We start from the raw sequence: 72089 nt of genomic DNA, 5'->3' as shown, positions 1-72089 counted from the left end.
CCAGCTGTGTGTCACGTTAACCGGCCCGCCGGGCGCACTGCACGGAACAGTAAACAGCCCTCGCGCTCGTCCGCGCAGCTGCCGCCAAGATATCAACCACGTGTCCCGCGGCAGCAAGCAAATGCAGTGAAATCATGCCCGCGGAGTGCTACTAGACATTAGCGTGAGAATTGCCCGTCAACCCAAGCTATTTGCTTTTTCTGTAATAAAAAAGGACATGTTCAGAGTGTTTGCCAGAAAAAGCTCCGATCGGACACTCACAACGATTCCAAGCCCTTTGCTTCGTGTCGGAATCGAACCAAGAATACTCAGGCTCGTGAACCTTCGCCCATGGACTTGTGACAGCCAGAGCAAGAGCACCAGCAGCAGCGAGTACTGTTTGTATAAAGCGTTTTTGTACTTATTTGCTGCGCTTAGCTTTTAGCTTTTAAATAGTTTTTCTGGGAAAACCTAGCGTAGTTTTCGCGTCTCGTATTTCAGTGAGTGTTTCTTGATTATCAGAGTAGCTCATCAGAAGATTATCTTGGGAATTTGTCACCGTATAGAGTAGGGTAAACATAGTCATGTGTAGGGACTGTGGTTGTTGTGAGCGGACGCAAGGAGAATTGGCCACTCTTCGGGGGCAGGTGGTGGCTTTGTCTGTTAGGCTCATCGAGCTCGAGGCGCAGGCGTCGGCTCGTAGTGGCGTTGGGGCAACTGTGGTGAGACCTATGCCTACTTCGGTGACCTTGGAATCACATGGAACCCCTGATGTCCCTGCGTCTTCCAGCAGTGAGCATCTTACCGGTCAGCCATCACTCCAGGGTGAATGGCGGACAGTGGCGGGCTCGCGCGTGCCTGGCCGAAAGGCGAAGGTGGGATCTGGCTGCGTGGCAGCTGCCTTACCCCTTTCCAACAGGTACGGGGTGCTTCCTAGTGGTGATGACATCGTTTCCGAGCCACCACAGGATGCCTCGCCTGTTGGGCCAGTGGCCGATTCTCCGGCAAGGTCCCGACAGTCACAGAGGACGGGCCTATTAGTTATAGGGAGCTCCAACGTTAGGCGAGTTATGGAGCCCCTTAGGAAAATAGCGGGTAGGTCGGGGAAGAATGCCAGTGTGCACTCGGTGTGCTTGCCGGGGGGTCTCGTCCGTAATGTGGAGGAGGCCCTTCCGGCAGCTATTGAACGCACTGGGTGTGACCGGCTGCAGATAGTAGCACATGTCGGAACGAATGACGCCTGCCGCTTGGGTTCTGAGGCCATCATTGGTTCCTTCCGGCGGCTGGCTGATTTGGTGAAGACAACCAGCATCGCACGCGGAGTGCAAGCTGAGCTTAATATCTGCAGCATAGTGCCCAGAGTCGATCGCGGTCCTCTGGTTTGGAGCCGTGTGGAGGGTCTAAACCAGAGGCTCAGACGACTCTGCGACTATAATGGTTGCAAATTCATCGACCTCCGTTATTGGGTGGAGAACTGTAGGGCCCCCCTAGACAGGTCAGGCGTGCACTACACACCGGAAGCAGCTACTAGGGTAGCAGAGTACGTGTGGCGTGCACACGGGGTTTTTTTAGGTTAGAGGGACCCCCCCTTGGGCGAAACGATAAAATACCTGACGGCTTACCAGAGAGGACATTATCATCGTTGATAAAGAACGTCCGTCCTCAGAGACCAAAAACAGGAAAAGTTAACGTAATATTGGTAAACTGCAGGAGTATCCAGGGCAAGGTTCCTGAATTAGTATCTCTTATTGAAGGAAATAGTGCGCATATAGTATTAGGAACGGAAAGTTGGTTAAAACCGGAAGTGAACAGTAACGAAATCCTAGACACAGAATGGAATATATACCGCAAGGATAGGATAAACGCCAATGGTGGAGGAGTATTTATAGCAGTAAAGAATTCAATAATATCCAGTGAAGTTATTAGCGAACGCGAATGTGAAATAATCTGGGTTAAGTTAAGTATCAAAGGTGGGTCAGATACGATAGTCGGATGCTTCTATAGACCACCTGCATCAGCAACCGTAGTAGTTGAGCGCCTCAGAGAGAACCTGCAGAACGTCGTGAAGAAGTTTCGTGATCATACTATTGTAATAGGGGGAGACTTCAATCTACCAGGTATAGAATGGGATAGTCACACAATCAGAACTGGAGCCAGGGACAGAGACTCTTGTGACATTATCCTGACTGCCTTGTCCGAGAATTACTTCGAGCAGATAGTTAGAGAACCAACTCGTGAAGCTAACGTTTTAGACCTCACAGCAACAAATAGACCGGAACTTTTCGACTCCGTGAATGTAGAAGAGGGTATCAGTGATCATAAGTCAGTGGTTGCATCAATGACTACAAGTGTAATAAGAAATGCCAAGAAAGGAAGGAAAATATATTTGCTTAACAAGAGTGATAGGGCACAAATCGCAGAATATCTGAGTGACCACCATCAAACGTTCATTTCTGAGGAAGAGGATGTGGAACAAAAATGGAAAAAATTCAGAAACATCGTCCAGTACGCCTTAGATAAGTTCGTACCGACTGAGGTCCAAAGCGAGGGGAAAGATCCACCGTGGTATAACAATCATGTACGAAAGGTACTACGGAAACAAAGAAAGCTTCATCATAGGTTTAAGAGTAGTCGAATCATAGCTGATAAGGAAAAGCTGAACGAAGCGAAAAAGAGCGTAAAGAGAGCAATGAGAGAAGCATTCAACGAATTCGAACATAAAACATTGGCAAACAATCTAAACAAGAACCCTAAAAAGTTTTGGTCATATGTAAAATCGGTAAGCGGATCTAAATCCCCTATTCAGTCACTCGTTGACCACGATGGCACCGAAACAGAGGACGACCGAAGAAAGGCAGAAATACTGAATTCAGTGTTCCGAAACTGTTTCACTGCGGAAAATCGTAACACGGTCCCTGACTTCAGCCGTCGCACGGACGCCAAAATGGAAAATATTGAAATAAACGATATCGGAATTGAAAAACAACTGCTATCACTTAGTAGCGGAAAAGCATCCGGACCAGACGAGATACCCTTAAGATTCTACAGTGATTATGCTAAAGAACTTGCCCCCTTTCTATCAGCAATTTATCGTAGATCGCTGGAAGAACGTAAAGTACCTAGCGACTGGAAGAAAGCGCAGGTCGTTCCCATTTTCAAGAAGGGTCATAAATCAGATGCGAATAATTATAGGGCTATTTCGCTTACGTCAATCTGTTGTAGAATAATGGAACATGTTTTGTGTTCTCGTATTATGACGTTCTTAGATAATACAAATCTCCTTCATCATAACCAACATGGATTCCGCAAGCAGAGATCATGTGAAACTCAGCTCGCCCTATTTGCCCAAGAAATTCACAGTGCCGTAGACACTGGCGAGCAGATTGATGCCGTATTCCTGGACTTCAGGAAGGCATTTGATACGGTTCCGCACTTACGTTTAGTGAAAAAAATACGAGCTTACGGAATATCGGACCAGGTTTGTGATTGGATTCAGGATTTCCTAGAAGAAAGAACACAACATGTCATTCTTAACGGTTCAAAATCTGCAGATGTAGAGGTAATTTCGGGAGTACCGCAGGGAAGCGTGATAGGACCTTTATTGTTTACAATATACATAAATGACTTAGTTGACAACATCGGTAGCTCCGTGAGGCTATTTGTAGATGACACGGTTGTCTACAAGAAAGTAGCAACATCAGAAGACTCGTACGTACTCCAGGAGGACCTGCAGAGGATTAATGCATGGTGCGACAGCTGGCAGCTTTCCCTAAACGTAGATAAATGTAATATAATGCGCATACATAGGGGCAGAAATCCATTCCAGTACGATTATGCCATAGGTGGTAAATCATTGGAAGCGGTAACGACCGTAAAATACTTAGGAGTTACTATCCGGAGCGATCTGAAGTGGAATGATCACATAAAACAAATAGTGGGAAAAGCAGGCGCCAGGTTGAGATTCATAGGAAGAATTCTAAGAAAATGTGACTCATCGACGAAAGAGGTAGCTTACAAAACGCTTGTTCGTCCGATTCTTGAGTATTGCTCATCAGTATGGGACCCTTACCAGGTTGGATTAATAGAAGAGATAGACATGATCCAGCGAAAAGCAGCGCGATTCGTCATGGGGACATTTAGTCAGCGCGAGAGCGTTACGGAGATGCTGAACAAGCTCCAGTGGCGGACACTTCAAGAAAGGCGTTACGCAATACGGAGAGGTTTATTATCGAAATTACGAGAGAGCACATTCCGGGAAGAGATGGGCAACATATTACTACCGCCCACATATATCTCGCGTAATGATCACAACGAAAAGATCCGAGAAATTAGAGCAAATACGGAGACTTACAAGCAGTCGTTCTTCCCACGCACAATTCGTGAATGGAACAGGGAAGGGGGGATCAGATAGTGGTACAATAAGTACCCTCCGCCACACACCGTAAGGTGGCTCGCGGAGTATAGATGTAGATGTAGATGTAGATGGACATTCATGTAGTTAATTCCACTCCGCCCAGTGCCACTTTCTCTATCAGTGACTGTGTTCGTCCCACAAATAGTGTGCATCGCCGTCGACGGAAATCCCGTCAAGTCGCAAGTGCTTCTGTACCAGTGTCTGTTCACGTTGCACGAGACAGTCACTCTTGTCATCAGCAGGACAATAAACTTTTTGTAGACTTGGACATTCATGGCAAGGTCATACCATTCCAGCTCGATACCGGAGCTGCAGTTTCACTGATCAATAAAGACATGTACAAACAACTGGGCACACCTCCGTTGCGTGCCGCAAATGTTAAGTTAAATAGTTATTCCGGTCAGAATATCTCTGTGTTAGGAGAGTGCAGCCTCCTCGCCACATACAGGGGACAAACAAAACTTGTGTCATTTTATGTACTTCGTTCTTCTTCTGCAGTGAACTTGTTTGGTTTAGATTTATTTCGGTTGTTTAACTTGTCTATAGTAAATCAGGTCCTATCAGTGAACCAGACAGTGCCTTCAGCCAGTTTCTCGTCTCTGTAAAGAGTTTGCAGACATTTTTGCACTGGGCCTTGGTTGCGCTACGAACTATGAAGCACATTTGGACCTGAAAGTAAACGCGCAACCGAAATTTTTCAGAGCGCGCAATGTTCCCCACGCATTGCGTGATGAGGTCGCAAGAACATTACACGATTTGGAATCACAAGGTGTGATTGAACGTGTGCAGGCTTCTCTGTGGGCCTCACCCTTAGTAATTTTGCCAAAACCTTCCGGAAAACTGAGACTTTGCGTGGACTTCAAGGCAACAGTGAATCCACAACTAGTGATTGCAACTTTTCTTTTACCCCGCCCTGAAGATCTTTTTGATAAACTGTGCCCGAGTAAATATTTTTCGAAGTTGGACCTAGCAGATGCGTACTTGCAAATACCAGTGGACAACGAATCCCAGCGAGTTTTGGTGGTTAACACGCATCTTGGTTTGTACCGATTCAACAGACTGCCATTCGGGTGTGCATCCTCCCCTGCATTGTTTCAGCAATATCTGCAAACTGTTTGTGCGTCGGTCCCTACTGCAGCAAACTATCTGGACGATATTGTGATCTCCGGAAAGACGGAAGAAGAGCATTTAGCCAATCTCAGGAAATTATTTCAGGTCTTGCGCCAACATGGTCTTCGCTTGCGGAAGGACAAATGTGTGTTTTTTGCTCGTGACTTACCATATTTGGGACATGTAATCAATGCACAAGGCATACATCCGAGTCCAGAGCACATCCGTGCCATACAGGACTTGCCTTCGCCGCAGAATTTGAAGCCGCTACAGAGTGCGTTGGGAAAAATTAATTACTACCATAAATATGTTCCACATGCCTCTTCCATTTCAGCTCCGCTTCATCGCTTACGCCGTAAAGGTGTTCCGTTTGTCTGGACGACGGAATGCGAACGCGCCTTTCGCCAGCTGAAATCGGCGTTGCTTTCAAATACATGCCTTACGCCATTCGATCCCCAGAAACCCCTTTTGTTGATTGTAGATGCATCGGATTTCGGGATCGGTGCTGTGCTTGCGCACAAAGTTGGATCGCATGATCGCCCTACTGCCTTTGCGTCCAAATTGCTTTCGTCTGCGCAACGAAATTATTCACAGATAGAGAAAGAAGCTTTGGCTCTCGTCTTTGGTGTTACTAAGTTTCATGATTTCTTGTATGGTCGTCACTTTACCATCATCACAGACCACAAACCCTTGACGTCGCTTTTTCATCCGAACAAGCCTGTACCTCCACGTACAGCGCAGAAATTCACTCGCTGGTCTATTTTCCTCTCGCAGTACCGCTACGATATCTTGTATCGGTCCACTGCTAAGCACGGAAACGCCAATGCGTTGTCCCGTTTGCCTGTTGCTGAGGATAGAGCATTCGATTCTTCCGAACTTGCTTGCATGTTCATTGATGCGGAAACCGATGACGTGGTCGAATCGTTTCCGATTTATATTCGTCGTGTAGCTACAGCCATAGCTGCTGACCCTGTCCTTGCTACCGTTTTGCGTTTCTTGCTACGCAATGGCCATTGTCAAAGTCACGGATCGAGGATCCGTTGGTTCGCCGATTTTTTGCGCACAAGGAGAGACTTTTTGTACGACGTGGTGTTTTGCTGTTGCGTTCTGATAATGATCAGTCCCAGGGTCGTGGTCCCACGTTCGTTACAGTCCTGTGTCTTACGGCTTCTCCACCAAGGACATTGGGGTATAGTGCGAACGAAACAACTTGCTCGTCAGCACTGTACTTGTTTCGGAATCGATACTGCGATTACGAATATGTGCCCTTCTTGCATGGCGTGTGCTGAACAACAATCCACACCGCGGCGGAAATTCTTTGCATGGCCGAAAGCCACTTCCCCTTGGCAACGCTTACACATCGATTTTGCTGGTCCATTCTGGAATGCTCGATGGTTGGTTGTGGTCGATTCTTTCAGTAATTTTCCTTTTGTTGTCCGGATGTCTTCCACGACGTCATCTACCACCATCCAAGCGTTATCGGCTATCTTTTGCATAGAAGGTCTTCCACAGACTATTGTTTCCGATAATGGCCCACAATTCATGTCCACAGAATTGCAGTCATTCTGCAAGGCCACTGGTATTCAACATCTGACATCCACGCCGTTTTCGCCTCCGTCAAACGGTGCCGCTGAACGATTGGTTCGGACTTTCAAGTCACGGATGTTGAAGTTGAAAGAGTCGCATTCTCGGGAGGACGCATTATTGCTCTTCTTGTCCTCGTATCGCTCTGAGCCCCGAGATGGTCGCTCGCCGGCTGAGTTGCTCCACGGTCGTCCTCATCGAACCTTGATGTCTTTGCTACATCCGCCGCATCAGGTTCCTGTGCAGCGGCAGCCACCTGCTTTTGCCCCAGGCGACGTTGTATACTATCGCAACTATCGAGGTTCACGGCGTTGGCTCGCAGGGCGCATTCTTCGCTGCCTCGGCCGCGCTATGTATCTGGTTTTGGGGGTCCCTGGTGAGGTGCGTCGGCATCTCAATCAGCTGCGCCTGTGTTGTCGCACGGGTTCTGCCGCTCCCCATCTGCTTTCAGCGACGGTGCCGTCCGGTCACTTTTTTTTTTTTTTTTTCTTTTTTTTTTTTTTCACTTGCCGCCCTGGTTTTACGACCCACCACCTAAGTGCTTAAGGTGGGTCTATTTTGACCACTTGGCCGCTACGACCGGTGTGCGGACACTGATGTAGTTGATGAAACTCACACCAGTTCCCGCATCCGGTCGCACCGTTGCCCGTGTCCCGCCACGTGGAGGCGGGTCTGTGCTTTTTTTTTTTTTTTTTTTTTTTCCTACTTTGGCAGCTTTCCCAAAACCGATTTAACAAAAATTTTACAAAAATTAATTTTGAATTGGAAGAAGGAAATACAAGGAATAGTTTAGTCTGAAGAGGAGAAAAGACGATAGGAAAGGAAGAGATGATAGTCCCACCACCGTAGGGGACTGAGGATGAGCGTCTTGGGATTTATCTTCAAGCCTCTGATCCTCAGTCCCCTAACCTTAGCCTAGGAAGTTCTATTCTATTCTAGTTGTGGCGTTTGATATCTCTATTTATGTTCTATCTGGTTACTTGTATACAGGTTTAGAGTGCCGTGGTAGCTGATGGCAATTGCGACGGTGCGCCGACACTGTTTATGTCTAATTTTATACATTAATCTATTGTCAGTTTTAGGTCTACTTATGTAAGTCTATTGCATGTCAGTTGTTTTATATTGAGACTTAGTTTAGTTCTTCCACGCTATGGTGTCTGTCTGGGTGCTGCATATAGGTTTATTGTCTGTGTGGTCTTCTGTTCCTGTACTCTTTGTGGCATTCGTCAGAAATTTTGTCTGTTAGTGCGTTCAGTATGTCCCAAAGTTCAGGTGTTCTGATCGCGTCGTATATGTGTTCCTCTGTCTGTAAGTGTTGTATCCCAGGTGTGTTCCTGTGCTGTCTGTATTTCCCGCAGAATAGGATTGTGTGTTCGGGGGTTCCCATACCTCCACATGTACACGTTGATGTGTCTCTAAGACTCACGCGATTTAAGTGCGTGGGATAAGGTCCGTGGCCAGTCAAGAAATGCACCATGCCGCGGCTAGGATCGGCATGTTTCATTCTTAATCTTTCCGTTATGATCGGAAAAAATGTATAGACTCTCCGTCCCTTATCACTTGTGCCCCATTCCTGTTGCCATGTGTCGATTTTCCATTTTTTGAGGTCCCGCTTATTGTTCAGCGGGGAACCAGTCAATATGTTGACCTGGTCTAGTCTACCCATCTTTAACCAGTACAGAGCGGCCCGATATTTGATTGTGATATCTATCGGGAAGATTCCTAGCACGACACACAGTGCTTCAACTGATGTAGTGCCGAAGGCTCCCGATAGTCGCAGAAGGACGCTTCTCTGCCCTCGCCTAACCGCTGTTCTGTTTGTGACGAGGTTGAGTCTGTGCGCCCATGTACTGGCCGCAAAGCTTAGCACTGATTCGAAGAGTGCGCAGTGGTAAGTTCGTGTGACTGACAGAGGAAGTCTGTATTGTCCTGAATTAATCCTTGCCAGTTTATGTAGTAATTTTTCTGCCTTGTTTGTTGTTATTCTGATATGTTCATGGAAGTTCAGCTTCTCATCTATGTATACGCCCAAGTAGCGGGTTACCGTCATTCTCTTTATGTTATTGTTCTGTATTTTAATAGATGGATTGCATCTGAGTTGCCCTTTGAGCAGTGTGTATGTTGTTTTGTTGCCCGCTATCTTGAGTTTGTTTGTGTTGCACCATTGTGTTATTGTCTGCAGTGTGCCACTCGCCTTCTCCTCTAGCTGGGCTCTTGTATTTGCTGAAATGACCACCAGTAGGTCATCTGCATAGGCGACAGCACCGTCTGTCCTCATATCCTCCTCCAGCAGTTGCAGGAGAGGTTCAAAAATTATGTCCCAGAAGATGGGTCCACAGATCGATCCCTGCGGACATCCCTTGGTAATTTTCCTTATTACCTTCCGGTTGCCCACGCGCCATTCCACTATTCTGTCTCTGCAGTAGTCTAAAAGACTGTTGTATAGGGCTGCGGGTACTTCCATCTGGCGTAACCTCAGAAACAGTGCTGGCCACCACAGGTTGTCAAATGCTCCTGCGATGTCTATCATGATTGCCAAGGAGTATGTTTTATCTGTGTTTTGTGTAATTTCTAAAGCTCTGTTTATTGCATCATCGATGCTTTTCCCTTTCCGAAATCCAAACTGGTGGGGATTCATTCCAAGTAGGGTTCTGTGAGCCTGCAAGCGGTCACACAGTAGCCTCTCTTGGATTTTTGCCATGGTGTTTATGAGGCATATTCGTCTGTAGGATTTCGGATCTGATTGGTCTCTGTCTGATGATTTTCGTATGATGACTGCATTTGAGGTTTTCCAGACTGTCGGTACACGGCCTAGCCTTAAGGCGTCGTTTAGTAGTTCTGTTAAGTATGGGGTGATCTTTGGTGCTAGCCTCTTAAGCACTTCTGCATGGATCCTGTCGGGTCCAGGTGCTTTTTTATTCTTTAGCTCTCTTATCGCTACCGCAACTTCCTCGTGCGCAAAGGGACAGGTGATGGCGTCGGTGTTATACTGTTCATGAAGTTCTTGTCTGAGTGTGATCTGTTCCTGTGTGTCTGAGTCTGTGGCATCTTCCGGGAGGAGTTTGTTCAGCAGATATTGTGCTGTGTTTCTCCATCCCACTGTCATTGTGCCGTCTTCCTGCCGTAGCGTGCTTAATGCCAATGGGGTCTTTATTTTTTCTGTCAGGATCTTGTATTGTTCCCCCCAGATATTCTGTTGTGTGTGTGTGGTCAAGTAGCTCTCCCAATGTTGTTTCCTGGTCTGAAATAATGTCTTTTTGAAGAGTTCTTTGGCTTCCCTATATGCAGCTAGTCTTAGTAGTTTGTCTCTTTGTATCCATGTCCTCTGGTATAGTTTTCGTTTCCTTGTCATGTCACGTTTGAGTCTGGTTAATTCGTCTGACCATGGTGTTTCCCGTTGTTTGCTGTGTGTGTGCGTAGGTATTGCTGTTTCTTGTGCTGTTTGGATGATTTGTGTCAGTTTGTGTGCTCTGTAGTCCACGCTTCCCTGTATGTTGTATATATTCTCATTTTGAACAATTTGTTGTAGTCTGTCCCAATTCGCTCTTTTAAAGTTGAAGTGTGTTGTATTGTGTGTGGTGCGATAATTGTTTGTTGTGAGACTTATTTCTATTATGTTGTGATCACTTGTGGTCAGAGAGTCGTGTATGGTCCATCTTTGCAGTCGTCCTAATGTTCTGTCATTCGCCAGAGTAATATCGATTTTGGTGGCAGATCCGCCTGGACCTCTGTATGTAGGTGTAGGTCCGTCTTCATTTATAATATGTAGTTGTGTCCGGTCAGCGCCCTGGGGACCCATCTACTGGCTCGCCTCATCCCCAGGTGTTACCGACGCTGCCTTCCATATTGCCCCGTGGCGACGCGCCGCCGCCGCCGCCGCCCGCAGTGGCCGCTTCGCTGCAGCCGCCAAGCGCCTCCCTGGGTCACGCGCCACCGATAGTTTCCCGTGACCAGCTGTCCTCCGACATGGACCTCTTGCCCGCTGCGGACCAGATGTCGTCTTCGCCCGTCGGGTACCCCGACGCGATGGAGGTCGACCCTTCGGCCCCTCCTGTCTCTCTACGGGCGCATACACCGCATGTTGGCGTGCACCCTGGACTAGGTTTTCAGGCGTTTCCTAGCTCCCCTCGGACCGAATGGCCGGGTGCGGGTGGCACAGCCTCGCTTGTTGTTAGGCTCCCCACTTCGTCGCACACGTCAACATGGGGTCCTCCCCACGGCGGGCGGAAGCCTTATAACACAACTGTTCGCCGATTTGCGGGGGAGGAATGTGATGTCACCGCCAGACACCACACTTGCTAGGTGGTAGCCTTTAAATCGGCCGCGGTCCGTTAGTATACGTCGGACCCGCGTGTCGCCACTGTCAGTGATAGCAGACCGAGCGCCACCACACGGCAGGTCTAGACAGACTTACTAGCACTCGTCCCAGTTGTATAGCAATGGTTCACTGACAACTACGTTCTCATTTGCCGAGACGATAGTTAGCATAGCCTTCAGCTACATTTGCTACGACCTAGCAAGGCGCCGTATTCAATTGATAATTAATATTATGAAGCATGTACCGTAACGAGAGATGTTCTACAATTGTGGATTTAAGTTAAGTATTACATCATCTACGTACTTTATTTACAATTCTCAAGATATTGTCCTGTTCCAGACCTCACGCCAGTCAGCGTGTAATTAAACGCGTGCATTTCGGCCTCCTCTAGAAAAAGTGTTGGTTCTTCTGCCAACACTACAATATTCTTTAGTCTACAGTTGAATTTTTAATTTATCCAATGAGTACTGGTCTGGGTAACAAGTATCATCAATAGCTCATCCGTTGGAGCGTAATTGTCAAGCTTGCTTACCTAACCAGTTCTGTGTGTGTCTACATGCTGGACAGATTCCCCTGTGGCGCTTTTATTGGTAAGAAATAATCTTAAACAGCGGGAACAAATTTTTACGCAACAGACACACTAAAATTTAGGCCTCTGACATATCATCTTAGAGGAGACATTGCTTTCACTATCTCACGTGAGGTGTCACTACTAGAACAATGATAACGTACGGTATATGGTGGAATGATCTTCCACGATCTTTACAACATTCTTCTTTGTACTCAAAAGAGTCCCTGCTGCCAACTGCACGTGTTTCACTTTCAGGAGTTCAAAAATCGGTTCTATAATTCGTACTCATTGGTATTCCATAGTCTGTCTGTGACAAAGGCCAAAATTTCATTACGTACTGGGGACTGCTACGACTCAGTGTTTCCGTTCTCCGTTTCAGATACAAACTCCTTCAAGAAATATAGAATTACGTCGAGCTTAGGCTGTTAGTAACACAGAACTATTAGGTAAAGAGAATACAGAAAGAATGTCTCCCTGTTGAGCTTAAAGCCAAAAAAGATAAATGAACACTACCGCGCAGATCTAAATTAAAATGCTTGCACTCATTTTTAGATAATGAATTCATACTGAAACGTTCATTTCTTGTATATTGAGGTATTTCAACGAAAAGTTTCTCAGTAAGTTATCATTTAAAATATTACGACTAACATAAAACTTCGCATAAGTTAATAATCGTGCCTAGAATGCACGTTCCAGTAACAATGGGCAAAATTCCGTTTAATGAAGCACCGTCATGTGAAAATAAGTTGATCATTCTGGAAAATAAGAGCTACTAATATTTATATAAGCCACCGCCACAAAATAAAAAGTGGGGCCGCGTCAGGTCAGGGAGCATATTGGGTGTCGTTACTGTTCGATGACGCATGGCCCATCAGTTGGGAACAGATCTTACGCACAAAATTACTGAGATAAGGAGGAACGAGCCCTAAATTAATCTCCGGAGATTTTGTCTACAAGTAAAGAAAAATTTATGATAGAACACGATTAGCGTTTGATCGTTTCACCATCGGACAATCCGCTTCCAGCTTCTCGTCGTAAAATGTAAATTATGCCCATGACAAAGGATATGAGGAAGGAAATTAACTCTGAAATAAGTAAACACGACTGAGTATAAAAAAATAGGTCAATTATTGTAAACAAACAGGAATACAGTTTACTTAAGTCTGTTGCCCATGAGCTCCTACAGAAAACGAGTGCAATAGCATTTCTTACGCAGATGAAATGAAATACTTTAGTGTGTTGTAAACGGGATAGCGTAGCGATTTCACAGAATTCCAGAAGCTTGGCTACTTTGATAAATATTTACTTTGATTAGGAAGATAAAAAAATAACGGAATGGTATAAACAGTACTTAAAATGTAATGCTTCAACACCTTCACAAGTTGCATAACTTTCACAAGAAGAGAAACATCGACTTATCGTGGAAGCAGACCACTACATCACACGTAACTAAACTTGGTATCTGAACTTCGATCGCCTTCTCGAGTATAGCATGCACCACTGTTAGTGGAGGTATAAATCGTTGCCATTAACGTATAGTAGCGCATGGCACTGTCAGCAACAAATAGAAGCACTACTTCCAACGAACCGTATCACACCCCATTAACCACGTTGAAGGATTTGGTGCCCCGTTTGCTGGAACATCGTATAGGAGAAGCATGAAGAATTATGGCTTTATTCAGTTCAAAGGTGTAACAACTGAAATCCCTTTCTAGAAATCGGCTAGAAATAAAGCAAGAGATTTATTTTTATTTCCACTAGCACGATTCTTCGGTAGTGGGGTTAGGCCACGTGGACAAGCTCCTGCGGTTTGGTTGGGACGTAGGTGGAAAGAATGGATGGCTCCAAGGAGCATGCCTCCACAAGCTACTTGGATACTACAATATCACTCAAGGAAACCTACAAATAATACTCGTTAATACAGATACCGGTCTCAAGTTCAGACCCATCAGCTAAAGTACACATGAAAGACTCATTCCAGAACTCTTTCCCTTTGGAAAAAGGCTCACAACTCTGTTAGCAGGAGCCAGTACAGTACGAGTGATAGACCTGACGGAACTTCCATGAAGCTAGAGCTAAAGATCGCAGTATCGAAGATTCGAGTGAAGCGTCGTACCACGAAGGTTTTCCCCGTCACACATGGTAGAAGTAAGAGTGAAGGAACTACGAGAAGGTGGAGTTCGCTATAGGGTCATCCTCACCACTCCTCACGAACGAGAAGTCACCAGGACCGTGTTGGTCATATGTTGTAAGGTAGATCAAGGTTGGAGCATGTCCTAGATTGAATGCGTTTTGCTTCAACGTTATCTTTGATTTATGTTTGTAATGCTTAAGCCACAATTCGTTTTAGCTGCTCTGTATGAAGGTTGTTGTTGTTGTTTAGAACGCGGCGAACGTTGCATGTTACTCCGTCTTATTTAATTATTACTCTCAGGGACTGTGGTTTGTTGGAATCTCGCTCAGCACACTCCTCCAGCAACAACTGTGGACGGTTTGTGGACTCCGACAGAAACCAAGTGGAAGGAGGTTGCCCAGAAACATACTCAAGAATTGTCTTATCCTTTGTCAGTTTTACAGGCTTTGACTGCAGCAAGTACGCGTCCCAAATATACTGAATTGTGCTCATTGTTCATGTACTGATTTGCAAACGTAGTCATTTTTGTATTTTATTTATCTAATCTACAGTAAAAAATATATATTGGTTCCATTTCTCCTTTCCAGTCTTAAAATTCGCTTAAAAGCTACTGTAAGAGGAATAATAATGGATATGACTTTACTTTTACACTGAAGAGCCAAAGAAACTGGTACACCTGCCTAAAATCGTGTAGGGCCCCCGCGAGCACGCAGAAGTGCCGCAACATGACGTGGCATGGACTCGACTAATGTCTGAAGTAGTGCCGGAGAAACTAACACTATGAATCCTGCAGAGCTGTCAATAAACCCGTAAGAGTACGAGATGCTGCGGATCTCTTCTGAACAGCACGTTGCATGGCATCACAGATATGCTCAATAGTGTTCATGTCTAGGGAATGTGGTGGCCAGCGGAAATGTTTAAACTCAGAAGAGTTTTCCTGGAGCCAATCTGTAGCAGTTCTGGACGTGTGGGCTGTCATGTTGTACTGCGGAAATGCACAATGGACGTGAATGGACCAGGTGTACGGACAGGATGCTTACGTACATGTCACCTGCCACAGTCGTATCTAGACGCATCAGGAGTCCCACCAGTCCAACTACACACGCTCCACGCTATTACAGAGCCTCCACCAGCTATAACAGTCCCCTGCTGACATGCAGAGTCTATGGATTCACGAGATTTTCTCCATACCCGTACACGTCCAACCGCTCGATTCAGTTTGAAATGGGACTCGTTCGACCAGGCAACATGTTTCCAGTCATCAGTAGTCCAATATCGGTGTTGACGTGCCCAGACGAGGCGTAAAGCTTTGTGTCGTGCAGTTATCGAGGATACACTAGTGGACCTTCGGCTCCGAAAGCCCATATCGGTGACGTTTCTTTAAATGATTCGCACGCTGACACTTTTTGATAGCCCAGCACTGATATCTTAAGCAATTTGTGGAAGTGTTGCACTTCTGTCACGTTGAACGATTCTCTTCAGTCATCGTTGGTCCCGTTCTTGCATGACCTTTTTTCTGGTCGCAGCGCCGGAGATTAATGTTTTACCGGATTCCTGATATTCACGGTACACTAGCGAAATGGTCGTACGGGGAAATCCCCATTTCAGCGCTACCTCTGAGATGCTGCGTCCCATAGCTCGTGCGCCGATTTTAACACCAGGTTCAAACTCACTTAAATCTTGATAACCTGCCATTGTAGCTCGCGTAACCGAACTAACAACTGCGCCAGACACTTGTCTGCCGTATTCTGCCTGTTTACGTATCTCTGTATTTGAATACGCATGCCTACATGAGTTTCTTTGCGCTTCAGTGTAGTTACAAGTGATGTGACTCACCTAACCTTAAACGCATATTTAAATAAAAAGTTACTTTGCATTCCATGAGAAGTACTAAACGGCGATGAAGAGAGAATATGGCATTGTGCGTCTCTCGGATTATGATGGACAAATTAGGCGCATGGAAGGCAGGAAGATTTGGTTCAACGTCCGTTGACATCGAGGTCATTCGATACGGGCCACAAGCTCGGGCTGCGTCAAATATGGAGAAGGAAATCGGCCGTGCTCTTTCAAAGGAACTATCACGGCATTTACCCTGCGCGATTTAGAGAAATCACGGGAAACTTAGATCTCTATGGCTGGACGCGGGTCTGAACCGCCGTCCTCCCGAACGTGATTCCAGTGAGCTAACCTCTGCGTCACCTCGCTCGGTACAAATCAGACAGTGATGTTCGTGAAGGGCATACAATGAAAAAGTCTTCACGCAACACGACGGCCTTTTGCGACTACAACTGCTGTGTAACGAACTAATTATTTAATGCGACGTTTCGGAAGCGATATGGTCAATTTCCTCACGTTTACTACACAACAACGCGTGCCTTTTAGCGTTAATGATTAAGCTATTTTCTTATATGCTAACTTGTTTCTTTAATGAGGTATTCTGCTAGCAAATAAACCGGTTTATCCGCCCAGCATGTATGTATCAACACTGCAATCTTCGTGTAGCAACGACACAAAAGGTCCATTACAAGTTTCATGGATACTCTTAAAAATGAACGGTGGTGCGCGTTAGTAAGAAAACACTTTTTCTGGTTTTTTATGGCCTTTGCGACATTAATTTCTCGTTTAACTACTCATATAAAGCTCAGGCTGAAGTAAATGTCAGCGTAAAAGCGAAAGGCACTGCGGAAATCACTAGAGCATCAGAACATGGTCGCCTATATAGAACCTAAAATAGTCTCGTACGCGGCCCAGAAGGATCAGCTGCAACTTGCTCTACACAACACAGTGGAAATGGAGAAAAGAAGGTGAGGCTTGCTACGTGTTCTCACAGCGCGCGCTTCAAACAGTCTTAACAAATAATAACCTCAGTACAATGCTTGTTGACGCAACCTCTGTCTTTATGTTTAAATTCATTTATTTGCATACTCCATAGATCACATTTCTGGTAAGGATACCTCGATATGCATGGCACTTGTCAATTAGTTAAGAAATACAACACTTTCTCGTTTATCCGAGTGCGGATTATCCGTCTCTAGTTCGGTGATTTTTGAAAAATAAGAAGCGAAACATGTAATATTCTGTTATAATCACAGGAATATTTTTGATAAGAATTCGCTGTTACACACGTGACTCGTGTTTTACCGCCAGATGACGATGCGATCCCCAAACTGCTCTCACCTAGCAGGAGGCACGTTATCTACATAATTATTTTGAACGTGACTGCGCTTCGGTAACGGTTAGAGAACAGTAGACTAAACCAAAGGAACCAACCAGTTGCATCATAAGGTGATTTTATTCAATCTTTGACCATGGTTTCGGTGGATGTAAATCCATCTTCTTCAGAGGTACATGTAACCTGTTTTGACTACTTTCATTTTCATCTCCACGTATTTAGAAGCAGCCTTAGGTACCTTGACAGGCAGAAACTTCAATATTTTGAACGTGGCTGCGCTTTAAAAACGGTTAGCGATCAGCAAAATGAATCCAAAGCAGCCAAACAGTCGCAGCAAAGGTTGTTTTATTCAGCCTTTAACTACTTCAATGGATGTAAGTCCATCTTCTTCAGGACGTGTTTTCGCTATTTCCAACTTTATGTCCACGTATTTAGAAGGAGCCTTAGATACAATAGTATGCAAAAACTTCAATATGTGGAACACAGCTGCTTCAGAAACGGTTAGAGAACAGTAAATGAATTCAAAAAGTATAAAACAATATACAAGCATATGGAACAGGAGAACAAAACCGCTCTTTTGTTGCAACTGGTTGGCTCCTTTGAATTCATTTATTGATCTCTAACCATTGCTGAAGTGCAGCCATGTTCAAAATGTTGAAGTTATTGCCTGCCAAGGTATCTGAAGTTGCTTCTAAATGCACGGACGTCAAACTGTAAATAGTCAAGATAAGTTACATGATGATGGCGTCCTCTCGGGTAAAATATTTCGGAAGTAAAACACTCCCCCAATCGGATTTCCGGACGGGGACTATTCAGGAAGATATCGTTATCAGGAGAAACAAAACTGGGGTTCTATAGATCGGTGCGTGGAATGTCAGATACCTTAATCGGGCTGGTACGTTATAAAATTTAAAAAAGGAAATGGTTATTTTAAAGTTAGATATAGTGGAATTTGTGAAATTTGGTGGCATGAGGAGCAAGACTTCCGGTCAGGTGAATACAAGGTTATAAATACAAAATCAAATAGGGGAAATGCAGCAGTACGTTCAAGCTACTATGAACAGTATCCTGACCGCATTATTGTAGCCAAGATAGGCACGAAGCCCACGCCTATCACAGTAGTACGAGTTTGTATGCCAACTAGCTCCGCAGATGACGAAGAGATTGAAGAAATGTATGAGGAGAAAAAAGAAATTATTCAGATGGTTAAGGGAGACAAAAATTTATTAGTGATGGGGGACTGGAATTCGATAGTGGGAAAAAGAAGAGAAAGAAAAGTAGCAACTCAATGTGGACTGCGGGTAAGGAATGAAAGAGGAAGCCACCTGGTAGGATTTTGCACAGAGCATAACTTAATTTTGGCTAACACTTGGTTTAAGAGCCATGAAAGTAGTCTGTATACTTGGAAGAGGCCTGGAGACACCAGAAAGTTTCACATTGATTATACACTCCTGGAAATGGAAAAAAGAACACATTGACACCGGTGTGTCAGACCCACCATACTTGCTCCGGACACTGCGAGAGGGCTGTACAAGCAATGATCACACGCACGGCACGGCGGACACACCAGGAACCGCGGTGTTGGCCGTCGAATGGCGCTAGCTGCGCAGCATTTGTGCACCGCCACCGTCAGTGTCAGCCAGTTTGCCGTGGCATACGGAGCTCCATCGCAGTCTTTAACACTGGTAGCATGCCGCGACAGCGTGGACGTGAACCGTATGTGCAGTTGACGGACTTTGAGCGAGGGCGTATAGTGGGCATGCGGGAGGCCGGGTGGACGTACCGCCGAATTGCTCAACACGTGGGGCGTGAGGTCTCCACAGTACATGTTGTCGCCAGTGGTCGGCGGAAGGTGCACGTGCCCGTCGACCTGGGACCGGACCGCAGCGACGCACGAATGCACGCCAAGACCGTAGGATCCTACGCAGTGCCGTAGGGGACCGCACCGCCACTTCCCAGCAAATTAGGGACACTGTTGCTCCTGGGCTATCGGCGAGGACCATTCGCAACCGTCTCCATGAAGCTGGGCTACGGTCCCGCACACCGTTAGGCCGTCTTCCGCTCACGCCCCAACATCGTGCAGCCCGCCTCCAGTGGTGTCGCGACAGGCGTGAATGGAGGGACGAATGGAAACGTGTCGTCTTCAGCGATGAGAGTCGCTTCTGCCTTGGTGCCAATGATGGTCGTATGCGTGTTTGGCGCCGTGCAGGTGAGCGCCACAATCAGGACTGCATACGACCGAGGCACACAGGGCCAACACCCGGCATCATGGTGTGGGAAGCGATCTCCTACACTGGCCGTACACCACTGGTGATCGTCGAGGGGATACTGAATAGTGCACGGTACATCCAAACCGTCATCGAACCCATCGTTCTACCATTCCTAGACCGGCAAGGGAACTTGCTGTTCCAACAGGACAATGCACGTCCGCATGTATCCCGTGCCACCCAACGTGCTCTAGAAGGTGTAAGTCAACTACCCTGGCCAGCAAGATCTCCGGATCTGTCCCCCATTGAGCATGTTTGGGACTGGATGAAGCGTCGTCTCACGCGGTCTGCACGTTCAGCACGAACGCTGGTCCAACTGAGGCGCCAGGTGGAAATGGCATGGCAAGCCGTTCCACAGGACTACATCCAGCATCTCTACGATCGTCTCCATGGGAGAATAGCAGCCTGCATTGCTGCGAAAGGTGGATATACACTGTACTAGTGCCGACATTGTGCATGCTCTGTTGCCTGTGTCTATGTGCCTGTGGTTCTGTCAGTGTGATCATGTGATGTATCTGACCCCAGGAATGTGTCAATAAAGTTTCCCCTTCCTGGGACAATGAATTCACGGTGTTCTTATTTCAATTTCCAGGAGTGTATAATGGTACGAAAGAGATTCAGGAACCAGGTTTTAAATTGTAACACATTTCCAGGGGCAGATGTGAACTCTGACCACAATTTATTCCTTATGAACTGTAGATTAAAACTGAAGAAACTGCAAAAGGTAAGAATTTGAGGAGATGAGACCTAAATAAACTGATAGCACCAGAGGGTGTAGAGAGTTTCAGAGGGAGCATTAGGGAACGATTGACAAGAACAGGGGAAAGGAATACAGTAGAAGAAGAATGGGCAGCAGAGGATCAAGTAAGTAAATAAAAGAGGCCTAGTAGAAAACAAGAGATATTGAATATAAGTGACGAAAAGAGAAAATATAAAAATGCAGTAAATGAAGCTGGCGAAAAGAAATACAAACGTCTCAAAAATGAGGTCGCCAGGAATTGCAAAATGGCGAAGCAGGAATGGCTAGAGGACAAATGTAAGGATGTAGAAGCATATGCGGCGGAGCGGTGTTAAAAAGTTCGCTAGTACTGAGTGAAGCAAGCTGTAAATCAATGTGCACCTACCTCAGTGCAGCGTTCGTTCACCATCCGTTGCTCTGCATTCGTAGATACTACGCAGACGATGTTAAAAGCAGCGTTGAAGAAAACCATCGTCCATACTTACGATTGCATAGTCCGCGTAACTCAGGTAACAAAATAAACCTGAAAATATCTAGTAATAACGGGCAAAAGTGGATGCTTCCTTCCCCCATTGAAAATGTCCGCTTCCAGATACTAATGTTCTTTATTGTCTTTTAATTATAGTGTCAATAAGCCCAAATTTACGTCGACAGCACATCTACACTTATATAACAATCGAGACAGCCAGAAAATGTATTAAATCCAACCTGAAATATTATGAGATTAATACAGCCAATACTCTGCTACGAAATGAGTTTCATACTGGGACTTTTTCAGTGGATTCTGCAAAGGAAGATGCTCGCCAAAAAATGTTTTGTAAACGCATACTGAACACGCCAAGCATCATTCCTCACAAAGGTCGATAGTTTCACACGCGGTTTTGTCTACAACAAACAAAAAACTCCCAAACTTCACAGAACTGTCCGTAAATGCATCTGATTGCATGGCGATGTAAACCGAACGCGAAATAACAGTCACTTCTTCATTTTACAAATAACTTTTTCGGACACGTCTAACATGACCTTCTCGTCCCGCAGCTAGTCCACGACTGTCTGAATGACTTTCCTTTCAGGGCATATAACTCATTCCAATGCGCGGGAAAGACTTCATTCTGACAGGTTGATCAAAACGAACAGCCAATCAGATCAATCTTTCAAGATAATATTCGCGCTTAAAATGTTTTACTCCAATTAACATTCGCAGAGTCATTTATGTCATTTCATGTTGTTGTTGTTGTTGTTGTCTTCAGTCCTGAGACTGGTTTGATGCAGCTCTCCATGGTACTCCATCCTGTTCAAGCTTCTTCATCTCCCAGTACTTACTGCAACCTACATCCTTCTGAATCTGCTTAGTGTATTCATCTCTTGGTCTCCCTCTAAGATTTTTACCCTCCACGCTGCCCTCCAATGCTAAATTTGTGATCCCTTGATGCCTCAGAACATGTCCGACCAACCGGTGGCTTCTTCTTGTCAAGTTGTGCCACAAACTCCTCTTCTCCCCAATTCTATTCAATACCTCCTCGTTAGTTATGTGATCTACCCATCTAATCTTCAGCATTCTTCTGTAGCACCACATTTCGAAAGCTTCTATTCTCTTCTTGTCTAAGCTATTTATCGCGCATGTTTCACTTCCATACATGGCTACACTCCATAAAAATACTTTCAGAAACGACTTCCTGACGCTTAAATCTATACTCGATGTTAATAAATTTTTTTTCTTCAGTTAAATTCAATATTTCTTCTGTTACCCAAGGATTTCTACTAGCCCTAGTCTTTTTACCTATTTGATCCTCTGCTGTCTTCACTACTTCATCCCTCAGAGCTATCAGAGCTACCCATTCTTCTTCTACTGTATTTCTGTCCCCCATTACTGTCAATTGTTCCGTTATGCTCTCCCTGAAACTCTGTACAACCTCTGGTTTAGTCAGTTTGTCCAGGTCCCATCTCCTTAAATTCCCACCTTTTTGCAGTTTCTTCAGTTTTAATCTACAGTTCATAACCAATAGATTGTGGTCAGAGTCCACATCTGCCCCTGGAAATGTCTTACAATTTAAAACCTTGTTCCTAAATCTCTGTCTTACCATTATATAATCTATCTGATACCGTCTAGTATCTCCAGGATTCTTCCATGTATACAACCTTCTTTCATGATTCTTGAACCAAGTGTTAGCTATGATTAAGTTATGCTCTCTGCAAAATTCTACCAGACGGCTTCTTCTTCCATTTCTTTCCCCCAATCCATATTCACCTACTATGTTTCCTTCTCTCCCTTTTCCTACTCTCGAATTCCAGTCACCCATGACTATTAAACTTTCGTCTCCCTTCACTACCTGAATAATTTCTTTCATCTTATCACACATTTCATCAATTTCTTCATCATCTACAGAGCTAGTTGGCATATAAACTTGTACTACTGTAGTAGGCGTGGGCTTCGTGTCTATCTTGGTCACAATAATGCGTTCAATATGCTGTTTGTAGTAGCTTACCCGCACTCCTATTTTTTTATTCATTATTAAACCTACTCCTGCATTACCCCTATTTGCTTTTGTATTTATAACCCTGTATTCACCTAACCAAAACTCTTGTTTCTCCTGCCACCGAACTTCACTAATTCCCACTATATCTAACTTTAACCTATCCATTCCCCTTTTTTAATTTTCTAACCTACCTGCCCGATTAAGGGATCTGACACTCCACGCTCCGATCCGTAGAACGCCAGTTTTCTTTCTCCTGATAACGACGTCCTCTTGAGTGGTCCCCGCCCGGAGATCCGAATGGGGGACTATTTTACCTCCGGAATATTTTACCCAAGAGTACGCCATCATCATTTAACCATACAGTAAAGCTGCATGCCCTCGGGAAAAATTACGGCTGTAGTTTCCCCTTGCTGTCAGCCGTTCACAGTACCAGCACAGCAAGGCCGTTTTGGTTTGTGTTACAAGGCCAGATCAGTCAATCATCCAGACTGTTGCCCCTGCAACTACTGAAAAGGCTGCTGCCCCTCTTCAGGAACCACATGTTTGTCTGGCCTCTCAACAGATACCCCTCCGTTGTGGTTGCACCTACGGTACGGCCATCTGTATCGCTGAGGCACGCAAGCCTCCCCACCAACGGCAAGGTCCATGGTTAATGGGAGAGGTGTCATTTCATGCTGCAAATATCAATCCACCAAACCAAACCAAACGAAAATTAAGAGAAAAACTATGCTTGAAATAGTCTTTAGAACTGATTATCCTCTTATTACCTTTCTGGCTGCCTTATTACAAAAGCAAACACTCGTAGATAACCGCCAGTTATGGGGTTTTACAGTTTTCATGACACCCTGGTGACATAACACTTGTTATTTACGTAAGGTGTAATACAATACAGAATTGAAATTTGCCGTATGTCCCACATGCACACTCACAATAACTCTCATTTACTCACACCCTAACACAAAATATAAATCTTAACTTTTAAATTGTTATTTTCATTACGAAAGAAAACTTATCGGAAGTTTAGACTTGAAACTTTTTATAAAATAAATCAGCGCAATGAGAGTGCAATTACTGTTTTCAAATAACAAATAACAGAAGCTCTCCTGCGAACCTTGCAGGAATAGCACTCCTGAAAGAAAGGATATTGCGGAGACATGGTTTAGCCACAGCCTGTTGTTTTACATTGAGTATGTTAAACACTCAGTAATTGCAATTTTAACTTTTATTATTTTTGACATGGACTTTTGGTCAATAACTTGCCTTTGCCTGATGTATATTCTTACTCTCAAGATGTGATTCTCATTTTAATGAGCAACAGGTCATATATTTCCTTTTTACTTAAAACTGTTTATTATAAAATGCTATAATGTTCATAACTGTCATGTATTGATATACTGTGTACGTCATCTGTAGCCTGACGTCTACATTCCATTTAATGTTTTTCAGTCTGTCATACGCAAGTACACTTGTCTTGATTACGTGAAGATTTTTTCTATACGTCTCTCAAAATATATACTAAATGGCTGAGCCTCTAATGCCTCTTAGCTTAAGTTTTACATTGGTTAAAAATGCTATTCATCATTACCACTGTTATATACATGTGTTGTCAATAATAATCAAAGGCAAATTTGGACACATAGTTGGTTATGTTGTGGTTGTTTATACCCCTCCCCTTCTTTATGTGACTAGCATTACTGACATACTAGGCTTCTAATTAAGCACTGAAACAAAGCTCTATTGACATATGAGGTTTTCCTCGAAATATATTCAATATTTTACAGTAATTGTTTATTACTATAACTTAGATGCATATGAATTCTGACTGCCATTTCAACCCATTTCTGAGCACTATATTTCAGCTTGTTTTAATGTTATGGATACGATTTCCATTACGTTTATGATATAATTGACGTTTGTTCATATACATTTAATCAAGTACATGCATTTAATGTGATGCTACATAATATTACGGTTTTATATTGTTATCTATCTTGTATTGTAAGATCGATGTTATTCTATATTTGGAGATAAAACTTCGTTTTCTGTTTACATACGTAACTACACCAAAGATGTTCATTAAAGATAGTTCATTCCTCTACATTGGCGAGAAACTTGTCACCGATATATTTTTATACCACATGACGAAAATACTTTCTAAAGATCTTTGACCAATTCCTCAATATTTTGACAATGTAATACTTACAGTCCTGATCTCTTCAGTACTGCTCTGTGTACACTTGGTATGTTTTCTCCTAAAAGTCCTGCGCCGTATATTGATATTTATGACATGCTCTAAACATTATTTAAGTAACAATAAATGTAATGCTGTGGCTTAAACCATTTTAACCCTGTAAGCACTCATTTATATTCTGCACTTCCTTGGAAAAGAATTTTTAACGTTTCCTATACACTACATATAATTATTTGTATCTTTGCATAATAGCCACGAAGATGGCCCATGACTGAAATCGGTCGATATTTGGGTTTAAAATAATAGCAGCTGATGGTCAAACATGCGTTTTATGCATTTCTTGACAGCTTTTGCTAGTCACCTTCCAAAAATGTTTAAATATAATTTCCAGTGATTTTAATGAAGAGCACTTTGTCTCTAAGTGTGGAATTGGCCCTGAATATTACTTCATTCATTTACGAATAGAAGAAGTATGCAAAGTAAACTGTGTGTTTGATTGCTCTTTTTGAAACATTTCTACTAGGCTTGATTATGATATCTGCATCATTTTAGAGGGAACAATGCGACTTCACAGTACAAGATAGGAGATAATTTGTGCACAGCAAGAACAGGAGCAGACTCAATATCAAATCTTCATGAATACCGACAATTACGTATCCTCAGTTAGAAAATTGTTCAGCACAAAATCGCTTGAGATATCTAACAAGAGACACAGATTCCTATTAGTTAAAATAAATTTAACAAATTGCACAGAGTATCATGCCAGTCACAAACTTGAGTTTATCCAGCATAATGCAATAGTTCTCATAGTCGATACCTTAGACATGTCACATTAAATGCTAGTAGATGAATTTTTTTCAGTTAAATATTTTAATATATGGTATAATGCAGATGGCCTAGTCAATGGAAGGGGCTTCCTGCAATAGAATTTTTAGTTCTGTTACTGAAGGAAATCACATGTAAAAACTCTTTTTCTGGCGTCAGTTTAAAGTGAGACTTTCTTTTTGTTCACTGAAAGTGTCTTACATTGTCAAAACATTTGAGACAGCGAAAGACAACATCCAATAGACAACATTTGATTTCAAACATAATATATGAAACAAAGGACATTTATCGGCCGTGTACAAGTTATTTTAATGAAGTAACGTACAAATAGCTGAATGTTTACTCAACGTTACGTGGGCTGGGCGGAATTAGTGATCTTCAGACGTTACTCGTTATTATAATGTTAAACGTATTTCCTGCCATTGTTTAATTATCTGTCCTACATTATGTTGCTGCCAGTCGTTACATACCCACATTTCTTTGCCTGATATATTAGAACAGATTTTAGATGTGTTCCACAAGAATGAAATGACAAAACAGCATCAAACGGTACCTTCTGTAACCTATTCACACTGCGTTACAAAAAATAAGATTTTATGGGATTAAAGATGTTGCTCACGTCATACTAACGACAAGAATTAAGAAAGTTGTTCTCCATAAATCATTAACTGTAGACAGGGGGTGATTTTCTGATCCTGAGGCAATAATTAATGGAGACAAACAAAGTTAATATTGGGTCCACTGTGGTTCCTCATCCATTTAGTACACAACAATCACACTTAGTTCTTCTTTCGGATAAAACAATGTTTATTTATTTATTTAGTGTGTGACCACATCACAAACAAATAATATTACAATCATCTCAAACTACAAACTACTCTTCAGGCCACAAATATAGGCTATTTAGCTCCGCGTCGTCACGAGGAACTCCGTTAAACATTCTTGAATCACGTGGCGAACAGCCTACTTTTCATCGCCACAGTCACAGCTAGGTGAAGTTATTTTCTTCAAGTTGTGCGAAGAGTCAGCACACCTTCCAGTGTTCTTATTCGTTTAAGAAACGATCTTTTCTTGCTTGGTGATTCACAATCAGGTCGCTTGGTCGATATGCACTGTTTCCTAAGTTTTACTGTCGTAGCATTAGTCTGACATGTGTGTCCCCAGCAATCATCAGTATTAAAGCCGTTTCCAACTCACATTCTTGCTGCTTCCAAGGGTAGATGAAAAGAGTGAAGCCTGACGTTGCTGATGCTTGAAATGTCTGCATGAAAAGGAGATTTTTCTGTAGTTTTTTTTTTTTTTGTACTCCAGTTAAGCCAGAAAGTAGGTGTGGATGTTCGATGGGATTCATGTTGGACCATCTGGGTGGCCAAATCATTCGCTTGAACTGTCCAAAACGTTCCTCAAACCAACCGTAAACAATTGTGGCCTAGTGACATGGCACAATGTCATCCATAAAACTTTCAATATTCTTTGGGGACATGAAGTCCATGAATGGTTGTAAATGGTCTCCGTGTAGCGGAAAATAACCATTCAAGTCACTGATCGCTTCAGCTGGACCAAAATAAAAACCTGCGACTCGTTGCTCTTTCGCCATCTTCATTTATGATCTATATTTCGTGTTGACGACTGTCAATGATGAAAAACCTACCTAACATAAGTAGGGTCCTGGGAACGGTATTAAAACTTGTATGGCCTTGCTACCTGCTTGTGGATACTCCTGATCCAAACTTCAGGCAGTGATGGGGAAACCCACTTCGATCTCAATGTGGAGTCTGAAGAAGTATTAATAAATTACCCTCAGTCTTTAAAGGTATGTGTTGATGGAAGCACTCAACTTAAAAGATTTTTTTGTGTTGCTGAGCAACAGTCGTAAAATATTTTGTACAGGAATACATCGCCAGTTGATTGTTTTAATTTTTATTTAAATACATCCCTGGTTTCGGCATTTTATACCACTTTAAGTATTTTATTTTATGTATTTAACGTGTATTAGACACTTAACACATTGTCAAGCTCAAAGTTGGCCATAAATTAAGAAAAATATTGGCTCCCCACGAAATGCCAGATGTAAAATCACCATCTTGTAACAGGTCAGTAAATAATAGTGGAAGCACGTCATATTAAGTAAAAGCAGGCTTACATTGGTAAATAAAAGATTATTTACTGATCTGTTACGAGACCACGGTTATTTACTGAACTGTTACAAGATTGTTATTTTACATCTGGCATTTTGTGGGGAGCCAATATTTTTCTTAATTTATAGCCACCTTTGAGCTTGACATGTTAAGTATTCTGCAATATATGTTAAAGACATAAAATCAAAGACTTGAAAATGGAGCAAAAGGCCAAAACCTAGGTTGTACTTAAATAAACAATAACACATTCCACACACCACAAGGAATTAGGTTATAAAAAATACATTAAATGCTTAACGGCTTTCTAAATATGTGATCCTTTCATTCACTACGTGAATTAATTAAATATACTGTTCTTTCACTGAATTAACCTGCTTTACCAGATCACCCTCATACAGCTATTTCTGTAGATAAAATTCAAATGCTTCATAAGAAAACAAAAGTCGCCGTCTTATCGCTACGTATTTATACGCCTAGGGTAGTTTCAACCTGCCAATAAGTTTGGAAACGGCGCACATTCCTCTGCAGAGTGAATATTTAACTCTGGACGTGAAATATATTGCAGTGGAACAATTCTGCAAACGTTTTCAAAATATGCCATCAAGTGCTTGACTAGCATCATGGTTAATATTTCACAGCATAGTAATATTTGTGGAGGTGTTTCCCGATTAGCTACAAATCTCTCTGCCATGTCCTGTGACGGTCTCCCTAAGAATAACGAAACTCCCTGCAGCAAACGGAGAGGTATGAGGACGGTGATCAATTGCGCAAGATGAGAAAGCAGTTAGTTTTATGGATGTTGGATGAAGAAGAAGTCGCCGCAACAGGAACACGAATTTGGCGACTAGTACGTGGTGGCGGATGTACGGATTACAAAGCCTTGCAAATTGAAAATCTATGCCAGATTTGGATAGTCGGCATTACCACTGGATTACGTTAGCACGTCTCCAGGCCTGATTCGACCTTTTCATTGTCGTTGATGTTTTATGTACAAGCGCCTCGTCATGCAGCGAAGGCTGAGAGAATGTCTACCAGGCGCCGTGTCCCCCCCCCCCCCCTTAACTCAACACGTCACGAGCATGAGGTGTGGATGGACAGCACACAATTCTCCCGGCCGTTTTGCAGACTCCAGGCCTTGGAGGCGCTAGCATTTGATCAAGTAGCTGCTCACTTGGCATCACGAGACTGAGTGCATCACGTACCAGTCCTCCACCGAACGAAAAATTCTTAATAGTACTGGGAATCGAAACCGGATCCTCCACATATCAATCAGCTACCGACCATTCATCTACAGAGTTTCATGTACACTCATTACAACTGAGCAGCACAGAAAACTCCAATGTATTTTTTTTGTTTTTCAAAAACTGTCGAGAGCTGATCTATAAGCCGAAACAGGACTCATTGTTTCAGTGACGAATTTTACGGAAAACTTCAGTCGATGGCTCGAACTATTTCTGCCTGTCTTCCCTCGTTAGACTGGTACAATATTATAAAGTATTTTGGAGTGATCACTGAACATGGCGTTGAATACAGACGGGCGGATGTGAACTAGTAAGGGGCTTGCTAGTGTTTGCGTGAGTGTATTATGACGATAGTACAATTAGATTGACGTGGCTTGATAGGCTGTTGGCAGTTACCTGGACTGTGCTTGGATCATCTTGATGATACACGGCACGTAGTTTTATTATGTCAGGAGATTTCATATCAGCTCACACTTTGCTACAGAGTGAAAAATTCATTCTGGAAACTGTCATCCAGGCTGTGGCTAAGCCATGTTCGCGCAATGTCCTATCTTCCAAGAATGGTAGTCCGGAAACTTATGCAAGAGAACTTCTGTGAAGTCTGGAAGATTGGAGGCGAAGTACCGGTGGAAGTAAAGTTGTGAGGACGGATAGTGCATGCTCGGATAACTCAGCCTTTGGCAGGGCACCAGAGCGGACACATTTTCGTACACCGAGATTAACAGTTAAATCTATCCATAGCACATCCCCGTCAATGTAGGCCTCAATCACGTGGCAGCTCTTACTCCAGCAGCAGCACAGAACAGTGTATCTTTCGTACGTGTATTTACTTTACGAGTTTCTAACTAGAAGCGAGATATTTTGATTTACTTGTGTCGTTTTTAGTTTAATTCTTAATCTTTTTTCGTGTATGCGTAGTCACTAGACAGTTTGTAAGGAGTACTGCTATCTTTAATGTCATAACGTATCGGTATTGTATTCCGCACTTATTGCTGGCTTTTGGAACTTTCGATGCCGATCGCGCCTTTTTTCTGTGAGGAACCATTCTTTCCACGCTGTACCAACAATGCCCCAGTGCTAGTGGTCACGCGCCGTGTTGGCTTGGTGTAGCGAAGTGGCAACTCGGGTTTACGCAAAACCGAGTTAATTGAGTTGAAAGTTTGCGTATATCGAGTTGAAACCGAGTTAGGACGAGAAAACAGGCAACATTGAACGCCGTTCCCTCTTTCCCGTTTGCGCAGATTACGATTCAGTTCAGCAAACCAACCTGAACTTCGCAGTATCTCAATCGGTGGCTATCTACAGGGTGTTCATATCAACTGAAGAGATTGAAATATTTCGAAAACTACACAGTGGATCAAAAACAAAGTCGTAATTCAAATTTGTTTGTCTCGGAGGGAGACGTCTAATAATACCACACGCGACACTCCACCCCACCCCGTGGGTGGGTGGTGGGGTCAACTTTGAAACCTTCAACGGGAACCCCCGCTTTTTACTATAGATTACGATTCTACGGTAAATTCTTCGTTTCGCCACAGATGGCGCTGTAAATGGAGGAATTGGAATGGGTACACAATCCTAATTTACGACATGCTACTCAATGACTGTTGAGTATCCAACGGCACGTGGGACCTCACTTCCATGCTGCGAGGTTAGGACAGGCCAGTATTTCATAACTTCTAATTGGAAACCTTATTCGCAACGTAATATTTCTCGACACATCGAACAGGGAACTACTCGACGCGCTACTGCGGCCGTGGCTTGAGGCTAACGCTACTCTACTTTTCCAATTACAGTAAGAGTTCCAACGCAGTGCATCCAGCTTCAACACGTTTATATATCTGTGGGAATGTCAGTACAGGCGTTTCCGATGCTGTCGACCATGGTCTTTTAAATATCCCCACAGAAAGCAATCCGGCGACGTCAAATCCGCCGACCTAGCGGGCCAATTATAGGGCCACCTCTGGCGATCCACCGACCAGTGTAAACAAGGTATAAATGGAAATGTCGTGTGGCTAGGGCCTCCCGTGGGGTAGACCGTCCGCCTGGTGCAGGTCTTTCGATTTGACGCCACTTCGGCGACCTGCGCGTCGATGGGGATGAAATGATGATGACTAGGACAACACAACACCCAGTCCCTGAGCGGAGAAAATCTCCGACCCAGCCGGGAATCGAACCCGGGCCCTTAGGATTGACAGTCTGTCACGCTGACCACTCAGCTACCGGGGCGGACTGTAAACAAGGTGTAATGCCTGCCGTGCTTCAATTGAGTAATGCGCTGAAACCACAAACGTTTTCGAACGTCCAGGGCAACATCCTGCAGTAGAACAGGTAGTTTCCGTTCAAAAAGTTTGATATTTGAGTACAGTCAACGTGTCGTTGATAAAATACTGACCAACGAATTTGTTCCCAATAAGGCCACACCGTGCGTTAAGCGACCAAAGACATTGATGGTCAGCTTTCCGTTACCAGTGGGGATTGTCTACACTCCAGTAATGCATGTTACGCCGGTTAACGCCACCCTGGTTTGTTAATGTAGACTCATCGGAAAACAGTACCTCAGCAAAGAACGTGGCTGTCTTTTGTATTTGCTGACGTGCCCGTTCATAAAACACTAACCAGTTATAGCAATCGGCGTTATGAAGTTCTTGATGCATTGACGCGAGGTAATGATGATACTTATGTATTGTGACAGTACTTCCTACGGACATACCAGAATCGCGGTGTAATTGCAGGGGGCTTATCTGTGAGTTGGGATGCACTTCCGCTAGTACAGCTGCATCATTCGTTTCTCCTGTAACACGTTTGCTTTGGTTGGTCTGTACGCTGCCATAAGACATAAAGGCGTTCACAACCTTGTAAAAGAACGCAGTATACAAGGCATCAGCAGCCTCAACATTTCTACTAAATTTTCCGTAAATCTGGATCATTTCAGTTTTTTCTTCTGTGGTTGCAACAGTCATCCTCCTCTTGTTGTTCTCCAAATGATAGTAGGTGTGCCGGCAATAAATACTGTGCAAGTATTGTAATGTATAGAGAGCCACTATGTGTTCTGCGTCTGCACGAAACGTATGCTCCGGTCGCAGTGTGCTGCCTGTTATGCCACGTCGTAGTTCGCCACACATCCACAGTGGTGCGTCGAGTAGTCCAGTGTTAAATATGTCGGAGGAATACAACGTTGCGAATCGTGTTTCCAATCATAAGTTATGAAATACTGGCCTGTCGCGCCCTCTCAGCGCCCCATGTCCCATTGGATATTCAAGGGCCATTGAGTAGCATGTCGCAAATTACGACTGTGTACCCATTTCTATTCCTCCAGTTACAGCGCCATCTGTGGCGAAACTATGAAAATGCTTCAGGCAAAACGTATGTAGGTTTTACCGCAGAATCGTAATCTGCAATGAAAAAACGGGGGTTCGCGTTGAAGGTGTGATATTACTTTTGAATACACTATGGGATTGACAATGATCAATGTGTTACAGACATTTACTATCAAAAACAGTCTGGATCACAATTTATTTATTACGGTGACCGGTTTCGACCACTACTGTGGTCATCTTAGGACCTACAAGTCGTATACAAAGCTTTATTTGTGGGATACATACATTAAAGAAACAACATAAAGTTATAAAGTTATAGAACGATGAATTACCAATGAGTAAGAACCTGCTTCTGCTGGAGAATCACTACTGGAGAAACCAGTGCACGTCTTAATACATACAGGGTGTTACAAAAAGGTAAGGCCAAACTTTCAGGAAACATTCCTTACACACAAAGAAAGAAAATATGTTATGTGGACATGTGTCCAGAAACGCTTACTTTCCATGTTGGAGCTCATTTTATTACTTCTCTTCAAATCACATTAATCACGGAAAGGAAACACACAGCAACAGAACGTACCAGCGTGACTTCAAACACTTTGTTACAGGAAATGTTCAAAAAGTCCTCCGTTAGCGAGGATACATGCATCCACCCTCCGTCGCATGGAATCCCTGATGCGCTGATGCAGCCCTGGAGAATGGTGTATTGTATCACAGCCGTCCACAATACGAGCACGAAGAGTCTCTACATTTGGTACCGGGGTTGCGTAGACAAGAGCTTTCAAATGCCCCCATAAATGAAAGTAAAGAGGGTTGAGGTCAGGAGAGCGTGGACGCCATGGAATTGTTCCGTCTCTACCAATCAATCGGTCACCGAATCTGTTGTTGAGAAGCGTACCAACACTTCGACTGAAATGTGCAGGAGCTCCATCGTGCAAGAACCACATGTTGTGTCGTACTTGTAAAGGCACATGTTCTAGCAGCACAGGTAGAGTATCCCGTACGAAATCATGATAACGTGCTCCATTGAGCATAGGTGGAAGAACATGGGGCCCAATCAAGACATCACCAACAATGCCTGCCCAAAAGTTCACAGAAAATCGGTGTTGATGACGTGATTGCACAATTGCGTGCGGATTCTCGTCAGCCCACACATGTTGATTGTGAAAATTTACAATTTGATCACGTTAGAATGAAGCCTCATCCGTAAAGAGACCATTTGCACTGAAATGAGGATTGACACATTGTTGGATGAACCATTCGCAGAAGTGTACCCGTGGAGGCCAATCAGCTGCTGATAGTACCTGCACACGCTGTACATGGTACGGAAAGAACTGGTTCTCTCGTAGCACTCTCCATACAGTGGCGTGGTCAACGTTACCTTGTACAGCAGCAACTTCTCTGATGCTGACATTAGGGTTATCGTCAACTGCACGAAGAATTGTCTCGTCCATTGCAGGTGTCCTCGTCTTTCTAGGTCTTCCCCAGTCGCGAGTCATAGGATGGAATGTTCCGTGCTCCCTAAGACGCCGATCAATTGCTTCGAACGTCTTCCTGTCGGGACACCTTCGTTCTGGAAACCTGTCTCGAGACAAACGTACCGCGCCACGGCTATTGCCCCGTGCTAATTCGTACATCAAACAGGCATCTGCCAACTCCGCATTTGTAAACATTGCACTGACTGCAAAACCACGTTCCTGATGAATTCTAACCTGTTGATGCTATGTACTGATGTGCTTGATGCTAGTACTGTAGAGCAATGAGTCGCATGTCAACACAAGCACTGAAGTCAACATTACCTTCCTTCAATTGGGCCAACTGGCGGTGAATCGAGGAAGTACAGTACATACTGACGAAACTAAAATGAGCTCTAACATGGAAATTAAGCGTTTCCGGACACATGTCAACATAACATCTTTTCTTTATTTATGTGTTAGGAATGTTTCCTGAATGTTTGTCCGTACCTTTTTGTAACACCCTGTATAATGGAGGCTCCACCCACTTCTGACGGTATGATATCATTACTAACCAATGAGTTATAAGTCGAATAACAATGTAAAATTTCTTAGTTAAAAGAACATTGTCAAGAAATAAAAATAAACACACACTAAACTTAGCTTATTTAACAGCTATTGTCAATTAAGGAGCGTCAAAAATATTTAAACATGTAGGACAAATGAACTTCGTTTTGACAGTACATGGGTTGCCCTCTCAAGGCCTGTTACTGAACCATTTGGAACCACTGGTTGCCACGGTGAAGTTGGACGCCGTTCCAAAGATGAGGCAGCAGGCTTCTCTCCACTGGAGTTGTGTGAAGTCGATAGGCAATTTAGTGGTTGCCAAGGTGAGGATAAACGCCAGTGCAAGGATGTGGGAGCAGGCTTCTTTCTAACGAAGTTGTTGCGAAAGTGGAAGGCCTGTTCTTTGAATTTCTCCATAAAGAAGCCCCCTAAGTCTCGTAATTGCAAACTTCTTTATGGAGAAATTCGAAGAACAGGCCTTAGGTACTGCCAGCAAAAAACCAAATGTATGATTCCGATACGTGGATGACACGTTTGTGCTGTGGAGACATGGCAGTTGTTCCACGAACAACTGAATAGTATAAACTCGAGAATTCGGTTTACAATGGAGGAGGAGGCAGACGGCAAATTACATTTCCTCGATGTGTTTGTTTTTAGAAACGAAAATGGTAGTTTGGGCCACTCAGTATACCGCAAACCCACGCACACGGACCGTTATTTGCACCGGGATTCGAACCACCATCCACAACACAAGCGGGGTGTTATCAAGACGTTAGCGGACAGAGCTAGAAATATTTGTGAACCTGAGTTGCTCGACGCTGAGATGGAACATCTCTATAATTCACTAATGAAGAACGGATATTCGTCCGCCCAAATAAAATGTGCGTTGAGACAGCCACGCAGAAACCGTAGTGACGTACAGGCTACTGCAAAATCTAAGGTTTTCCTGCCGTTTGTTAAAAATGTAACGGAAAGAATAGGGAGGATCTTGACGAAGCGGAGTATTAGCGTAATTTACAAACCCACCAGGAAGATACAGGAATACCTTAAGCCTGCCAAAAGCCTGCCAAGGACGCTCGCAAACCATTGGAAAAAGCTGGAGTGTATAGGATCCCATGCAGCTGTGGATATGTTTATGTGGGTACCACCAAAAGAACTGTTTCAAAGCGTTTGGAAGAGCACAAGGGCAATTGTAGAATGGGAGAAACGGAACGATCAGCTGTTGCGGAGCATGCTTTCTAACCAGGTAACCACCATATTCGTTTTGAGGAGACGCAAGCACTAGCGGCCACAAGCGGATATTACGAAAGGCTCTACAGGAAGGCAATCGAAATCACCAAACACCCTAATAATTTCAATCGAAAGGAGGAGGGCGTGAAATTAAACGGTTTATGGATGCCGGTGTTGATGAAGATGTGTACCACCCGTCCACTACTGGGTGATGGCAACGGCGATCGACAGCAGCGGACAGCGGCCAATTGCACTGACGTTTTCAAAACACGTGACGTCACGCCTCGGCGCGGTAGCGCGCGGACACGGAATTTAGCGGCAGTCAGTAGCGAGCCAGTGGGTGTGTTGGACCTTCCATCGAGCTACAGACACTCTTGAAGATGTCCTCTGCAGACGGGAACGAAACGCTGGGAATGGATACAGAAGTGATCAACCGACCACGGTATAACAACCCGGATAATTATAATGGACATGAAATTTTAAATTGTTATTCGACTTATAACTCATTGGTTAGTAATGATATCATACCGTCAGAAGTGGACGGAGCCTCCATTATATATAGTAAGACGTGCACTAGTTTCTTCGGTAGTGATTCTCCAGCAGAAGGAGGTTCTTACTCATTGGTAATTCATCGTTTTATAGCTTTATAACTTTATGTATTTTCTTTACTGTATGTAGCCCCTTATTAATGCTTTGTATACGACTTGTAAGTGTGAAGATGACCACAGTAGTGGTCGAAACCGGTCACCATAATAAATAAATTGTAATAAAGACTGTTTTTGATAGTAAATAGAAGATGTGATAGTTGCCCCCGCCACCCACGCATGGTGTGGGATGGCGTGTTGAGTGTGTTGTCGCAGGATGCTCCTAACCGAGGCAAACGAACTTTCTTGATCCGACGTGTAGTTTTCGAAATATTTTAGTGTAATCACTTAAAAACACCCTGAGTATAGTTACGAGTGGAATGTATACTACATAGGGCGCAATTTTCGGTCTTCGGCTTGAAATTTTGAAGACAAACTTGCGAAAAACCTGAAAGGTGCTGTAAAGAGTCTGACGGCTACAGGTTGATTGTAAAGTGGCCAAGTGTTTCGTCATGCATGTATGTTTGCCGTGCTATAGGCTGGAATCCAGCGATACATTCATGAGACACCCGGAATTTGCTGTAAGGATTTTGACGACAATCGGACGATCTTCAAATGGTTCAAATGGCTGTGAGCACTATGGGACTTAACATCTTAGGTCATCAGTACCCTAGAGCTTAGAACTACTTAAACCTAACTAACCTAAGGACATCACACACATCCATGACCGAGGCAGGACTCGAACCTGCGACCGTAACAGTCCCGCGGTTCCGGACTGCAGCGCCTAGAACCGCACGGCCACCGCGGCCGGCAATCGGACGATCTTAAGGTAGCCAAATACTGCTGCTCGAGCATGAATGGTGTAAAGTCACCGCTTCGTCGTCGTTTTCCTCAGTCACTCTGTACTTAAAATTTTAATTTCCGAGTTGCCATGACGCTAATGATGTATAGGCTCAACTGGGGTCAACTGCGGTTCGGTGGGTGCGGTGGCGATGAGCTCCATCCTCGCGCGAAATCCTCGTCGGTAGCAGCGGTCGTCGCGCACAACGCGAACGCAACTCGGTTTCACTTGAAATCCCCTCAACCCGAATTAAACCGGCCTGGTCCCTCGAGTTGTCCCACTCCTAGCTTGGGGAGTAGGGTCGGTGTTGAGCTTCCGCACGGAGCGGCGGAGCGGTCGCGCGCTGCCGCGCCGCGGACAAGTAATCTGAAAATTTCGTGGAAAACGGAATTAACTGTTAAAAGTGTTACGCAGGTTACCTGAAGAAAAGTATAATCCAGTTATTTCGCGGAAAGGCGCGCGGAAGTAATTAAGATATTTATGGTTGATGCAGTGTCGTGGTGAAACATATTGTTAGTAGAACGTAAATGACAATGTTTCCATGATCAGTGATTACCTGTGTAATTAATGTGAAGACACAATTTAGCAATGATTACTTCTGTGTAAATATGAAAGACTCACAACGAGACTGGATAAGCATAGGGAGTGTGGTATGTGCAAAAGAAACAATAAATCGAAGTAATTTGACTTGTATTGTTATCATTTCGAAGTGACATTTTTCATTCTTTTAATAAGTAACTTTAAGATTTGAAACGTATAAGAGACACTTATTCAAATGGTTCAAATGGCTCTGAGCACTATGGGACTTATCTGCTGTGGTCATCAGTCCCCTAGAACTTAGAATTACTTAAACCTAACTAACCTAAGAACATAACACACATCCATGCCCGAGGCAGGATTCGAACCTGCGACCGTAGCGGTCGCGTGGTTCCAGACTGTAGCGCCTAGAACCGCTCGGCCACTTCGGTCGGCGACACTTATTCGTATTAGGCACAAGGCCAGCTTATTTTCGTAACGAAGCGTGATCTCTCAGCAATGTCACCAAACAGTCCGATAGCAGCAAAATATACGTTATCAAAAGTAAAGAGACATGGGCAGACTTATTACACTTATCTCCGCGACAGGACACCGTTTACATTTATCGCTGCAACGCCACAGACATATGACAAATTCTTCGTTTTAATAACTGCGTAGCGTAGAGTTTCGCCGTCTTTAGAATGGATAGCGACTGTGACTTTTAGCTTTCGGATGTGAGCTGAGTTTGCGAACCTTCGCTCACAGCTCCGTGCAACGCTGGCTACGGTCACGCAGCCTAGAGCCATCACTGTAGGGAGCCGAGATCCGAGATGTGGGGATCTAAGGGACGTCCAGCGCGTTCCACGTGCTCCTGATCGGTCCAATATTGCGATTGGCCCAGTTACTGCCTGCATTGAGATTGACCCTCCAACTGTGGTTGAGTGGGAGGTCGTTTCAAGATGCGGCAGGGGCTGATCGAAAGACCTCCCCTGTTCTTCTGGCAAACAGGGTTCAGCCGTTATCTGAGGTTGATAAACGTCCTGATCCAGACGCAGTCGCCTGTTCTGTTTTGGAGGAAGTCTCTGAGCCTGTAAGATCTGCGAGATTATTGGCGATCGAGAGCGCTTAAAGGGTTCCCTTATAGTGTGTACTCTGCGGGAAACCGGTGGGGAGCTATCCATAATGTGGTATCTGTGGTTCCAGATGCCATGAAGAGCACTGGATGCAGCCAGCTGCAGTTGGTGGCTCATGTTGGTACTGATTATGTGTGCCACTTTGGATCAGAAGAGATTCTCTCTGGCTTTGGGTGGCTAGGTGATTTGGTAAGGATTGCATGCGAGATGAAGCCACAGCTCATAGTCAGTAGCATCAACAATAGGAACGATTACGGACCTTTGGTGCAGAGCCGAATGGAGGGTATCAATCAGAGGTTCAGATTGTTTTGCGAACGCGTAAAGGCCGCAGATTCCTGTAGGTGAGTCGCAGGACGGTGGGGTATCGGGTTCCACTTCATAGGTCAGAGGTCCACTACACACAGGAGGCATCTACACGGGTAGTGAGGCTGCGTGGAGTGGACTGGGCGATTTTTTAGGTTAGGAGGTCCCAGGAAAGTACAAAAAGGGCTTGAGTCTTAAAGGATGTAGGTAAAGGCAAGACAAGGGTAGAGCTAGGAACCATCGATATTATATTTCTAAACTGTAGTACCTGTGCTGGGAAAGCTCCAGAGCTCCAAGCGCTAACAGAAAGAACTGAAGCTCAAATCGTTGTAGGCAGTGAAACCTGACTAAAGCTGGAGATCAGTTCAGAAGAAATTTTTACCAAGGACCTGATGGTGCACACAAAGGATATATTAAATACAGTTGGTGATGGTGTTTTTGTAGTGAAACTGAAGTACATAGTTTCTGTGAGTTGGTATAGGTAGAAGCTATACTTGACAACAGGAATAAATTAATAATTGTTTTCTTTTATGGGCCCCTCTGACTCAGATGATACATTTGCTGTTAGGTTCAAAGAAAACGAGTGACATTTTAAACAGGTACCTCACTCTTACAAATATACTGGATGGTGGCTTCAATCTTAGCAAAATTACGAGCACACGTTTAAAGTCGGCGGTAGGCATAAAACATCGTTAGCAATTTCACTAAATACTTGCGCCGAAAATTATTTCAGCAATTGGTTCACGAGCCCACTCGAAGTGTAATTGGTTGTGGAAACTTACTTGAGCCCTTAGAAACAAATAATCCGGAGTAAATAGGAAGCGTATTAACAGATAAAGGGATCAGTGACCACAAGGTCTTTGTAGAGAGATTGAAAACCATAATATCCAAATCTATCAAAATTAAAACCGAAATAAATCTATTTAAAAAGCAGATTGCCGGACGTTGTGGCCGAGCTGTTCTAGGCACTTCAGTCTTGAACCGTGCGATCGCTACGGTCGCAGGTTCGAATCCTGCCTCGGGCATGGATGTGTGTGATGTCCTTAGGTTAGTTAGGTTTAAGCAGTTCTAACCAGGGGGAGGCCTCAGACACGGCTAACCGATTCGGCTCAAATTTGGCAGGTCCCTTGTATACAACCTAAAACGAAGGAATCTAAGATATTTTGGGTCAACAGCCCCACAATTTTGAGAAAATCACCCCTAAAGGTTATGACGAGCAGTCGACTCAAAATTGGAGGGATCTATTCATAATTGTAAATAGAACATTTTTCATCATCAGGTATGGGGTCCGCAAACGCAAACTTTTCCAGAAATCGAGGAAAGAAACTTTTACAACTGCCTCTTCTGTACCCATATGGTAAACGCTTTTCGCCGACAGCACCGATAGCGCAACGGACGAGGTAAGTGGCTGGGAATCGAAAAACCCGGGTATGAATCTCGAAGAAACCTAGCGGATGTCATTCCTTTCGTTTGTATTTTTCCATATCTCAATTGATAGGGATAGGAGGGTTAATAAGACCAGTAAATCAATAAGGAATGATAATAATAAGGTAGGCAAACTAATTTTCCAAACGCCGTGAGTTAGTAAAGTATGAAACTTTCAAGCCTTATCACATGAAAACAACACCGAGTAAGAGTGCTGCGAATTTCTTACGAGGGACCACAAATAGCCAACCGCGAGACGCTTGTTTACAGCTGGGCACGGGACAGAATGTACACGGGGAGAGTTATGTTGTCCCGGTTGCCTCTTCGTCATATTGTAGTTGTGAACCTGGAAGAGTGAAGGTGTCCAGCATGAGCCTTATAGAAGTCAATCGGAAAGAGTTGCTTTTCCGTCATCAGGCTGCCGCGAACCTCGCTTTTTCGTCGTTAAAACGCTGAATGAAACATGTTTTGTGAATGAATACAGTTTCTTCGAGATTCTAACCCGTGTTCTCCGATTCGCAGGCAGTTACCTTGGCCGTTGGGCTATCGGTGCTGGCGGCGAAAATCGTTTACCATGTGGGTACAGAAGGGACAGTTGTAAAAGTTTCTTACCTCGATTTCAGGAAAAGTATAAGTTTTCGGGTCCCACACCTGATGGTGAAAAATGCTCTATTTACAATTATCTACAGATCCCGCCAATTTTGAGTCGATTCCTCGTCATTACCTTTATGGGTGATTTTCTCAAAAGCGCCGGGTTGTTGACCCAAAATATCTTAGATTCCTTCGTTTTGGGTTGTACACAAGCGACCTGTCAAATTTGAGCCGAATCAGTTGGCCGTGTCTGAGGCCTTCCCCTTGTAAGTCTAGGGGACTGATGACCTCAGTTGTTAATTCCCATAGTGCTCAGAGCCATTTGAACCATCTGAAAAAGCAGATGATAATCCACCAAAGCCCTATATCACTGACATCGATTCGCAATAGGATTCGGGAACGAATACTCTGTTCGCTTGAAAATATCGGTTATGTGAAATACCGCTATCTATTTACACTCACGAAGTAATGAGTGCTATCAACAACGGATCTCAAATTGATTACATATTTCTAGAGTTTCAATATTTCATACCGTTCCTCTTCAAATCAGATTGCGTGCAAGTGGAATATGGTCTTATTTGTACAACAGGATCCGTGGGTTCTCGTCTGAAAGGCCACGGTTCGCAGTAATTATGACGTTCTTAGAATTATAACGTTCTTGGAAAATGAATATCTTATCTATAAAAATCAACATGGATTCCGGAAACAGAGATCTTGCGAAACTCAGCTCGCTCTGTTCCTCCATGAGATCCACAGCGCAGAGGACAACGGCGCTCAGGTTGAAGCCGTGTTCCTTGATTTCAGTAAGGCATTTGACACCGTCCCGTATTGCCGTTTAATGAAAAAAATACGAGCTTACGGAATATCGGAGCAACCTGCGATTGGATTCAAGACTTTCTTGCAGTTAAGACTCAGCATGTCGCTCTTAAAGGAACTAAATCAACAGTTGTGAAAGTAATATCCGGAGTACCACAGGGAAGTGTGATAGGACCGTTGCTGCTTACAGTATATATAAATGATATAGTAGAAAGCGTCGGATACTCTTTAAGGCTATTCGCAGATGATACAGTTGTTCATACCAAAGTAGCAACGCCAGAAGATAGTACGAATTTGCAGAACGACCTGCAGAGAATTGATGAATGGTGCAGACTCTGGCAGTTGACCCGGAACGTAAATAAATGTAACATATTGCGCGTAGATATGAAAAGAAATCCACTACTGTACAGATACACTATTGATGACAAACAGCTGGAGACAACGTCTGCCGTAAAACATCTAGGCGTAACTATCCAGAGCGACCTTAAGTGGAATGACCATATAAAACAGACAGTGGCAAAAGCAGACACCAGACTCATATTCATCGAAAGAATCTTCGGGAAATGTGACTCATCCACGAAAGAAGAGGAGGGATCATACAGTGGTACCGTAAGTACCCCCCGCCACACACCATTAGGTAGCTTGTGGAGTATGATGCAGAAGTAGATGTAATTGACGGAAACTCATAGAGTAAAACAGAAATGATATCTGGCGTTCGCTGAGCAGGTGTTACAGGCACTCTGCTGTTGTTTATCTATACAGGGTGTTACAAAAACGTACGGCCAAACTTTCAGGAAACATTCCTCACACACAAATAAAGAAAAGATGTTATGTGGACTTGTGTCCGGAAACGCTTAATTTCCATGTTAGAGCTCATTTTAGTTTCGTCAGTATGTACTGTACTTCCTCGATTCACCGCCAGTTGGCCCAATTGAAGGAAGGTAATGTTGACTTCGGTGCTTGTGTTGACATGCGACTCATTGCTCTACACCAACAGGTTAGTGTTCATCAGGAACGTGGTTTTGCAGTCAGTGCAATGTTAACAATGTTATCAGCAGCTGATTGGCTTCCACGGGTACACTTCTGCGAATGGTTCATCCAACAATGTGTCAATCCTCATTTCAGTGCAAATGTTCTCTTTATGGATGAGGCTTCATTCCAACGTGATCAAATTGTAAATTTTCACAATCAACATGTGTGGGCTGGCGAGAATCCGCACGCAATTGTGCAATCACGTCATCAACAAGGATTTTCTGTGAACGTTTGGGCAGGCATTGTTGGTGATGTCTTGATTGGGCCCCATGTTCTTCCACCTACGCTCAATGAAGCACGTTATCATGATTTCATACGGGATACTCTACCTGTGGGGCTAGAACATGTGCCTTTATAAGTACGACACAACATGTGGTTCATGCACGATGGAGCTCCTGCACATTTCAGTCGAAGTGTTGGTACGCTTCTCAACAACAGATTCGGTGAACGATGGATTGGTAGAGGCGGACGAATTCCATGGCGTCCACGCTCTCCTGACCTCAACCCTCTTTACTTTCATTTATGGGGGCATTTGAAAGCTCTTGTCTACGCAACCCCGGTACCAAATGTAAAGACTCTTCGTGCTCGTATTGTGGACGGCTATGATACAATACACCATCCTCCAGGGCTGCATCAGCGCATCAGGGATTCCATGCGACGGAGGGTGGATGTATCCTCGCTAACGGAGGAACATTTCCTGTAACAAAGTGTTTGAAGTCACGCTGATACGTTCTGTTGCTGCGTGTTTCCATTCCATGATTAATGCGATTTGAAGAGAAGTAATAAAATGAGCTCTAACATGGAAAGTAAGCGTATCCGGACACATGTCCACATAACACATTTTCTTTCTTTGTGTGTGAGGAATGTTTCCTGAAAGTTTGGCCGTACCTTTTTGTAACACCCTGTATAAACAATTTAGGACTCAATGTTATCAGCCCTCTTAGACGGTTTGCATATGATGCTGTCATTTACCACCTAGTAAACTCATCAGAAGATAAAAACCAATTGCAATATGATTTAGACATGATATATCCATGACCAGAAAATTGCCAATTGACCATAAATAATAAAATGTGCGCGGTCATCCATAGGAGTACCAAAAGGAATCTGTTAAATTTTGGTTAGGCGATAGATCATACAGACAGAAAGCCGTCAGTTCAATTGCATTCCTAGGGATGACGATTGCGAACAACTGAAACTGAAACGATCACGCAGATAACGTTGTGGGGAAGACGATCGAAAGACTGTGTTTTGTTGGCGGGACACTGCCTACACCAATTGTTGTGCGGCACTGGGTCCTTGCCATATAGGACTGGCGGAGGATATCGAAAAAGTTCAATGAAGGGCAGCTCGTTTTGCATTACAGAGACATAGGGGAGAGAGTGCAAGTTGGGGTGGCAATCATTAAAAATCTCGTTTATCGTTGTGGCGGGTCCTTTCTATGTAATCTGAGTCACCAACTTTCTCCTTTGAATACGAAAATATTTGCTTTTGCCCATCTCCACAGGGAGAAATGATCACCGTAACAATATAAGGAAATCAGAGGTGGCACAGTAACATTGAATTGTTCGTTTTTCCCACGCGCTGTTCGTGAGTGGGACAGCAGAAAAATAGTCTGAAGATAGACTGATGAACCGTCTGCCCGGCACTTAAGTATGATTTCAGTGTAGTTATGTAGATATGTACTTGCATCGCCTCGCGCGTCGTTCAGTGAACAGTAACAGTTTCTTACCAGTTGCGAGTTCAGTGTTCCAGCTTTTCACCACAGGTAGATGTCTCGAGTTCCGAACGCTAAAGAAGAATATAATTGTCTTACTATGCACGAAATCTTCAACACCTGCTACACTCTGGTAGAGTATCTCTTGGGTCATCAATCGTTGATGATAATAATAATAAGTCTTATAACCGGATTATTTATGTTTACAGAACGAAAATGCTGACGTGGTTTACGGCGTTCCTCCTGGTTGTGGCTTCTCTCCCACAGGCAAGTGCCTTACGATGATACTATAATTATTAATAACTTCAAGTGAATTACATCAATGAAACTCTAGTACTGTGCATTTGCTAAATATACTTCTATTTTAAAATTACAGCTGGCTAATTCTTACCTTACTGGGAATGTAAATAGGTTTATAGAGGCAAAATGATCTTTGGATTGCCGACATGTAGGGACAAAGGCAAGCACACGACATCATATCCCCCACCTCTCCCTCACTCGCTCTACCCGCTGCCCTGTCCCCTATAACCCTACAACCTACCTTCCTCCCTCCCCCTGCATCTCCTGAGCCATGCTTCTGTCTTGGAAATAGGCGAATCAGAGAGCTTCTAAGAAAACACACACACACACACACATTTTACTCTTCCAAGCACATTTTTCAACACCTGCCATTAACATGAAGCAGCCAATCTGCATGTATCCCAGAGTCAGCCATATTATTCTATGTTCTTCAGTTCATGCCCAAGTGCAACTGTAGTTCGATCTTTCTACCTCACTTGGTACAAAGCACAAAGGGCTCACTAAATGAATATGACAATGTAGCTTCAACGTCCAAATTTCCAGTAATGTTTGCAAAATACGTAAAGATATTAGCATTCCATTTGGATCTACCAGAGGCTGTGTTACTAGTGGTACAAAGATGAAACTCTCATCACCTGATGTTTTTAGAAGTTTTTGAATAATGCTATACCCCTCCAAGCACCATTTTAGGGGGAAAGAGGATAATACATTATGTTCCAGACTGCAAAAATGTAACTGACGTTGCTGGCTACGTGATATAGATTTATGTATTTTTACGATCATAGGCCTACTTGAGATTATATTCCACTGGTGGTATAGTAGCGGTTGGGGGTGAGAACGACCGCTACTGGTTGGTGGGAGCCGTCGGGAGTTGGCAGTATACCTTCGACCTCCACCTTGCGCACTGTGGGCTTGTAGATGGCGTGTGAGTTGGAAGTGACGTTATGGGCAGCTGCACATATACAAGCAGTGAACAATTTTTTTTTTTATTAATTCATTCAACTTGGACAGTCATTTGGGGGCGCCCTCATCTCTCGCATGGTTTGGCATTTTCTCTTGCAGAGGCAGGTGGGGCAGTGCAGCGTGTGGTGTGCATGTGTGGCGAGAATGGGGACACGCTGAGCTGGTGTGGTTGGCATGGTGGGACGTGATTCGGCAGCGACAGCTGAGCACTGGACGCGGCCTCGCTGCGGCAGGGGCAAGCCAGCGATGTCTTCCAACTAGTGTTGCTAAGACTCTAATTTGGACTGAAGGTTGGAGAGCAGTGGCAGTCGGCTGGCAGTATGCTAGCAGCCGAAGACATGAGCAGTCAGGCATTGCTCCCTTGTTGGGAGAGGGGCATTGGCTTTGCTGGCTCTGACAGTTATGTGAGGTCCCAAGATGGGCATCATTAGAACTTCTGGCGACGGCCGAGACGCGGAAGGTGCAGTGCCGATCATAATCTACTAAGATGGTATGATGTTTAAAAGCAGCTGCTCAGTGTCTTTGTGACATTTCTGTGTCACTGTGGAAATGTCTGGAACAGGGTCCGTCTGTTGTCATGTGACAGTGAGTCAAACTGCAGAAACTTTCTTCTATGCTATGCCATTGATATAAAGAAGCCTGATGACGCAGACACTGTTGAGTTGTTGAACTGGCAGGAGCTTTAAGCAGTCAGTATCTTGGGTCTCATTCCTCTGTCTATGGCTCTGGCGGTGTCTATTCTAGTACAACTGACTCCCTCCCCTAAGAAAAATCTGGGCTCTGTCTTTCTATTAAAAACCGTCTGAATGATAGGATATGTTGCAGTTACACGTATTTATACTTCGGCAGCCTCGACTTCAACCTCAGTGTCATTTGGTTCTTTGCATTATTTATACTTTCCCTCAATCTCACAGTTTCTGTCTTCTCATTTGCACTATCCTCACCTCAACGTTGTCTTATAGTCCTGTTAGCAGCTACACCATTTGATACTGTCAAAAGGGACTGGGAATCAGGAACGCATTGTAACCCACTTACTGTCTGCTTCCTGAAACTCGTGTCTCCCACATTCTCAAATTACTTATTACATTACATCAAATACCTCCAATCATTCGAACAAGATTCTCACATGTAACGATATGTCATACCTGCACTTACACAAAAAATATTACATTCTATCTGGCGCTTCCATAAAAAAACAGGCACTCCGAGACCTCTACACCTCTCTTTTCGTTAATTATATTAATACCTAACTGTTGCCTTATCTCTGTGACCTAACGAATAATGTAAACTATCTACAAAAGGAATGAATCATTGGTAGGTTTATTATTGTCGCATTCTGTTATATTGAACGGCAAGAACTCTTATTATTCAATGAACATGAACTATTGCATCTTTCTAGCACATACTTCATCTTTACAATACGTCAATAAATGCACATGATACTTCATAATGAACCTCACTAAACTCAGCTACCTCTCATTTCAAGAGTCAAGCATAGCATATCGTGCTGCTTGAGCTCCTTGTTATCACACTCTTATTTCCTGAATCACAATTTGTTATCATACTCTTATTTCCTGAATGACAATTCCTTTTTCTGCTGCTCTCCAGTGCCCTTAATACATCTTCCCCTCTCATGCCAAAAAACTAATTCCTATATCATAGACCTTTCTCAGACATCCTATTGTACCCATAATATACCTTTGAAAAAATTACCTGGTACCAAATATGTTTAGCTGTAATACCAAAACTCTACAGATATCGTAGGCTGATTCCCTGCTATCATGTTCACTATATCCAGGCAGACCTGAAGCAGTTTAACTGACGTCAACAGGACAGGTGAATCGTCTCGCTTCCTGTTGTTGCCTCAGCATAATGTAAATGCAGAAAATCTTAACCATCCCATTCCATAGCGGCTCTTAAATCATGCTCTATTTGGTCAGTGCTGCGCTACAACCGATTATATTTAACCTATTATCTACCTTACACCTGCGAACTAAATCACATACACTAACTACAACACAATCCTATCTCCTAACACACACTTTACTAACTATTCGAACTACCATTGTTTCGTACGAAACAAATCACGCTACATCGCATATTACACGCAATATACATCTAATCTAAAAGTTGCTCTAATCTAACTTTAATAAATTATAAAACATCTGTGTAAAACACAAGTGACTTACTTTTTGGTACACTGTAGATCTAACATTCGGGTTACGGTATACTTGGGAATGACTATAGTTGAATCTTTATACCGAAATGATTGTCATATTATGCTAATAGTGCTAATTAATGCTGTCACGCACTGAAACTATTTACAGCTTGGATCAAATTATAAAATGAACAGTCGATTTGGGCACTGGAGAGCAGCAGAAAAAGGAATTCTCATTCAGGAAATAAAAGTACGATAACAAATTGTGATTCAGGAAATAAGAGTGTGATAACAAGGAGCTCAAGCAGCACGATATGCTATGCTTGACTCTTTGTCTTGAAGTGAGGGTTGTTATGACTCCATGCTATGGTATTAACTTTATTTGGCAGTACAAATGTTTGTAATCTTCTACTCACAATACTAACTCATACTGCCGAACAGTGGACAATGTCGTAGAACAGTAATACAGACAATTTACATGTGCATATACAACTTTTATATTTAAATTGAGGGTCCACTGTGCCTTGGGCCAAGTGAGGTGCAATGGCTCCATATTTGGATGCCAACTGGAGTACAAAGAATAAGATGGCTGACTCTGGGGTACATACTGATTGGGTGTTTCATTGTAATGGTCAGTAAAATATAGGAATGTGAAATGGAGATAAAAACGTGTGGGGTTAACTTAGGAGCACGCCATTGACCTATTTCCAAAAAAGAGGCACTGTGGGTGTGTGTGTGTGTGTGTGTGTGTGTGTGTGTGTGTGAACAAATGCTAACAAAGCTGTGTGGATTCTGCTGTTGAAGCACTGTCACCAGTTTGTCACAGCCGGCCGTTGTGGCCGAGGGGTTCTAGGCGCCTCAGTCCGGAACCGTGCAACTGATCCGGTTGCAGGTTCGAATCCTGCCTCGAGCATGGATGTGTGTGGTGTCCCAAGGTTAGTTAAGTTTAAGTAGTTCCAAGTTCTAGGGGACTGATGACCTCAGGTGTTAAGTCCAATAGTGCTCAGAGCCATTTTGTCACACCTCTCACCTATCACAGACAGCTTCCAGAGAAGGCATGTGTAAGGTCTTGGCTGCAAGCAGACAAGCGAAGTACACACATGGCATACAATCACAAGGAGACATTACCACAGGACGAATATGACATGATGCCCCTTGCCCATTCTTGATGTAGGATGCTCTTTTACTCCTTGTTTCATTTTCTTACGATGAAAAGATACTGTATTGTGATTAGGTTATCAATATGTGAGATAGCTGACTTAGCAGAGCTTTCTGATTCGTCTATTTCTAAGAAAGAAACATGGCTTAGGAGAGGGGGCCGCAGGTCTGAGGAGAGATTCGAGGGGGAGAAGAGAGGTACGGCAGATGGGGAGGGCTGCGTAGGAAGAGGCAGCTGACCTCAGGTCCTTATGTATATAGGCAACCCAAAGTTTATTCTGTATCCAGAAACCGCCTTGCGTTTCTACTTGCCTCAAAAGAGGTGGCGCGTTGACTAAAGCAATGGACTCACAGGCGAGAGAAGTTATGTTCAAATCCCTATCAGCTATACAGACTTAATATTTCCTATAATTTCCTTAATTCGCCGATATCGTGGCCTACCTTGTCATACCAGAGCTTTTGCTTCCTCTCTAGTGATCACAACGTCGATGGTCATTATACCTTGAGCTTCCTATACTTTTTTGTATTCGGTAAGTGTCACTTCAGAAATTCATTACGAATTTACATTTTTTCTACATTATTTGACTGCTTCATTAGTTACTGCATACTTGAAGAACGACACACCAGCAAAATTTATGTCACTAACTGTTGCCGGGTACCTATTTTCTGTAATTGCTTCATAATGTCCTTCAGTTATTTCTTATATAGGCATAGGATATTTAGAAAGCTAATGGCTTATACTTAGCTATACGATCTCATAACGTTTGCTAACGCTTGGAAGATTTAAATCGTGTCATGTAATTCACAAAATCTATATTTTACTAGCTTTCGGCTATAGGACTTAATTTTAGTTTCAATATTTCGTCAGATTCAACAGTACACCACCTACACGTTCAAAGCAAAAATTTATTGCTGACAAAGAATCGCATTCTTTGTAGTCAGCTGGAACACTCTGTTCCCATTGTGCTAGGGTTGTAAAAGCTATACAAGAATTTCTGCCTCTGGCAACAAATTTTCACTTGCCAGAATGAGATTTTCACTCTGCAGCGGAGTGTGCGCTGATATGAAACATCTGGCAGATTAAAACTGTGTACCGGACCGAGACTCGAACTCGGGACCTTTGCCTTTCGTGGGCAAATGCTCTACCAACTGAGCTACCCAATAACGACTCACGAACCGTCCTCACAGCTTCAGTTCTGCCATACCTTGTCTCCTACCTTCCAAACTTAACAGAAGCTCTTCTGCGAACCTTGCAGAACTAGCACTCCTGGAAGAAAGGATATTGCGGAGACATGGCTTAGCCACAGCCTGGAGGATGTTTCTAGAGTGAGATATTCACTCTGCAGCAGAGTGTGCGTTCATATGAATCTTCCTGGCAGACTAAAACTGTGTGCCGGACCGAGACTCGAACTCGGGACCTTTGCCTTTCGCGGGCAAGTGCTCCATCAACTGAGCTACCCAAGCACGACTCAAATTTGAAAACTTAATAAACCACGGAATAATGTAGATAGAGAGGTAAAAATTGACACACAAGCTTGGAATGGCATGGGGTTTTATTAAAACAAAAAAAAGTATTGCTAGACGTGTGAAAGATCTCAAGCGCGCGTCGTTTGGTGATAATCGCGCGCTCAGCTTCCACTTTCGTGCCCGCATCTCGTGGTCGTGCGGTAGCGTCCTCGCTTCCCACGTCCGGGTTCCCGGGTTCGATTCCCGGCGGGGTCAGGGATTTTCTCTGCCTCGTGATGGCTGGGTGTTGTGTGCTGTCCTTAGGTTAGTTAGGTTTAAGTAGTTCTAAGTTCTAGGGGACTGATGACCATAGATGTTAAGTCCCATAGTGCTCAGAGCCATTTGAACCATTTCCACTTTCGTCATGCTTGGCCTCCCAGGTCCCCAGACCTCAGTCCGTGCGATTATTGGCTTTGGGGTTACCTGAAGTCGCAAGTGTATCGTGATCGACCGTCATCTCTAGGGATGCTGAAAGACAACATCCGACGCCAATGCCTCACCTTAACTCCGGACATGCTTTACAGTGCTGATCACAACATTATTCCTCGACTACAGCTATTGTTGAGGAATGATGGTGGACATACTGAGCATTTCCTGTAAAGAACATCATCTTTTCTTTGTCTTACTTTGTTATGCTAATTATTGCTATTCTGATCAGATGAAGCGCCATCTGTCGGACATTTTTTGAACGTTTGTATTTTTTTGGTTCTAATAAAACCCCATGTCATTCCAAGCATGTGTGTCAAATTGTACCTCTCTATCTACATTATTCCGTGATTTATTCAGTTTTCAAATTTATACTGACTTTTTGATCACCCGGTATATTTACGTATGAGTAATATAAAAGTGTGTACGGAAGAACAAATAAAAGGGCATGATAATATTAACAAAACACAATTTAACTATCAGTGATTCACATTTTATCAAATTTCAATTGCATCGAGGTCGTCTGGGAGACTGCTGCAGGTCTCTAATCCAGCATAAGATCTTCAGGATCCATTGCGGCACCTTCACCTACTACCTCGTTCTGGAACCTATCTTCGATCTCTTCCTCATTCTCGTCGAAATTAAAGTGATGAAACTTGAATTAAGAGATGCTGGTGCTGGGGTACATCAAAGGCGACCTGATGACTGGGCTCACAAAGTACTGGAACGTCTTTGAAGACGTAATAACACAGGCAGAACAGCAGCTGATGTTAGTACTCTATGGGAATTCCAGCTGCGAGACTTTGAACGAGCTCAGGTAGGAACTTTTTGTAAAGTCTGCCTGGAGAAAATCTTTCGAACTTGAAAGGCTACCACCACCATCGGACGCAGCAAGGTGACACTCAGCTGCTGTCTTGACAGGGGATGATGACTGATGCATGACAGTGAGGGTGGAAGCAAAATTTATAAGACTCGATTCCCATGACGTGACGAAAGATGCGGCACTGCACACGCTACTGAAGATGGTTTTCTGCGCTTGCACAGCAGTATGCGGATGTCGCAAATTGGACAGAACTGCTCCTCGACGTGTCAAACACTGTCGTGGCTTATTTTGCGGGTAGGCCCCATAAACGGGGTCAACGAGGACGAGAAGGAGATCGAATACATGACTATTAGTTATTTGATCACGGAGCGGTTTTCGGCTTTGTTACCCGAAGATGGCCTACGAAGACAAAAACCCGTTTATGACTAAATAAACAGTAGATGCAGGGCATCAGGAATGTTTCCTTTTTATATAAAAGTGTTTATTCAGGGACTCGTGATATTCGTTACGACCTCTAAACGCTATCTCTTTTACTGACCAGAAATAGACTACATGTTTCATTATGTTCCTATTCTTCCGTACGAGAGTATTATATTGTAAATTATGAACAGTGCTGCGCTCATTCAACATGCAACCAGTTTTCTTTATCTCGAAAGTATTTTTCGTAGATTATGGAGAATAACTTCCACGTGGACACTTTGCAAAAATCGAAGCGCAACATCAAGTCCAAACGCCCTAGAATGTTAACGGACGGCGTTGCAGGAATGTTGTCAAAGTTGTTTCGACTACGCTGCAGACGTTTCGCTTGGAAGCTGTTACACATCCTCCATATAGTCCCGATCTCTACCCAAGAGTTTTACAAATTTTTAAAGGTCCGAAGAAAGACATTGGGGACTGTTGATTTGCTTCAGACGAAGAAGTGCACGCCTGGGTACAATCATAGCTCCGTAGGCAATCGCAAACATTTTTCCATGAAGGCATTGACGACTTGACTCACATTGGGATAAATGTATTAACAGGTATGGCGGCCTACTTACTTTTTTCCCAGCTGTCTCGTTTTCATTTGACTGTGCCTTACAGTACTGCTGTTCATAAATAACACTCGCATGTAAAAATGTACAATGTAGGAAGACGATTTCCCTGCTCACGTGAGTTTGAATGAATATTGATGTTGCCTGTGATTTCTATACACTACGGTACTGTTCACTCTCTATGTTCCAGGAGGCGTGTTCTCAGCTTATGATGGACATGCTCATGCCTATGCCCATGGCCATGCCAGTGCCCATGCCACCGCCCTACGGTATGGGCTACAACCCGCTCTTGCTGCCAGAAATCGGCATGGGCGCGTATCCTGGGATGCTCCCCGGAATGGCATATCCCACGCTCGGCCTCGACCTTTGGCGCAAGAAGAAGCGTTAGTGCCATGCCTGGAACTTTCATCAAGTGCTGATTACACGCAGTGACTTCTGAAATTATGTGCTACATTATTTCCATGTACTCGTAAGCTCCCTCTACCAAAACGCTTTAGAGGTCATCAAATTTTAGCAATGCACGACTAATTGTTAGAGAGGTTCACAACTGTTAAACATATTTGTCCTGTGCCCCATATGCAAATACAGCTATGACTGACATCGCAAAAAATCTACTTTAGTAGGTCACCGAAAACTCTAAGTGATAAGTTGACTTTCACGCAGCTTATCACTACAAAGCAGTCTAACACACTTTCCATTTGAGAATCATATGCCCGTTTTTATTACGAACTGGGCCGTCATTGGAGATACAAATTTGTCTATTCGTTAATATCAATTGCTATAAAGATCGATCTTCGAAGAAATGCGCTTGTTGCCCCAAATTTCAGCTGTAAAAGTTCTGCTTGAACTCATCAACAAGGACGTCCACAGAAAAATATCCAAGTGAGTGTAGGTGAAGATTCTACATTGTCATTTTGCATATGCTCCAATCACCGAATTTGGAGATACTTCATGCCTCAAGATCTCAATTTCGCCTCAAATACAGAAAATGCTTTACATTCTGAAGTAGTAGTGGTGACGCAATTAACATTTCTTTTGCACGTTATTATTACATCTAAAAGGCAAACGTTATTAGCGTATAGACACACTAAGGGATACGTCTTCTTAATATCATTATTGATGTAATAATCACATCCTCATGAAATTATACTGAGCAAATGTCCAAGAAAGTGATTGCGAAATAAAGCTAGAACATATTCACAAAGGATACTGTTATTCATATGCCAGTTGTCATGTAAATTTCAGATCAATGCATTCAAGGAGAATGCAACAAATCTGAAATCTGCATCCAACACCTAAAATCCATTTTATTAGATAACCTAGTGATAATATAGGAACAAGTTAACCTGCTGACGCACTCACTGTATTCTCCGTGGCGTTGTTTTATGGTCCACACACATTTGCATTTGACATTTATGTTGATTTCAGTCTTGACTGTTTCACTTCTGCAGAAGCCCTTAGTTACCTGATAACTGTTCCGGTTCACCGTGACAGATTGTTCCTTTCGTGAACAAGAAGATCTGATTTGCATCACAAATTGTGCACCAAGGTAGACCAAAGATTGAGGACACAACTTTGGCCATATTCTACAGAGGTTCACGTTCATGTACATTGTGGAACAGCGCTTAAATCATCACCGAACTAAAGGAAATGGAATAATTAACCTGAACATCATGAATGCCAAAGAAATATAAGTTATATAGCGCAGACTAAATCACTGACAGCTACTTCCAGAAGTGTCTGAAGATTCTCAGATGCATAGGAAACCCGCGCTGCAGGTTTCACGAGAGAGCCAGAGCTTCATTCTGTTCCCCTTCCTACGTCCCTCCCCCACTCTTTCCAGACACCTGTGCCTTTAACATAGTAAGGGACATAGCGGCATTTCCGTTCAAAAGTGGCTGAAAAATAGGAGCAGGAACCTATCTTCAAAATGAATCCAAATGGCGGTGGGACTGGAGTAGGGGAAGGTGAAATGGGGCTAAATACTCGTCACCCACCCTCCCCCCTTCTTTTGCGAATGCCTAAGGACGTCAGCCGCATTACTGTGGTGTACATGCGCCTCAAGAAACATTTACTGGGTGTTGTGTGATGTCCTTAGGTTAGTTAGGTTTAAGTAGTTCTAAGTTCTAGGGGACTGATGACCATAGATGTTAAGTCCCATAGTGTTCAGAGCCATTTTTTTCAACAAACATTTTACGATACTTCGCATTTCTCAAACTAATCCGTGTTGGGGGAAAACTAAAATTTCGTCAAATGCAAACTCCTACATAATACTCAGCGATTTTATTAGGTGCATATATCATATGTCGACTGTTATGACAACAAAAATCGTTGATGGATTGTTCCAAGAGTAACCACAAGCCTAGCCCCGAAGACCCACGTTGTCCAACCAAGAAACGACAAGCCCAACGCTTGCTGCCACCGACCTGAAGGTCAAAAGTTACAGCCGGACGAAAGGTACATCGTCACGTCTCAAGTGTGACTGTACGCAGTACGTTTACGTACCCTTCTCCGGTATCCATTGGAGAATAATGTCTTGGAAGCAATAACCACTTACGAATATCTGCATTGTTTCACTGTCAAATTAAATCAGAAGCACAATCATCTGGGAACAACGATTTGATGTGGTAGTTCTGAAGAAACAGAAATTTCTCTCAAAGACCTATGTAACGTTGTTCTGAAAAGCCAAAGGTGTGCATAATTTCCCATTCTCCACAACTTAAGTATCACAGAATTACACGTTTTGTTCATAATTTGAAGTGTTTATTCCGACCTTCCTCTACAAATAGTGTTCTCTAACTGTCAGTGGAAGAAGATTTAGGTCTGCACAAGACTGCAATCCTTGTACTTGCAGCTTGGTGTATAAAAGTCAGATCACCACGGCCGTTGAAGAACGTAGCAATGAACATAAGCGTCACACGAGCATACGAGAGTGAAGCAGATAGATGACTGAGGGACGCTGTCTCGACCTTGGGGCATCCCAAGGAGTATAACAATACAAATACTTTCGTCTTCATTTCAAATGATGTGGACAGTATTTTAAGAGAATATATCTAGATCATTTTTTTCCCTTTATTGTAATTTCGCCCGCCTCGCCGCAACGGACGGTGAGGGGTTGGAAGGGGCGAGGAGGGGTGGGAGGTCAGTGACTCAACATTCAAGAGCTTTCAGAAAATAGCAAAGACGAAAACTAATATTAAGATGCGAAAAATCCACAACGGTTTTCAAAAGCTATAAAAATTCTGTTGACGTTTACATAAAACAGTAAGACTGTTGTCTTTTTTAAATTAAAACCAACGGACTAAAAGGCTTAAAAACACAAAATATATAGTTTTAAAAACGCATTGCAGAAACGTGACGTTCCTTTAAAAACGGCATTCCACCTTCACTTAACAGCTGAGGAACTTCCACTGCGAAGAAAAGAATGTATTCTGCAAAGTTGAGGGTTGTCGGTAGCAAAAGAATGTAGGGATCTCCAAGGAAGGAAACTATGGAGTTGAAGGAATGTGTTGTAATGGATAGTGGGAAGGTGCGGAGGAGTATAGTGAGTGGCAGAGTCGTGAAATAAGTAAGGAATGGGGTGGGGTGAGGTGGATAGGGAAGTGGGTGAGGGGAGTCCTGATATGGACTGGGGTAGGTAAGATCTTGCTACTGGTAGGATAGATAGATATCAGCGCAGATCTCAGTCCGGGAGAGGGAGCACTTTGAAGTTGCATTGGGATCTGGAGCGTATGTAAGTGTAGGGACTGTGGGATGTGTTTGTAAGGGCACGAGAGCATTCTGGGATTGGTGATCAGAGCGGAAACAACGGGTTTATTGGAATCCAGGTTGCGGATAGTGTAGGATATGCACAGGTGATCGATATGGGCGATGACACGGTAGATGATCCAAGTGAGGGAAGGTAAATCATGCAGAAAGCGAGACAGAGTGCATGATGTTGAAGGATTTTGGGGGGCTTGTAGAACTTTGGTGAATCAGATATCCATGCAACATTAGCTTAGTAGTGGGTAAGTTGGATCAGTCTTGGCGACGAGAAGGTTTGAAGGATAGTGAAAAGGTGTAATCCCCGTGTTCGGCCAATTAGCAGTTTTAGTCTATTGTTGGGTGCTTAGTAGGTGAGGTTTCCATGTTAAATGCCGCTCAAGAGTTAGTCCAAGTTATTTTATATGTGCTTGACATTTCAAGTATGAAGGCAGTCTAGAATAATATGAAACATAGAAGCAAAAACTTCAGCAACCAAGATCACCAGCTGTAACTTTATTTTTGATGACCAGTTTCGGCAATCTAAGTTGCCACCAAACTATGTTACGCAAATATACCTCAATGAGTCTCCATCATCTGTACAAAATATTGTGCAACATAATCATTGTTCCTGGAATGGTTATTCTGATGTGACACGACATATTGTACATATGATGGAAACTGATTCAGGTGTTTTTGGACTAGATGCAAAGACGGCAACTTAGGACGCTGAAACCGGTCATCAGAAATGAAGTTAGTTACCGATCTTGGCTATTGAAGTTTTTACTTCTATAAATCAAGTTATTTTAGTTTATTAGTTAACTCTCATAAATAGTTGGGTAAAAGAGAGAAGGTGCAAGTAGTTCATCCTATAATTATTGCCTGGTTTTGGAAGGATTGATGTTGAGGAGCCACTGGTTACACAGGGAGGAGAACTTACTGAGATGGGTTTCGATGCACATCAGCAGAGGACGAAGCCTTGTTAACTGTGACAAAGGATGGAGGATGCAATGAGGTGGACATAGTTATTTGGAAGGGCATATGTCTGGAAGTTGAACAGAAGACTGGAGTGTCATACATTATCATACGCTTTCGCCACGTCAAGGGAGACAAAAATAGCGGATTTACGGTTGTTGAGCTTGTGGGATAGAAGATGGGTGAGGATATGAACTGGTCATCAGAGGAAAAATTGGGACAGAGGCTACACTGGTTTACAGGAAGGAGGAGGTATTGGTTCAAGTGTTGATGGATGTATCTGGAAACGATAGATTCAGAGAGAGCTTGTCAAACACTGAGGTGAGGCATATGGGAGGCCGGGAGGGGGGGGGGGGGCGAAGGGGAGAGAGAGTTAAGAGGAGGTATCAATAAGGAGTCTGCGAGGATTGAGGAAATTTATGATTTTAGAGGTTTTCCACAGTTCAAGACGGTAATCTGTGGAGAGGATACAGGTATAAAATGCGACTAGAAAGGAAAGGAAGCATTCTTGGAGATGTCGGTATGTAATGCAGTCCTGACCAAGGGGAGTGTTGCGTTTTTCTGGAGTATTCGTTTCATGGCATATGGCGTGAATGGTGTACTTAATTCTGGTGGTGCTACGTTGTCCAAGCACTGGAAGCTGGAACCCATGGGTAGGACAGTGAGACAGTGGTCTTTGTGCGTTCATGGTTGGTAGGAAACAGAGAGTAGTCACAATGGAGCTCGTCATGAACTGACCTTTGATCAGGTTGTCAGGTAAGGAACGGTTGTCATGGATGAGAAGGTAATAATGGATGGAATTACTGCCATCGAGTTGACGGTATGCTTTCCAGTACTTCAAAGAGTTAATGGACTGTATAGCGTTCAATCTGGTATATGCCTAGCACTTAGTAAATTCCTGATGTGTTTCTGTATTTGCCATTGGCCTGTGAGTTTATCCAGGCACGAATCCCTAGGAAGGAGCGGTATAAGCGACGAGCTCGGAGAAGGAGTAGGCTCTGGCTCTGAGCACTATGGGACTCAACATCTGAGGTCATCAGTCCCCTAGAACTTATAACTATATAAACCTAACTAACCTGAGGACATCACACACATCCATGCCCGAGGCAGGATTCGAACCTGCGACCGTAGCGGTCACGCGGTTCCAAACTGAAGCGCCTAGAACAGCACGGCCACACCAGCCGACCGAAGGAGTAGGGCTTGTGGGAGAAGTGTGGGGCGATTATGATATAAGGTCTTCATAGGAATGTGGGCGGATAGAGCGATTGACAAGGTTTGCTGCAAAAAGGACACGGCATGGAGGATATCGTTAGCTTTCTGGATGGTTAGGGGATAGCTACCAATACCGAATCGATGTTGCTTCACGAGTGCATCGAATAATCTTAGCAACAGAAGATTTTACTCCGTAGACGCAGCGCCAGTGATCCATTCAAGCGACGTTTTCAGTTCAGGCACAAATAAAGGCCCCAAATGAATTCATATAGCTTCACAAGTACATCGAATAATCTTCGCAACAGAAGATTTTCCTCAGAAGTCATAGCACCGGTGATCGGCTGAAACGATTTCACTCATAAATAATTTCTGTAAACCCTCGCCGGCCGGGGTAGCCGAGCGGTTCTAGGCGCTACAATCTGGAACCGCGCGACAGCTACGGTCGCAGGTTCGAATCCTGCCTCGGGCATGGATGTGTGTAATGTCCTTAGGTTAGTTAGGTTTAAGTAGTTCTAAGTTCTAAGGGACTGATGACCTCAGAAGTTAAGTCCCATAGTGCTCAGAGCCATTTGAACCATTTGTAAACCCTCGTCGGCAGTTTCGTAAAGGTCTCGTCGGTATTGCTGTGGAGCCCGTGTTTGTGCGTTCGTGAAACGGCTTTTGGTGCAGTACACCGCTAAGACGATTTCTCCCTGCCACAATTACACAGCTATGCTCCAGGATGAGGTAACAGGATAGGAGAACGGAAGTTCTACAACACTCCTTATCTTATTGACTTGTTGAATGATTAAGTGTACAACACTGCTTGTAATACAACACAAAAATGCCCTCAATGGCTAAGTGCAAATAATCGTACGACAACTTCACAACACATAGCAAATGAAATTTTCCAACTGTCTGTTCACTTCTAAGAGTTCACTTAACGACGTTCCCTGTCTAAGTCAGCCCTGGATTATGATGTGTAACAAGTGCGCGAGAGCTGCTCTTCTATCTTCCGAGAAGGCTTCTGTCCGTTGACGTCCGGTCTTTGGCGGATTGTACTCGGCCGGTAAATGGCCGAGGCGAAGTCGATATCTTCATCCTCTGCGCCGTCCGTGGCGCTGGCGGAACTCTCGTAAGTGGTGAGTCCCTATGGCACTGGCACCAGCTCGCATCTTTGCGCCTGTGGTGCTTCTTCCCTGGCTGGACGTCTTGTTCGGACGTCATAGCAACAACAGTCACAACTGAATCAATACAGCTTGACAAGTACAGCGAATAATCTCAGCAGCAGAATATATCCCTCAGTAGATGCAGCGCCAGGGACTCATTCAAGCCATTTTTTTTCATTTCAGGCATAAATAACGGTCGCAACTGATTCACAATTACATCCAATAACTTTACCAACACATTACATGACGCAATGTAACTGAGTGGTAAATAAATAAATTACTAATTTAATTAACTACTGTATTTAAGTCTAATCGTTGTCTTGTTAGTTCCAGAACAGAACTGTTTCAGTCGGTGGAAGAACATCTTACACAGCTAATTCAGATCACTGACACCATCAACACCTTGATCTGGCGGCAAGTCAAAGATAGCCTATTATTTGGCTCAACATTTGTATTTTCTCAAAATGCCAGCAACAGAGGCCCATTTTTAACAATTTGTGCCGGATGGTGTGTTCGGAAACACTTGTACATGCATCAGCATTTTACTCTGTCTTCAGGTATGCCAGATATCCCTGCCCATCCTGCCTCACGGAGCGGGAAAACCCTCTAAGTTCTTTGATGAGATGTGGAGATCCAACTCGTGGTTTCATCGTCCTTCCACAACTTTCCATAGAGTCTTACAACAAATGTAAATCATTTTGGAGATTCTGGTTTCTAGGAAACGGGCCATAAATATCTGCCGTGTGTCACATACGCTTATTATGGGGTTTCTCCGTATGCGGCTATTAACGTCACTATAATGATTCCTCATTCGTCTCTGCTCCGCTTACACACTTTCCTTATAACGTCGCATGCCCGCACTGCTACAGGTAGCATACAATTTCGCCTCAGGGAGTGGTAGTAATGTTATGGCTCATTAGTGGAACTATCGATGTAGCTAAACATCCGAATTAAAATAGTTACGGACAACTATACGGAAGACCCTAAGATGTGTCGGTTGAACTGTTTAGCATATTCCTAAGATGCTATAAGCCCCATCGCCGGTGACCCACAGGGAAAAGAAACTCCCCATAGGATCCTAAAAATTGAAAAGAAACGCAACGGATAACGTCATATTGAAGGTAAATTGCTATGGGCGGCCGAATTAGCAATGAAAGTATGGCTGCCATACCCCACACAGATGTATTAATGAAAGGGCTCATGTAACTGCAAAATAAAACTAGTGCTCACTACAATAATTTCGTTTGTTGCCAAAAGACATCAAACAAATGATTTATCCACTGAATCAAACGCCTAAATATTTTACATGTGGACAGCTGCTTGTAATTATGAACTATAGCATTGGCACAGAGGTATGGATACATGAAAGCATAATATAAAATTACATTCCAGATATGGCTAGTGACATTACGGTTAGTGATATAAAGAAAGTCCCTGGAAATGCGAGTATGAACATCAACAGAATCGCCAAAGCGCAATGGGGTAAGAACAGCCCACTGCGAATGTTAAAACTGCGCAATTAAAGCCTCATGTATTTATGAACTATAGCCTTGACACAGGAGGACGGATGCATGATAGCATAATATGAAATTATAATACGAGTACGACTAATGACTAATTATGATCGGTGATTTAACCCTCGATCAGACGCGCTGAGTACAGAGTAGCCTACGTTTAGTTTTTTGCTACTGGCAACACTGCTGTTTGTCAGAGATTACTGGTGCAGTAGCTAATCTTCTTTTGTTGTCTCGGCTACCTATTGTTATAGTCAGTTTTACTATGTCACTTTCTCTGTGCCCGTGTTTCCGAGAATCTGTTGGTAGAACGCTAATGGTATACGAAGTACCCCACACGCCTGTTCATGTAATTAAATGCATATTTGATTTGCACACGCCGGCCGTGGTGGTCAAGCGGTTAAAGGCGCTACAGTCTGGAACCGCGCGACAGCTACGGTCGCAGGTTCGAATCCTGCCTCGAGCATGGATGTGTGTGATGTCCTTAGGTTAGTTAGGTTTAAGTAGTTCTAAGTTCTAGGGGACTGATGACCTTAGAAGTTAAGTCCCATAGTGCTCAGAGCCATATGAGCCATTTGATTTGCACACGCAAACATTATTTGTACCAGTTTAGTAGTTCGAAAAATCCGATTAGTCTGTTACTTTTTCAGGGACATGACAACAGAGACAATAGTCACAATTCTGCAGGAGTTGTCGGATATGTAGGATGAATGAGCAGTGGCAATGGTGAATCGGACGAGGAGGTTCAAATGGTTCAAATGGCTCTGAGCACTGTGCGACTTAACTTCTGAGGTCATCAGTCGCCTATAAATCAGAACTAATTAAACCTAACTAACCTAAGGACATCACACACATCCATGCCCGAGGCAGGATTCGAACCTGCGACCGTAGCGGTCGCTCGGCTCCAGACTGTAGCGTCTAGAACCGCACGGCCACTCCGGCCGGCGGACGAGGAGGTGTAAGTGATTCAAGGAAGTGAGCATGGCAGTGATTCTGAATAAGACCTCACGTCTGTTAATGAAGGTGACAGTAATGACTGGAGTACAAATGGAAATGTGGAGCTTTTTACTGGCGAAACTACAGTTACAAAGTGGAGATAAACTTAATACTTCAACCAGAGTAAAGATAAAAATACGAATACAGTGAAAGTGTTTCCTGGTCCCAAAAGCAGTGCAGATGACCTCAGTACCAAAATTTCTGCTTTCCATAAAACAATAGACAACAAATAATATTGTCACACATTCAAATTTGTATATACAGAAGTACAGTGAAACATCACAATACTTTCGCACTGAAGACGCAAAGTAGTCATCACAGACTGAAATAGTTGCTCTTGTGGGATGTTTATATACGACTGGAAGAAAGGAAAGACAACACACTAACGTGCTCGAGCTATGGAACTCGGACGGAACAAGAATGCAAGTTCTAAGGCCGTGTACATGATACAAGAGATTTTTCTTTTTATTCCGATGTATGCGATTTGCTCACAAGGATACATGACCTGAAACAAGAAAAACAGAAAAACAAGCTGCCATTCGTCCTTTCTTGCATCCTTTTCTTCCCAGTAGCAGGAATTCATACAATCTGGTAACCTATGGGAGAAGTGATGAGTCGTTGGGGGCTTTCAGAGGGCGCTGCAGTTACAAAGAATATATAAATATCGAATCAAGATCTTTGCCATGTGCGACTCAAAAACGTTTTTTACACTTAAGTTGGAAGTATACTGCGTAGAACAAGAGGGTGGCCCGTATCAGACCTCAAACAAGCCAAGTGACATAGTGACACACAGGATTGCTGACGCTGGAGGTAGCAATAGGAGCGTCACATTTGAAAATTGGTACCAGTTAACCTTTAGCGACGTCTCCCCTAAAGAAGCAGCTCACATGTATCCGCACACTGAAAGACGACAAAAAAGAAATACCTGTTGAAACGAAAGCAAGTAACAATCGCAAAGATGAGTAATCAAGTTTTGGGTTTCAAAACGACGTCACTCTCACAACGTAAGTATCAGATCTGTGGTATTGTTAGCCAAGATACGTGAACTAACGAAACATTAAGATAAAACAAACAAACCCGAAACAATAATGGGCTAAACATGACACAAGGGGGTGCTGACACCGTGGGTCATTTAAGTAACGCTTACAGTGCCTCACGCAATGGTCAATGTGCGTGTTTTACTACTTCATTAATGTAGCAGGAACCCGACAGATGGCAACTCACGCGCATTTGGCAAACTACGTTAACTGTCTCTGCTTCTCAGAGATAGTGCCGCGACTATCGGCCATTTCACAGGTGAGCTTTGTTGTTTGCCGTTCAGTCTTTATTATTTTGTGCATGTGATCTTCTTGCGTTACTCATTCGTTACAATTTTTCTAAAACGTGACACTGTGTCAGTTACTTCATGCAACAGTCCTGTTTTGGCGTTTTTGTTACAGAAAATATTAGTTCACGGAGTTCTTGTGTTAACGGTAAATACTGTCAAGAAGAGCAACGACGGAATACAAATGATTTTGTAAAACAAAACTACAGGGCATACTTTGGAAAATAACTTGAGCAAAAAGATAAATGTTGGGACCCACACAACGTTTGTAAAGCTTCCATCGAATCACTTCACTACTGGAGTCATGGAAGACGAGAAGGCTTCCGTTTGCAATAACGATGACATGAACAGAGCCAAGAGACCACCTCGTTGAATACTACTTTTGTGCTGTCAATGTAAAAGATATGAATCGATCAATAAGCGCTCTTGTGTTTACCCAATTGTACAATCCGCTAAGCCACAAATTTTTCATAGTGGAGATTTGCCAATACCAGCATTTGTGTCCTTGTCAGACAGTCAGAGTAAAAGCAGTAGTGAAAGTGAATTCGAAGAATGCAGTCCTACACTGCAAGGCTTTTCTCGGGGCGAGCTAAATGACTGGATCGAGATTTAAATTTATCTACGAAACCAGCTGCGCTTCTTGCGCCACGACTAAAAGAAGAACATTGTCTTCAGTCTGGAGTATCAATAACATCCTATGAAACTAGAGAGCGCAACATTTTTCAATGTTTCAACGAGACGAATTATATCGTATATTATAGTGATATTTCCGGGCTTTTAAATTTAATGGGTCTTCCAGCAGATCAACCAAAAGATTGGCGACTTTTCCTAGATAGCTCAAAAAAATGGTTCAAATGTGTCTTACTGCATAACTGGAATATATTAGCTTCGATTCCTGTAGCTCATTCACCTACTCTTAAAGATGAATATCAGAATTTTAAAATTGTTTTAGAGACAATTTCATTTGATCAGCCTCAGTAGTTAGTGTGTGTAGATTTAAAAAAAATGTGCATTTTTTCTGACTCAGCAACGTGGGTACACTAAATATCCCTGTTTTCTTTGTCTGTGGGACAGTCGTACAAAAAATGAACACTAGAGCAGAAAAAACTGGTCGCCGCAAATGAACCTGTCTATAGGAAAAGATAACATCGTTTATGAACCGTTGGTCAGCCGGAAAAAAAGGTTCTTCCGCCACTACGTAAAAAACTTCGTATTATAAAACAGTCTGTTAAGGCTTTAGATAGGAATGGCGATTGGTTCAAATATATTTGTCAATCATTTCCTGGCCTCAGTATAGAAAAATTAAAAAGCAGGAGCTTTTGATGGGCCACAAATCTGTACTCTTATAAACAACGATGATTTCACAAACCACGTGAGTGAAGTTAAATTGGAAGCATGGAAAAGCTTTGTGTCAGTTGTCAAAATTTTTTGGGGGAATCACAAAGCTGAAGGACATTCCGAAACAGAAGACAAAATGCTCCATACTTCAAAAAACTCGGTACTAGTATGAATATCAAACTGCATTTCTTGCTCAGCCATTTAGGTAAACTTCCTGACGACTTGGGCGATTGCACAGAAGAACAAGGGGAACAGTTCCACCAGAATATAAAGATTATGGAGAACATATCAAGGCCGTTAGGACCGCCTTATAATGGCAGACCACTGCTGGAACATGCAGAGAGACTGTCCAAACCAAAAACACCGAAGAAAATCCCATACAAAACGTTTTTATTAATTATTATTAACATGTTTTTGTTGTTATGATTAATTTTATTATTCTTTGTATCATTTACAGCACTTTGTTTGTTTAAAATTATATGATAATTTTAAAATAAACGTTTTAAAATATATTCTCCTCTTGTTTATAATTTAATTTCCAGCTATAAGTGATTGCCTTTATCGCAAAAAGTACAGTCAATTCAGCAGAAATGATAATATTTTCGTATTCAGCAGACCAAAACTACCTGAAATTGATTAACAAATCCCATGCCGCAGGTTCAATGTTACCCTGTGTAACCAACCACGTTCACAAAAAAATATAGAATAAAAATGCTCAATGACAGTATTGACAAAATATACACCATTTTTCGGAAGATTGAGTTCGTGCTATTGAAATTATGTTCTGGGGTATAAAATACCCAACGCACCTACTTGAGTAATGGAAATGTAATGCCTTGCTCGAGGATTAAAGGAAGACGTTGGAAAGGTAAGTACGAAAACCAACAGAATCGACAAAGCACACAATAGGTGTGAGTACTTGGCTACAACTGTTAAAACTTCGCAATTAAACCGTGATGTAAACTGACTAACTTCGAATTCCTCTCGACTTGGTAACAGCATCGCTAGCTCACGCTTCAATTATGTAATTGTGGAAGATGGCGGCAGTAACGGCTGGAAATTCTGAATCCAGCTCGACCCCTGTACTCTGTTCTAAGTCATACACATCCCTCTGCAGTTCTCTACAACAACCTGGAGTAAATATTCTCTTTAACCTCTCTACTACATGTGCCCTCTGACTTTATTCTCCGAAACACAGTTGGTTCTGTAAGCATAGGAAACTCGCCAGGCAACTGTAACACACATTGTGAGTTCTGAGCTTATTTTCAAAACATGTTTAAAAATTTCCTACTCTTGGCCATTTTGTCATGATTAACCAATGACGGTGTGGTGCTGGAAGGAAGTAAGGAAATCTCTCCCACAACATGACAGATTTCCAACACCATCCAAACAAAAGGTTCACACATAGACACACACAGGAAAACACACCTTCTACCACAATAATTATTGAGAGGCAAACACAGTCCCCGTTACTCGGATTTCAACAAATACTCCTTCGCGTTGTGACTGAGAACAATGGCTGAGTCCACATTCACAAGTTCTGAGCGAATCACCTGGCTCTCAGATCTTTATCTCGCCAAAAGGATACCTTTCTGCATCTCATACAACGCAGTTTTTACACCACTCAGACCCTCCACCTATGTGCCTGCTGTGCAGAGATGGGACACAGTGAGTTCCCTGTCATATATCTGATTGGAAGTTGCTTTCGAGTGGTGAACAAATTTACGTCACACTGGTCCTTCTAACTTAACGTCCCTGCTGCGAGCCAAGTAAAGGAAGCTCCCAAGGCTGAAGAAAATAATAGGTCCCCCTCACTGTAATAAAAGGAAATGAGAAGAAGTCAGTACCTCTACAATCACTGGCAGTAATGAATACTGCCTGCAGTTATCATGCAGCATTAAAAAATCGATTATGTGTTGACTATTCTGATGTTCATATTACTTTATAAAATACGGTGCATGATGGTTTCGGCAAAAACCGACATGTAACATCACCGCCACCTCGTTTTTAAAATGAATTCCGATAAAGATTTGCTGAGATTAATCTGAAATAAATACAAGTTCATCAATGACAGTTTTGTTGGGTTATGGGCACTATTTTTATTTTGTTGTATTTCATTTATTTATTTTATGGCATGGTGAGCTTCATTCCATGAGTGGAAAAGCTTAACCTGGTGACATGATGTCAACATGAAAATACACACACTCTCTTACTCACAAGCCCCCTCACACACACTCATATATGTTGGTTCAAGGGTATAGTGATTTGGAAACCGTATAACAAAAACTAAACACACACATACCAATTTGTTTTACAGTGTTATTGAACGAACGCAATGCCCTGAGAATCCCACATGCACGTGTGTTCAAACTCCACATATACTAGAAATCAGTTTAACAGTTCCTGACTACATTCACTCTTGTTGCTGTTGAGGTCTTCAGTCCAAACACTAATTTGAGGCAGCTCTTCAAGCTACTTATTCTGTGCAAACCTCTTCATCTCCGAATAACTACTGCAACCCACATCCTTCCGAATCTGCACACTGCACTCATCTCTTGGTCTCCTTCCCACCCCTCTCACATTTCCCTCCAACACGAAACATGACCTATGAACAGATCCCTTCAGCCAAGATGTGCCACAAATGTTTGTTCCATACAGTTGTATTCAGTGCTTCCTCATTAGTTACACGATCTATCCACCTAACCTTTAGCACTCGTCTGTAGCAGCACATTTCAAAAGCTTCTATTTCCTGCTTGTCTAAACTCTTTATTTTCCGTGGTTCACTTCCATACATCGCTACACTCCAGGCAAATTCATTCATGAAAGACTTCCCAACACTTAAATTTACATTCGATGTTAACGAATTCCTCGTTTTCCGAAACACTTTTCTCGCCATTGCCAGTCTACATTTTCTATCCTTTCTGTTTCGGCGTCTCTATTTATTTCATCAGAAGTCTTATTCTTTGTATCATTCTTTTTAGCCTTCTTTAGAAGAATCATTTTACTGCAAAAATAACAAAACGCATCTACTACTTTAAGTGTCTCGTTTTCTAATCCAACTCCCTCAGCATCACCTAATTTAATTTGCCTACATCCATCCCATTACCCTTGTTTTGCTTTTGTTGGTGTTCGTTTTATATCCTCCTTTCAAGACACTGTTAATTCCACTCAACTGCTCTTCCACATCCCTTGATGTCTCTAACAGAATTAAAACATCATCGGCAAGCCTAAAGTTCTAATTTTTTTCCTGCACTTTAATTCCTACTCCAAATTTCTGTTTGGTTTCCTTTACTGCTTTCTCAATGTGCAGATTTAACAACATTGGGGAGAGGCTTAAACGGTGTCTCACTCCCTTATCAACCACTGCTTCCCTTTCATGCCCATCAATTCTTATAATTGCGTCTGGTTTCGCACAACTTGTAAACAGCCCTTCGCTACCTGTAATGTACCGCTCCTACTCTCAGAATTTCACAGAGAGTATTCCCGTCAACATTTTCAAAAGCTTTCTCTAACTCAACAAATGCTATAAACTATGGTTTCCCTTTCCTTAACTTATCTTCTAAGACAAGTCGCAGAGTCAGTATTCCGACGCGCGTTCCTACATTTCTCCTGGAATCCAAACAGTTGTGTTGCGTGCTCCTACAGTTCCTCCGGATTCCAAACAGATTTTCCCCGAGGTTGGCTTATATCAGTTTCTCCATTCTTCTGTAAGCATTAACTATTACAGTATCACAATACTATATCACTCACTGCATTAGAAACATTTCCTACTACATGGCTTATCTGGCTGAACAACCCGATCCAGACAATAGATTGACATTTATGGAAACATATGTACATGACAACAAACATAAGAAACACAAGCTGATTCAGACAGACGTTGTTGTATGATTTTGTGTAAGTACTAATTTGTAAATTCGCAAGGCATATAATCATGAATACACATTAAATGCGTAAATGCAAGTAGAATAACATGAGTATTACAAACAACAGATAGACTCATATCCAAACACTTGTGTGAATCCATAAACAGGTTGTGGTACATATTTGTAAACAGATTTAATTGCGACATCATGCATTGACATTATCATACAAGTTAGTGGCACAAATACAGCATATCTTCATAATTAAATACAATAAGATTATAAATATGCACACATTGCGACACCGCTGGTGGTGTGCATCAGAATTACTGTGTATCATCTTTTATCGACAAGATAGAATCAAGTTAACAAATTCAAAGAAATTACATCACCGCTGATAGTGAGCATCAAAATTATTGAGTATTTATTGTATAGTTGGTAGGGCCTATAGCGTGAAAAGACTACAAACAAAAGCATAAAAGAAACATAAATACACTTACTGTTCTTGGGCAAACTCATTGTTCATGAAACAAACTATTCTTACGAAAGGTTCGACAAATGAAATGACACACAAAGAAAGCATTCAGTATTTATAGTTTCCTGTCATTCTTCTCACATAAACGTGACATGGCCAATACGGTCAAGATAGTAGCTCAACCAAGCAACTGATGGTGCACCTCGATCATAATTAATGGAATGGCTAGCATAAAAGTACCTGTTTGTAGCTTGCTAGTGACAGTAATGGGTTTCTTCTCACGAGACTCGTGCTCTAATGTCTCAATCAAATAGTGAGCAACAGTAATAGTTTATATTCTAGACTTACAAATAATTTAAGGCTGTATAGGGTGTCATAATAATGTTCATACTCATGCATGAGCAGCGAAGAAATATGACATTATCTGCAACTTCAACATGAATACATCTGTACCACGTGACTGAATGTTTAAGGGGGTAACTTAGTAAAAGTTAATAGCAATGACAGATGAGTACTTCTAATATGTTTAGCATTATTGTGGGTAACGCAATAATGAGTTCGTAGATAGTTGATTGTGTAGTCTTCCAACAGTTTTGCTAATGACACAGGTCGACTCACAGCCTCCCTGACAATTAATGTTGTCGATGTGAACTTGATGTTGTCTGCAACGTCGCTTTGCGGTCAGACCATCAGCTAACATCATGGTTGGCTTGAACCGATAAACAGATCGTAAACTCGTGAGAGAGCATCCTCGGTGAGAGGTCCAGGTTGCCTGAGGCTATGAACTGGTCAAGCAGTTGTATTGCGCTGGCCTGGAGTTGCAGTGCGCATACTGCTGGCAGATAGAAGGCCATCAAAGCAAGTCTAGTTCAGGAGGAGAAGTCGGTCCCCCAAAGACAGGAGTCACTCAGTGAGACGTATGTCATTACTGCACCAGTGTGTCAAGATCGCATCGCTGTCCCCATACAGCTGTCTTCACAGTCAGGTTTCTGCCTAGCCATCTCATGCGGGTGGTATCACTTACGTCAATCATACTGCCCTCTAAACGTGTTACATGGGAATATGAGACATACGGAAATAAAGTTTACATAATAACCATGACGCACAATGTGCTTGCTTAGAAAATTACTAACAACGCACGTCATCCGAGTACTGGATGAAGCCAAACATTGAACGAGCTATAAAATACTGTGGCTCTTAGGCCTTCCAAAACCACAAAATATTCATGAGATAAGCTCAGTACATCAAGGAAGTATCTAGGTTCCATGGCATCTAAAAAGTAAAAAGACTAAGCTCAGGCTGCTGGGATCTTTAACAAATGAACAAACACATTAATAATTAATGTGCAATCATGACTTTACAGATTATCAAAGAGGTATTAATTAAACTTTTAAAATTCCTCATTTCTAATGGTCACTGGAAGACAATGACAAATCAATATACGCCAACTCGTTAGTAGGGGGTGGACAGACAGTTAATACACATTGCATTGATTGATGATACACTTTTCGCTAAACGAAATCTCTGCTTAGTTGAGCATGCACATAGCTTAATTTGTTGGTACAATTTACATGTAATAACTGCACTGGCAGCGTGTGCGGACATACACTCTTTCTACCTGTCATGACGGATTTCCTCTCTCTCACGTATACTATCCCTTAAGTACAATCCTTGAATCCTGCATACAGTTGCTCATTCAACTTTAAGGATCACTGAAGCACAGATAGGATACACAAGCAAAACATATGGTTGACAACACAAGGAAACACAAAACACCCTGTTATGGTACTCATTACAACAGTAAAACTCTTACATGACATAGTTTCTGTACCTGAATATTTTGTGACTTCACATCTCCTCTCTTTTTAAGTTACACTACTGCCCATTAAAATTGCTACACCAAGAAGAAATGCAGATGATAAACGGGTATTCATTGGACAAATATATTATACTAGAACTGACATGTGATTACATTTTCACGCAATTTGGGTGCATGGATCCTCAGAAATCAACACCCACAACAACCACCTGTGGCCGTAATAACGGCCTTGATACGAATGGGCATTGAGTCAAACAGAGCTTGGATGGCGTGTACAGGTACAGCTGCTCATGCAGCTTCAACACAATACCACAGTTCATCAAGAGTAGTGACTGGCGTATTGCGACGAGTCAGTTGCTCGGCCAACATTGACCAGACGTTTTAAATTGGTGAGAGATCGGGAGAATGTGCTGGCCAGGACAGCAGTCGAACATTTTCTGTATCCAGAAAGGCCCGTACAGGACCTGCAACATGCTGTCGTGCATTATCCTGCTGAAATGTAGGGTTTCGCAGGGATCGAATGAAGGGTAAAGCCACGGGGCGTAACACATCTCAAATGTAACGTCCACTGTTCAAAGTGCCGTCAATGCGAACAAGAGGTGCCCGAGACGTGTAACCAATGGCACCCCA

General features: G+C 43.2%; 1 protein-coding gene across 1 annotated transcript; it reads left to right on the top strand.

Moving 5' to 3' along the window:
* The first annotated feature begins 16788 nt into the window (after nucleotides 1-16788).
* On the top strand, nucleotides 16789-54173 carry LOC124596446. Its single transcript, XM_047135581.1, has 3 exons — nucleotides 16789-16914; nucleotides 44899-44956; nucleotides 53245-54173. Exons 1-3 carry the CDS (start codon nucleotides 16817-16819, stop codon nucleotides 53440-53442), a joined length of 354 nt encoding a protein of 117 aa, XP_046991537.1. The 5' UTR covers nucleotides 16789-16816; the 3' UTR covers nucleotides 53443-54173.
* The last annotated feature ends 17916 nt before the right edge of the window (nucleotides 54174-72089 follow it).

Source organism: Schistocerca americana, chromosome 2 (genome assembly GCF_021461395.2).
Source record: "Schistocerca americana isolate TAMUIC-IGC-003095 chromosome 2, iqSchAmer2.1, whole genome shotgun sequence".
In the NCBI taxonomy this organism is placed as follows: domain Eukaryota; kingdom Metazoa; phylum Arthropoda; class Insecta; order Orthoptera; family Acrididae; genus Schistocerca; species Schistocerca americana.
Note: the sequence above shows the minus strand (reverse complement) of the source record. Positions and strands in the feature narration are given on the sequence as shown.

Excerpts from the sequence above, each read along its gene's own strand:
- LOC124596446 (XM_047135581.1), top strand. The coding sequence starts at position 16,817 with ATGGTCGCCTATATAGAACCTAAAATAGTCTCGTACGCGGCCCAGAAG. Across the intron at positions 16,915-44,898 it reads GTGGAAATGGAGAAAAGAAG|AACGAAAATGCTGACGTGGT; the intron begins GTGAGGCTTGCT and ends TTATGTTTACAG. Across the intron at positions 44,957-53,244 it reads TTGTGGCTTCTCTCCCACAG|GAGGCGTGTTCTCAGCTTAT; the intron begins GCAAGTGCCTTA and ends TCTATGTTCCAG.